This window comes from Acipenser ruthenus, chromosome 1 (genome assembly GCF_902713425.1).
Source record: "Acipenser ruthenus chromosome 1, fAciRut3.2 maternal haplotype, whole genome shotgun sequence".
NCBI classification, from domain to species: Eukaryota; Metazoa; Chordata; class Actinopteri; order Acipenseriformes; family Acipenseridae; genus Acipenser; species Acipenser ruthenus.
The window spans coordinates 86,657,888-86,729,976 of NC_081189.1; the positions used below are offsets into that span (position 1 = coordinate 86,657,888).

Here is a 72,089-nt window from a genome sequence, read left to right on the forward strand (position 1 = left end):
GAACAGAAAAAAAAACTGTCAAGCTAAACTGTCAACCATTTACTATAACATATATTAATCCAGCATATCATTTTATTTTAAATGTACAGTACTTGCTGTCTGGACACAAAGAAGCAGACTTCAAATTGAATTTGTTGTTGTACGATACCATTGAATACAACATTGTCTTTTGTATCATACAATAATGCAACAGTCTAGGATTATTTTTGTTGAATGTTTTAATAAACAATATTAATCGTAGATCTTCAGCATTCAGTCTGTGGTCTCCATGCAGCTTTGTTTTTCTGATTCCAGAAATACAAATGGGGTCATTAAACACGCCAGTGGGCTGCAAGGCTCAGATTGAGAGGAACGGTAGTTCCTCGTACAAGTTAGAAAAACTTGTTTGAAACTACCAAGAGTCTCCTTACATCTCCAAGAGTTTTGCTGTTTTCACCATGTTGCAGCGGCAAAACTAAATCACTTAGAATTACCATCTGTACCAGTACCAAAAGTCTGAAACTTTCTTACATCAAATGTGAAAAAAAACATAAATACCTCTTATACACAATGAGATATAAGTCGTCAAACTAAGGTAAAATAATTCTTCTTCCGTTAACTTTTTTAAGAGTGTGTAGCGACTTTTCAAACAGAAAAGCTAAATAACTGGACATCTACCAATCATGTGATTCCACATGTTGGTCAACGACAAAATAACCAGGGAATGCAAGCAGTTTGATGTCCACAACATTTTTATTAAACTATTTATTTATGTTTTAAAACAGCACATATCCCAGGAAAAAAAATACATATACTGTGGTTTGAACTTGCAACATCACGTCCTTGAAGAGCACACGACCTTAGCCCGCTGCGCCACTGCACAGTTGTTGAAATGCATTAATTTTTTAAGCTTACATCCATGCCTGACCAGCTTTTGCTGAAAACCTGAAAGTTTTCTGCTCGATTCTAGAAATGCTCTATTTCCTGTTTGAAAATATCTAGTTTCCTGTTTGGTAGAGACCATAGAATGGAATTGTACACAAGAGTGGCATGCAGCTTCCTTATCTAAATCTCTGATCTCTGATAAATTGTGGTTCCTCATTTAATTAAAAATAAATAAAGGAATAATTTATTAGGTATAAATAAATAAATTATTTAAAAAATGCATAGAGGAATACATATATTTAGAAATAAATATTTTTAAATAAATAAATGTAAAAATTAATGTTTATATTATAAATGTATAAATACATATCTATAACAAAAACATTGTCAATGTAAAAAAACAAGTTAGAAAAACGCAACAGCCAATTAAAGTGGTGAGCCCAAGTTAGGAGAAGCAACTGGGGCAACCTTGTCAAGCATCAATCAAATAGGCACAATTCGAAAGGTGCTGGGGCCAAACATTCACACAATTATTGCTTCTAACTTGGCTTCTTTTTTTGATCGCTCCACTTTATTATTATTATTATTATTATTTATTTCTTAGCAGACACCCTTATCTAGGGCATTGAAATGCTCATTCCCTTATCAGCTGGGTTGTAACCAGAATAAAGATGCTAAGACACATGTGCTAAGGAAAGTGCTCAGCACAGACTGAAGTGTTCTTGGTTATCCTTAAAAGCACACTACTACAGAGAGAAAGACAGACAGAGAATGGGAGAGGCGTCATCACAGGCGCAGACAAGTATGCTCTGGGAAGACACATGGCCAACATGCAGGTAAGGCATAGGTAGATGAGGGCACACATGGACAGACATTTAGCCCATACATACAAGAATACCTCAAAGAGCATGAAGCAGTATATTTCCAACAATGAAGATGATGAACAAGACCAATAATGGCAATGAGTGCAAAGGATAATGAAAATGCAAGTTAAGTGTATGGGAAGTGACAGTTGATGGGGCAAGCATTGCAGATCCAGGGCTGGGGTGTTGGAGCCTTTTTTAGCTGTGCATTGTCAATGTTTTTTGTTGCAGATGTGACTTTTGAGCTGATAAGGGAATGGTCACAATGCCCTTGAAAAAAAAGAAGCCAAGTTAGAAGCAAAAATTGTGTGACTGTTGGGCCCCAGCACCTTTCCAATTGTGCCAATTTGATTGATGCTTGACAAGGTTGCCCCAATTGCTTCTCCTAACTTGGGCTTTTGTGTTTGATATCACCACTTTAAACGGCTGTTGTGTTTTTCTAACTTGTTTTTTTACACTGACAATGTTTTTGTTATAGATAGTATATATAGGGTTAAACTGTGAAGTGAATTAGTTATACACTGTGGACATTAAAGTCATATTAATTTACACTTGCATTTAGACATCTAAGCTAATTATATCTTTTCAGTAGCTGAAACCTGAAATGTGCAAAATTGTTTCTTGACCTTGTTAAAACTCAGAAAATCAATGGCCTGTGATCCATGGCAAATGATTTATTAAATATCGATTCCCAGCACACTAACAAGCACTGCTCTGTACATAAAATAAGGGCATTGCAACCTTTAGCCTTTTATTTTAATAGATACTAAAAGCTTACATTCTAGTGTATTTGATTGATGAAACATCTGCACTATCCTAGCAACCAGAAATTGCCTTGTGAACTTTAACCTTTGTCATAGTTCTTGAAATTCCTTATTATCATTCATTAATGACTTAAATGCTTTTGAAGTATGTCCTGCTTCTTCCTCAGGGGAATTCGCAATCAAACCAATATGCCAGCAAAATGTAACCTAAAACATGCCCCATGATGGGCAATCCCTTCAAGGGAACGGTCAGTTCCCTTGCAATATGATTAAATATTACCCAGATCTGCTTTATGTGCAACATGCCGAATATGTATATCTGTATTTAGAGACTGGAAATAAATATTATTAAAAATATATATACAGTAGAGTCAATTATCCAATCTTTGATCAACCGTACTGTCTAATCAACCATGATGAATTACGTGTGGTGTATTAAAACGGCTACGAGATTTAGCTGCCAAAAAAAAAACACCAGCTGAGAGACGCAAATGAAAGTTAAATAATTATTCAGTACACCAAAATATTAGATATAGCATTGTGTGCTTTAAATTGTTGCAGTTAAGCAAATTAAAACAGTCACCACATTCCTGATTTTTCTTCTATTTTGTCAGTAAGAGCTGGAGATCCCGTCTATGTTATTGAGCAGCTAAGAAATTTTATTTTATTCATTTACAAGTTATTACAATGCTTTAACAGCAAGTATCAAAGTATTGAAACATTTTACTGATTTTTTGAAGTTTAATGATTCCTAAAGTTCTGTAATGTTTCAAAGTTGTACTGAATTGTATTCTTTGATGATTTTCAAAGTTTTTGTATATGGTACATTTAATTACAGTATTTCATGACCTTAACTGTAGGTGTTAAAGTTTACTGAATTGCATTAATTTAATGATTTGTAAAGCTTTGTAATTTTGTATGCTTAAAGTGATAGAATAGGTTACTAGCTATATATCATCAGTAGGTACTTGTGTACTAAGTACTTGTGTATGTTAATTTTATTCTATACATTATTAAAGGTACAGTAATTGTTGTTAATACCTGTTCAATTATCCATACACATTGATTCTGCAAACTAGTATCGATCCCAATTAGTTTGGATAATTGACTCTCTACTGTATATAGCTCACTAATGCAATGTTTATGATTTCAATTTGTACACATTTGCATCGTAAAAGCTTACGCTTTTTATAATTATTTTACAAATTATTGGACACACTTCACATTAGGTGTCTCTTGATTATACTAATAACACAGGAATTGTATAGATGATTGTGTAGTTACAATGCAACTATATGTTTTACAAAATGAAAGTTTTAGGCAGTTGGCAACATTGTAATTTACACGGTTGTAGAATTGCAATGTAATTACAATGTTATTAAACACTCAATGTAACATATTACCAAACCCTTAATGGAATATTTAAAGTTTCTTCATTGTATGGTTTAACATGAGTATGAAGAAAGAGACAGTCACATTGGTTCATTTTGCAGGTGAGTTTTATTTACATTATTTCTTCATGGTAACCCACATTACTACTAGCCAAAAAAGCAAAAATTAATTCTTAATTGTAGATAAAGTATTTGGTCACATTTTTTAAAACTAAAAATAAACAAAACACAATAATTATTATAAGTTTAATATTACAGTGGTGGCCACAAATATAACATCTTATTTGATTAAAAAATGCACTAATAATATTTCTCTGCTAGACCTAAAAGTTGTATTTATTCTTACTGTTTTTTATTTGTATTTAACAGAGATAGGACTCTAGAGATTCAAATCCCCATTGCAAAGTCATCCTGTTGAACAATCCAAATGGTATTTAGTAATCATTAATTTTATGAATACATTACATTTGTTATATGCTGTAACAAAACACTGTTTGCTTTTTCAATGGATAGCACAATTGACTTATGTGCTTGCTTCAGTGAGTTTTGGCAGGTGCTCACTTTGCCCTGCACTGGCTAGCACTGATATGACAGAGGAAATGCATGTTATTCATGTTGTCACAGGATTTAAGAACCAACACAATTCATCAGTACTGTCCTGGGGTAGTTTCCATGATGCTAGGGAAGTCCCTGGGAGGTTCAAGATTTTGTTTAGACTATAGATGCACTGAAGACCCAAAGGAATTGGAGCTGAATGGAGCTAAAGGAAGACATTATGGGTTCTATGCACAGAAGCAGGAGACCTCAGCAGTGCTAACAGCATGCAGACCAATTGTAGGTCAAATTCCCTTTTTAACAGCACACACAACAATAGCAGATCAACCCGTATCAGGCTAGTACTGCCAGGGGCTCACACAGTTGGATGTTGAGCTCATGTGGTACCATGGTTATCATCACCATTAGGCCTATACCTGCCCCTTTTTTACTGCACAAACGGCATGTTCATAATAATACTGAGGTAAAACAATAACTGTTATAACTATTAAGCCAAAACAAGAAAATATTCTACTTGACTCTTCATTTCCTACAGTTTTCAGAATGTATGATGAGTGTTTCATTACCGGTTTATCAGTTTTATCATGGGTCGGAAATGAACCTTATTGACCTACTTTAGGAAGAATTTCTGGAGAATGATTGATGCTGCAATATTCATGGCCATCGCTGTAAATCAACTTTGCAGTTTTACAGAAATACAGAAAAAGAATACATGTTGACAAGTTTCATGTCCTTAATGAATCATTGTAGGTACTAATACCATATTGATTTTTTTTCTTTTCCTTTTTTTAAATGCAGCTCATTCAACACAATTTTTACTTTAACCTCCATCTTACATATTTTAAAAATACAAATGGAATTTTTCAACAAATCTTCAATAAACATTTTGTCCTGGTTGATATATATATATATATATATATATATATATATATATATATATATATATATATATATATATATAAATTAAGTACTAAAAGGTAAAATAAACATTCTGTTACAGACAACAAGAAGGCTACATACAGTATAAATTAAAATTCATGCAAGTCACAACTATTTCAAGAAAACATCCGACAGGATACAGTACATTAAAAGCCATTTACCTGACACAATTAAAATGTAATAACAATAATAACTAAGTAGAACTGACACAGTTGTGGTGTTTAAAAAACAATATAAATACCAACACGTGACAACTGTTTACTGTTAACAACATTGTTTAGTTGTTTTCTCGATGCTATGAGTATTGCAGTTCATTTTTACTCATTAAAAAATACAGCAAACTTAGAAGTGGGTAATTGCTGTGTGAATATGGCTATATCTGTCTTGATTTAAGATGTCTTTAAAGATATCACAAACAATCCATTTACATCAAAATAAAGAAACACTGGGATCCATCCAATTTATCTAATAATATGTTAATATTTAAACACTGGCAATATTTTGACCACCACTGTTGAGATCAGTTATACTGTTGAGATCAGTTACATAGACCACATAGCTTGATAGCTTTAGCAGCATAAATACTGGTGATTGATTGTTTTTCCTTTTTTATGTAATACATTAAATATATAAATGCATTTATCAATTTAAAAAAAAAATGGTTTTAGTAGTTTCAAATTATGTCCAAATAAATAGGTATAGTTATAGGATTGCAGTTTAATATTTTGCATCATCGCTTATCACTGCTGAGTACTGTACTGATAATTTGTACACCACAAGTCTGTTTGCTTTTAAGCCTCTTTTAATGCAATAAAGATGGGTGATGTTGTTCATCAAAAGGATGATTGCTGACAATTAAAATGCTAAATATAAGTTAATACCATACTCTACCTTGTGTCACTACATAAGCCACATATTGCTCTACTTTGCCAGAATAATTGCACAGTATTATCATGCATATGTAATTACAGTAGTGCTTCATGATTCATTAGCTTTTCTTCAACATAAAACCAAAGAACTGCCTACATTCAAGTGCTTTATTCAGGGTAATTTTTCAACATGAATGGCAAAGAGTTGTGTTACAAAAAAGCTTGTACTTTTCAAAAGGCCTCATCAAAACACACAATTATAGCCATAACATTTACCATTGCTTAACATGCAGCCACCTGAAATCCTCTGTCAGGCAGTAAAAATATAATTGGCAGTAAAGTAACTTTATTAATGGGCCGCATATGAAGTTAGAACCTCAGATATTAATTCACTAACTATTGGAGTTCTCTGTAACAGAACATAGCAATTATTATCTGAGATAATAAACTGTAATTCTGAAGCTAGAAGTAGAGGAAAGAAAAATATGTACATGTCTTTATAGTATGTAGGCCCTATTTAGCAAATATGTGTGCAGCCGCTTTCGCTAGGGCAAAAATGACAACTTTAGCGAACCGCCACGATAGCACACGAAAACATGATTTAGAAGTTGGGTCTCATGCATGGGCTAATGCATATCAAATAGCGAATCATGCGCCCAGTCAATAAAATCACAGTTGTAAATTTACAACCAATAAGGATTCAACATTTCCTGTGTGTCTGCGATAGCGAACGGAGGGCATTTTCAAATTCCAAAAAAAAGAAGAGCCAAAAAATTAAATATGTCCAGCAGCCAAATTGATGAGGATGACCAAGCCTCTCAAGCAAGGCTACGAATGTTTTTTTTTTAGCAGTGGAAAGTGAATACTTACAAAATAAAAAAAAGTAATTTATAAGGCTTTGTCTGACCTGCCTGGCACTTTCAGCATCTGCAACCTCCACCACTGGGGCTTCAAGTTCAGCATCTGCTTCCCTCAAACCCTGTACTCTTTCCTCTTTAAGTTCAACATCACATCCATTACGGAGAGATATGTTATGTAAAACACAACCAGCCAGGAGGACATTGCTAACCTTCTGAGGAGTGTACTGTAGTGTTCCCCCAGAGACATCCAAACATCAGAATCGCATTTTGAGGATTCCAAATATTAGCTCAATCACAGTACAAGCACATTTAAAGGTATGGTTATACCTCTGTTTGGCAGGGGTAATGGGGTTGAGTAGCAGTGTCAGTTGCCACCACTTCAGTGGATACCCGTTGTCCCCTATCAACCAGCATCTCAGACTGAGTCTTCCTGCTGAAACACAGCTTCCACCTGCAAATTAGCGAGGATAAACGAGTCATGAACGGAGCCAGGATAGTTTGCATACACATTTGCAAGGTAGTTGTTGGCATCACACAGTTCTTGCCCGTTGACAAAATAGGTTCCCTTATGATCTATGTAGAGGTGCCTATTCTGTGTTGGTGTGCATAGCTGCACGTGTGCAATCGATGGCTCCCAGGACACCAGGAAACCCATACCTCTCAAGAAAACCCTGCTTTGTATTTTGTTGCAGCTCGTGTGAGACAGGGAAATGGATTAATTCTCCTGCCCGCTTTACTAAAGCTGCAGATACACCTCACACTGCACATGATAAAGCCAACTGGCTTATGTCTGCAGTATACTGTAAAGCCATAAATATTTGCATGCCTTTCATTATGCGTTTTTCGTGAATGAAAAATAAATAAATAAAATAATAACATGTTTGGCACGAAATCTAATTCCACTAACAATACATACTTTATGTATTGCAACAGGTTACCAACATTTCTGGAGCAAAATAGGTTTTATGTGTGTGATTCGCAAATATTTATTGTTTACAGTAACCCACAGTATGTTGGAATGAGCCAGTGGCATAAAATGTTAGTGCAGCGGGTACTCTAAGTGCTACAGAGTGTAAACAGTGTGCTCTCCGCATGTCTCCTTCCAGGTCAGCCTGAAGCAGTTGGCAGATGCCAGTGATTGTCTGTCTGTTGGGGCAAAATTGCTGCATTTTGTGCCAGACAGGCTTAGAAAAGACAGATGGGGCTCCCGAGTGGCGCATCAAGTAAAGGCGCTCCGCGCAGAGTGCAGGATGTGTCCTATAGCCTGGAGATCGCAAGTTCGAATGTCACAGCCGACCGTGACCGTGAGTTCCTAGGGGGCGGTGAACAATTGGCTGAGCGCTGCCCGGGTAGGGAGGTCGGCAGGGGAATCCACGGCTCACCGCGCATCAGCGACCCCTGTGGCCGATAGGGCGCCTGTGGTTCTGCAGTGGAGCCGCCGGATCTATGTGTTGTCCTTCGGCACTATAGGTCTGGTGGCATCGCTGTGGATCTGCAGTGCGAAAAATGACGGCTTGGCAAGAGCACGTTTCAGAGGACGAGTGTTCCAGCCGCCGTTTCCCGAGTCGGCAGGGGGTTTGTGAGCGGTGAGCCGAGGATACAGATAATAATTGGGCATACTAAATTGGGGAGAAAACCAGGGTAAAAAATTGGCGATGACTAAATAAAAAAAAAAAGAAAAAATAAAGAAAAGACAGATGTCTGCCAACATAGAAATTCAGTGCGGACTCTATTGCTATTTTATTCTCTCTCTTTTCTTTACCTGCTACCCTGGTAGTTTCAGCGGTATTTATAGTCGACCATGTAATTTGTGCACAGTTTAGACCTGGTTTTTACGTCAACTGAAACGCAAATGCTAACACTGTTTTTGGTTTGCTAAATCGCTACATTTGTATGTAAATGAGATACTCCCCTAAAGTTCAGCCCATGTCCAGCGCTAACGCTGACTTGCCGGGTGGGCACTGAAACACGGTTGCTAAGTCACACATGTGGGCAAAGTCTGTTTGCCCACACGCGCGCCTGATTTCGGTGCGCTAACTGTCCGCAAAGGTGTTTTGAGATTACCTTAGGGGTTTGCGAACATTGCTAAATAGGGCCCTGTGTGTGTTACCGGCATTGATAAGACCAGAGAAATAGTGAAGACATTCAAATAAAACCTGTATGACCCTTAAACAACACAAACATGTAAGTATTACATTCAGGAGTGTATATCTACAATGACTTTATGTGGTCTTCTTATCAACTTCAAACATTGGTGGGATGTCGTTTGGTTGAGTGACCATTCGCACTGGCTATATCTTCTGCTTCCAAGGTCTTTTTTTTTGTACTGAACTCCACTTGGCCCTCCAGGTGGATAGAATCAACCCTCTGCTCGCATTTAAACACAGTTATGAAAGCATTTCTGTAGTTATTATTCATCCACCCATAAAGGAATGGGTTGGCAAAGGTAGAGCACATAGCTATTACATGAAATATGGTATACATTAATTTAAAATTTTTCATATCTAAGACATTGTTATCAATATCAATTCCTAGCTGAAAAGCATGAAATGGCAACCAGCTCACGGCAAACACTACCACAACGGTAACCAACATTTTTGTGGTTTTCCTTCTTCTGTGGTGTCGAACATTCCCTTCGCCTGGACTTACATGGTTCTTCAGTTTACTCCAGATTCGGATGTATGCAAAGGAAATGATTGACAGTGGCAACACATATTGCAGCAGCAGCATTGAGATACTGTATACAGTGCCATCTCGGTTGTTATCAGACCATTTCTCAGTACAAAACTGAATAGATTTATCAGGGGATATGTGGAATGTACCATACTCTCTAAAGATGGCCAGTGGGCTTGCTAGTACTGCACTGATCATCCATGTAATACCAATGACAATAAAGCAAGTCTCCTTGGACATCTTGGTCTCAAAGTGATAGACTATGCATCTATGTCTGTCTAGAGCAATGACAGTTAGGGTTACCGTGGATACGTGCACTGCTAAACCTTGAGCATATGGGACCATAAAGCACAACACTTGTCCAAATTTCCACTCGCCTACAAGGGTGTAGATCAATGTAAATGGCAGGCACAAAGTATTTACCAATAAATCTGCCACAGCAAGGTTTGCAATGAAAAAATTTGTAACAGTGCGCAGTGTTTTAAACTTAAATACAACATAGATGACCAAGGAGTTGCCAATAACCCCTAGAAGAATAATGGTACAGTAAGCTGCTATAAGTACGATTTGCACGCCAATCAGCTTTGTGCTGTCTTCCAGATCTGGTGGGAGGTGGTCAAAGGATGGAGTTGTAGAGTTTGTGCAGCATACAGGTATACTAGAGTCTATTAATGATCTATAGTCATCCTCCACTGTCAGGTTCACTTGCCTATCCAAGTCCATTGGTCCCATTTCCACTGTAGACATATTAAGACTCTGCAACCACACGGGGGTCCAGTAATTTTGTAGTATCTTCTATCAAAAATGACTGTGCAGTTTAATAAGCTGATGAAAAAGAACAGAATATGAAAGCTGTTTATTTGACAGTAGAAACAAACAAACAAATAAATAAATAAATGCATATATTCTCTGAAATAATGTGTTTATTTTATTCTTCACTATACAGTAAAGCTTAAATGTATGATATTTAAGGTAAGGGTTTTGTGGAGGTTTAGGGTTAGGTTTAAGTAAATGCAATATGAATGTAGTAAATTCATACCACAGAATCACATGTCATACCCCAATACACTGCATTCTTGCTAATCAGAACCAGTCTGCATTGGACCCTGCTCAGATCAGTGATCCTGGCAGTAATCTTTACCATATATTGTCTAGACATTGTTTTATGCTTTTGATGTTCTCAATTTATATTTAATCACATATCAGTAATAAGGCAAAACACACACACAACAGTTGTACAGTAAATATCTCCTAACTGTAATATGGTCCTATGGTATAATACTTGCTTATATTACTTGTAAACTAAGCGGTCCTGCACTGCACGTGCAGCCCACTTTGAGCTGTGTGAAAATGCTATTTTTCTACAGCTGGTTTTAGCATACACCATGATTATCTGGTTCAAATTTTAGCTCAGTTCAGACCACTGCAGGTTCAAATTAGCTAGTCTACTTTTGTGTAATATTATCTTTCTACAGTTGTAAACCTCTCAACAAACACACTTTAAAGGTGATGTACCTAATGCTCTTGCCTTAAAATAAAACAGAAAAAAAGAAAACTAACACTGCTGGGATTAAACAAAATAAAAACATTAATCTCCCAACTGAATCTTTGTGAGACTTTTTATTGGTTTACATTGCTTATTAAATTGTTTTTTATGGGAATTTCAGTTATATGCGGTATATAAATTAGCCTTTTTTTTCTTTCATTCATATTTAAAAAAGAAAAAGGTAACCCCTTGAGATGTATCATTTAATTGTCAAAGTTTTTGTAGTGTACTGCCCTGTTCCTCTCTTCTTTTGTTTTTGGTCATTTTCTTGAATGTAAATTTAGAGATTAAAGTTCAGGATAAAATCCGACAGAAACACAGATGGAAATACAATAATAATAATAAAAAAAAATAGAAGTGTTAATGTATACACACACACACATACACACTGACAGTTCCTTGTTGAGGTGACTTTTTATAATTACTCTGCATACTTACTTAACTAGGAATATAGTACTTACCTCTATTTAGAGTGAAACTCGTTCATGCATTTCCGCGTTGTTTGTTTTCTGTTTGTATTCCAGCAGTTGTTAGTTTTATTTTTGGACAACAGTTTGCATTTTATGAAATGTCTTTAATGTCAGATGAGATTGAAACAAGTTGCAGTATTTAGTAGATTATACGTTTTAATGTGTCTTCTGTCAGTGTATTTTGAAGTATTGCAGTAGTAAATTGCTAGATTTATATGCGGCACTATAAACGATACTTTTCCACATTATAGGGATTTTAGCTGAAATGGTGCACATCAATCCCAGAAAAAAAGGTATTCTTTGTCTGCTCTATTACTGAAAAAAAATGAATGAAATACAGCAGTTCAAAATGTAACAGGTGCAATGTTTGAGAAAACATAGCGAAAGCATTATTAGGTATTTACAGAAAAGCGCATTGAAAGTGTGCAGTCCATTGTGATTTTCGATTAAGCACACATGACTTCCGAGGTTTAAATTGCCAAGGACTCCTCTGTGCGTAGTATAAAGATTTTTTTTTTCTTTTAGTTTTTCTTGCTGAAAGTCAAAGCACATCAATCGCTTTCCAAAATGCACCACAAATTACGAGTCAGAATGTATTGTATATCTGCACCAACACCCCGATTCGCTTCAAATCTAACTTGCGTCCAGAGTCATTTCAAGCAATTGCTGCTTCTTTACAGTTGCTGCACTCGCTGTCTCTCTTCATACACTGAAGGAAACTGGCGAACTTGCATTTTTTATAGACCTGATGCGGATCTCATGACATCCCACCCAATTTCTTTCACCTCAGAAGTAGGGGTCGTCTTTAAATTCATACTGGGGCAGCAGTGTGGAGTAGTGGTTAGGGCACTGGACTCTTGACCAGAGGGTTGTGGGTTCAATCCCCAGTGGGGGACACTGCTGTTGTACCCTTGAGCAAGGTACTTTACCTAGATTGCTCCAGTAAAAACCCAACTGTATAAATGGGCAATTGTATGTAAAAATAATGTGATAACTGTATAATGTGATATCTTGTAACAATTGTAAGTCGCCCTGGATAAGGGCGTCTGCTAAGAAATAAATAATAATAATAATAATAATAATACTGAACTTGAATACTTATATTAAACAAAGATCTTACATTATTGAGAATGACAGGCATTATACATTCTACATTGTTGGTGGGCAGATGTAAATTGCCCTAAGACTACTAGCACAATTAATTCTACTATTACTAATAATACTTCTTTATTATTATTATTATTATTATTATTATTATTATTATTATTATTATTATTATTATTATTATTAACAATAATAATAATAATACGAATACTACTACTACTACTACAACTAATAATAATAGTAATAATAATAATACTAATAATAATAATAATAATAATAATAATAATAATAATAATAATAATTATTATTATTATTATTATTATTATTATTAGTATTATTATTATTATTTTTTGCAGACACCCTTATCCGGGGCGACTTACAATTGTTGCAAGATATCACATTATTTTTACATACAATTACCCATTTATGCAGTTGGGTTTTTACTGGAGCAATCTAGGTAAAGTACCTTGCTCAAAAGTACAGCAGCAGTGTCTCCCACCTGGGATTGAAACCACGACCCTCCGGTCAAGAGTCCAGAGCCCTAACCACTACTCCACACTGCTGCCCTATTATTACAATAATGTACATCCAACTGTACATAATAAGGCTGTAATTCATCAAGGGTTTCAGGTGACATAAATCACTAGATAGTTATCTGGAACGACTTACCAATGTCACTATAAACCACAGATAGAATTACAGCCTTACAGTGGCTCTCAAAAGTATTCACCCACCTTGGACTTTTCCACATTTTATTGTGTTACAACATTGAATCAAAATGGATTTAATTAGGAGTTTTTGCCACTGATCAACACAAAAAAGTCCATAATGTCAAAATGAAAAATAAAATCTACAAATTGTTCTAAATTAATTACAAATACAAAACAGAAAATAATTGATTGCATAAGTATTCACCACCTTGAGTCAATATTTGGTAGAGGCACCTTTGGCAGCAATTACAGCCATGAGTCTATTTGGATAAGTCTCTACCAGCTTTGCACATCTGGACACTGCAATTTTTGCCCATTATTCTTTGCAAAATTGCTCAAGCTCCGTCAAGTTGGGTGGGGACCTTTGGTGAACAGCAATTTTCAACTCTTTCCACATATTCTCAATTGGATTGAGGTCTGGGCTTTGACTGGGCCACTCCAGGACATTGACCTTTTTGTTTTTAAGCCACTCCAGTGTGGCTTTGGCTGTATGTTTGGGGTCATTGTCCTGCTGGAAGATGAATCTTCTCCCAAGTCCCAGGTCTCTTGCAGACTTCAGCAGGTTTTTCTCCAGGATTTATCTGTACTTTGCTGCCTCCATTTTGCCCTCTATCTTCACGAGCTTTCCAGGCCCTGACGCAGAGAAGCATCCCCATAGCATAATGCTGCCATCACCATGCTTCACGGTAGGGATGGTGTTCTCAGGATGATGTGCGGTGTTAGGCTTGCGCCAAACATAGCGCTTAGCGTTGAGGCCAAAAAGCTCTATTTTGGTCTCATCAGACCATAGAATCTTCTTTTCTGTTTTATATTTGTAATTAATTTAAAACAATTTGTAGATTTTATTTTTCTCTTTGACATTATAGACTTTTTTGTGCTGATCAGTGGCAAAAACTCCTAATTAAATCCATTTTGATTCCATGTTATAACACAATAAAATGTGGAAAAGTCCAAGGGGGGTGAATACTTTTGAGAGCCACTGTAAGGCTGTAATTCTATCTGTGGTTTATGGTGACATTGATAAGTAGGTAACAAATTAATGCAATTACCCGCAACATGCGATTTCCAACTCCGTCACCAGTTTTCTGATACAAAGCCCATCGCTTCAATGTTACAATGTACTTGTTTATCGGTTACAACCCGCAGTTTTATTTATTTATTTACTTTTCTCGCATGCCAAATCAATAAGCGCTTCCTCCAATTTCACATGACGAGAATTCAGCAAAAACAAAGTGAACAAGACAAAATACGATAATGTAAAAATTAATCATTAAACAGTTTTATATACTATGATGCATTTTTTTTTAAATCTGTGATCTTTAGTTGCTTTTGTGCATTTTTCATTTGCAAGTGAACTGTAATATTAGGGACTTATCGAGCACTATGTTCTGCAATTTTGAATACTGACTTTGGATACTGTTTTAATTCTGGAAACTGATGTTGATGTTTTTTTTAATCTTTTGCTAAATTGCATTGCCTTTTACGTTTTTCGCAGTTCTGTGCATGGGTAACATTTTGATTTCATTTTGCTGTTGGGTCGTTAATGGAGAATTTTACATACTGCTACAATAGGTACATAAAAGCATGTACTGTATTACAGTCCACGTGTTGTTTCTTGGTAGGTGATATTTTTAGAATCATATCATTCTGAATTAAAATACTTCTTCTGTTGAAAATATAGTACTATACCAACAAAACCAACTACAGTACATCTAAATGGAAGCCTACTTATTTTAAAACACAGTCCTTTTATCTATGTATTTTTGACATTGTATTTTTGTGTTCCCTGAAAAAACAGACAAGGGTTGGAACGGGACAAAATGAAATAATCAGATATGTGTCACACTCGTTTAATTGTCACTGACGTCAAAATGACGTCGGGTATGTGAGTGCTGACTGTATATTATTTGTTACAATACATGGTGACATAACAGACTAGAAGTGTTTACTTTTAACAACTGAAGAAGTGTTGAGAAAAACATTGGAAAACAGAATGCAGAAAAACTGTAAAACAAGTTATTTGTTTTAACAATTCATTTTAAACTTTAGTTTTTTAAATTATTTTATTAACATTGTTTTGGCAGGGAAGGTGCTGGAAAACTATATGTATTATTACTAAGAGTAGGAGTAGAACATGTGGTTGGCTTTTTTGGAAGGAAGAGTTGGATAATCTTATTTGTTGGATAATCTTTCAAAGGACCATATGGACAGCTGGAAATACAAAATCAAAATGCATGGCTGAAATCGTGGTGCACACAAGAAGGCTTCATCTTTCTTGAACATTGGATCACATTCTACAACAAGTAATATCTATATAGGCGGGAGGGCTGCACTTAAACAAAAAGGGAACCAATCTACTCAAAGGATCCTTGAGGAGGTTCAGAAGCATTTAAACTAGAAAGGAAGGGGGGAGAAAACAAAAAAAAACAGAAGGGAGACCACATCAAAACAAAGGCAACAACTCAGGTAAGACAACTATTAAATATATTTATCTTAATGCTAGAAGTCTCAGAAACAAAATGTTAGAACTTGAAGCTACTGCACTAACAAGTAACTACAATGTGATAGGTGTTACAGAAACGTGGTTGTCTGAGAATGATGGAGACGAATATAATATTAGTGGGTACACACTGTATAGGAAAGACAGGCAGGACAGAAGAGGCGGAGGGGTAGCACTATACATAAGAAATAGTCTTGAAGCCCAGGTGTTAAATCTGGACAAAGAAAACAACACCGAATCAATATGGGTCAGAATAATGGACAAAAATTCAAAGGGCATAATAATAGGAGCATGCAATTACATTAGAAATGTGTGTAGAAAAGGAGAAGCCATACTAATGGGGGATTTCAACTTCCCCTGTATAAAATGGGAAAACCCGATGGGGGGCACGACGGACGAAATTGAAATGGTGGAAATGACAAATGACTGCTTTCTAACGCAATTTGTCAAGGCACCGACTAAAGGGGAGGCATGCCTTGACTTAGTCTTTTCAAATAATGAAGACAGAATAACTAAAACAGAGGTCAGAAAGCCATTGGCAAACTCAGACCACAACATGGTCTTATTTGAAATATTTTTTAAAACCCCAAAAGTAATGACTAAAGCTAAGGTTTACAATTTTAGAAAAGCAAACTACGAAGGTATGAAACAGAGACTAATAGAAGTAGATTCGAGTAAAATAGAGAAAACATCCACAGAAAAAGGATGGCTGTTTTTTTAAAAATGTAGTACTAGAGGCGTAAAACAATTACATCGGAAAGGTAGACAAATCTAAATAAGACAAAATGGCCAAAATGGTTTAATAGATCAATTAAAAAAAACATTCAGTGAAAAAAGGCACTTTACAGAGCGTTTAAAAGGGACCAAAGAAAAAGTACACCGAAAGAGTATGTGGAACTGTAAACGCGAATTAAAAAGGAAGTTAGAAAGGCCAAGAGAGAGATAGAAATTAACATTGCTAAGGGGGTAAAACCAATTCCAAAATGTTTTTCCAATATTATAACAGCAAGAGAACATTCAAAGAGGCGGTTATATGTCTAAGAGACACAAATGGCAAAATCATAGACGAAGAAAAAAAAATAGCAAATATATTAAATGATTACTTTTCACAGGTTTTTACAAAGGAGGACATGGACAACATGCCCCACATGTCGACCTGTTCATATCCAGTTTTAAATAACTTTAGCATAAAGTGGAAAATTACCTATGGTATAAATATCCTGGGAGTCAGCATGGTTTTAGGAAAGGGAGATCGTGTCTAACTAACCTGCTTGATTTTTTTGAGGATGCAACATCGACAATGGATAATTGCAAAGCATACAACATGGTTTATTTAGATTTCCAGAAAGCTTTTGACAAAGTCCCACATAAAAGATTAATTCTCAAACTGAACGTAGTAGGGATTCAAGGAAATGCATGCACATGGATTAGGGAGTGGTTAACATGTAGAAAACAGAAAGTACTGATTAGAGGAGAAACCTCAAAATGGAGCAAGGTAACCAGTGGAGTACCACAGGGATCAGTATTAGGTCCTCTTCTATTCCTAATCTACATTAATGATTTAGATTCTGGTATAGTAAGCAAACTTGCAGATGACACAAAAATAGGAGGAGTGGCAAACACTGTTGCAGCAGCAAAGGTCATTCAAAATGATCTTGACAGCATTCAGAACTGGGCAGACACATGGCAAATGATATTTAATAGAGAAAAGTGTAAAGTACTGCACGCAGGCAATGAAAATGTGCATTATAAATATCATATGGGAGATACTGAAATTGAAGAAGGAATCTATGAAAAAGACCTAGGAGTTTATGTTGACTCAGAAATGTCTTCATCTAGACAATGTGGGGAAGCTATAAAAAAGGCCAACAAGATGCTCAGATATATTGTGAAAAGTGTTGAATTTAAATCAAGGGAAGTAATGTTAAAACTTTACAATGTATTAGTAAGACCTCACCTAGAATATTGTGTTCAATTCTGGTCTCCTCGTTACAAAAAGGATATTGCTGCTCTAGAGTGCAAAGAAGAGCAACCAGAATTATCCCAGGTTTAAAAGGCATGTCATATGCAGACAGGCTAAAAGAATTGAATCTATTCAGTCTTGAACAAAGAAGACTACGCGGTGATCTGATTCAAGCATTCAAAATCCTAAAAGGTATAGACAATGTCAACCCAGGGGACTTCTTTGACCTGAAAAAAGAAACAAGGACCAGGGGTCACAAATGGAGATTAGATAAAGAGGCATTCAGAACAGAAAATAGAAGGCACTTTTTTACACAGAGAATTATGATGGTCTGGAACCAACTCCCCAGTAATGTTGTTGAAGCTGACACCCTGGGATCCTTCAAGAAGCTGTTTGATGAGATTCTTGGATCAATAAGCTACTAACAACCAAACGAGCAAGATGGGCTGAATGGCCTCCTCTCGTTTCTAAACTTTCTTATGTTCTTATGTTCTTATTTTCCAAGGGTGTTGCGCCACTACTGTGTATAATAACACTGTAAAACACAGTTTGTAGGAAACTTATCCTTCACCATATATTTTAATAGAATTAATAATCACTGGGATTTCACCGATACTGCAGAGGTCTATTTTAATGATCTAAACAGTAGCTGATCTTAATGCTGCTGGTCTAAAATGTATAAGCCATGTATATAAAAAACATTTATGTTTTATTGAGTTAACTGCCTCTGTTAAAACCTCCCCTGAGAAATGCTAATGCTTTTGATTCCCATACTTACTGTATGTGTGGTACAAGATGAATTAACTAGTATTATTTTCTATGAACATAGGAGTTTATCAATGAACCCTAGATAAATGCTTTTGGAACATGTGTATTGTTGTAGTATCCCTTGATTAATGTTGCAAAGTGTGCATGGGCAATAACTAAACAGAGCCAAGGGGTGGGCTGGTCACATTAGACTTGTTATTGGCCGACAGAAATTGACGGCCACTAGCATATTGTGGTACCAGATAGTGATGCCTGAAGGCTACAGAAATCATCCACTAAATGATTAAACCATGTTTGCTGCAGGGTCTGAACCATATGGTTGTTCTTTCATTTGTTCGTACTTTGTGCAGTAGTTCATGTGCATCAAACAGTTGAAAGCTTACGTCTGCTAACTTTTTGCATGCCAAACAAATCTCTAGTGCAAATCTCTACACATTATTTTATGTCTGAGCTATTTGTTTCCATCCAGCTTTTACTGCATCCTAGGTATCAATGCATAGAAAATACAAATTCCACAACACAGAATGTATGTATCTATGTATGTATATGTTAATATGTGTGTGTGTGTCTCAGTTCATAATCATTCGATCTAAAAAGCAGCCTATTCAAAACAGCCATCATTTAAAACATTAAACATGTTTGGTTTTTTTTTGTTTTTACATTAAAAATCTACTAACATGCACTATTGGGTGTTTGATTTTCATAACCGTGGTCCATTTATCTATACAGTGGTGGTATTTAGATTAAATGGAATATACAGTGCCTTGCGAAAGTATTCGGCCCCCTTGAACTTTGCGACCTTTTGCCACATTTCAGGCTTCAAACATAAAGATATGAAACTGTAATTTTTTGTGAAGAATCAACAACAAGTGAGACACAATCATGAAGTGGAACGAAATTTATTGGATATTTCAAACTTTTTTAACAAATAAAAAACTGAAAAATTGGGCGTGCAAAATTATTCAGCCCCTTTACTTTCAGTGCAGCAAACTCTCTCCAGAAGTTCAGTGAGGATCTCTGAATGATCCAATGTTGACCTAAATGACTAATGATGATAAATAGAATCCACCTGTGTGTAATCAAGTCTCCGTATAAATGCACCTGCACTGTGATAGTCTCAGAGGTCCGTTTAAAGCGCAGAGAGCATCATGAAGAACAAGGAACACACCAGGCAGGTCCGTGATACTGTTGTGGAGAAGTTTAAAGCCGGATTTGGATACAAAAAGATTTCCCAAGCTTTAAACATCCCAAGGAGCACTGTGCAAGCGATAATATTGAAATGGAAGGAGTACCAGACCACTGCAAATCTACCAAGACCTGGCCGTCCCTCTAAACTTTCAGCTCATACAAGGAGAAGACTGATCAGAGATGCAGCCAAGGGGCCCATGATCACTCTGGATGAACTGCAGAGATCTACAGCTGAGGTGGGAGACTCTGTCCATAGGACAACAATCAGTCGTATACTGCACAAATCTGGCCTTTATGGAAGAGTGGCAAGAAGAAAGCCATTTCTTAAAGATATCCATAAAAAGTGTCGTTTACAGTTTGCCACAAGCCACCTGGGAGACACACCAAACATGTGGAAGAAGGTGCTCTGGTCAGATGAAACCAAAATCGAACTTTTTGGCAACAATGCAAAACGTTATGTTTGGCGTAAAAGCAACACAGCTCATCACCCTGAACACACCATCCCCACTGTCAAACATGGTGGTGGCAGCATCATGGTTTGGGCCTGCTTTCCTTCAGCAGGGACAGAGAAGATGGTTAAAATTGATGGGAAGATGGATGGAGCCAAATACAGGACCATTCTGGAAGAAAACCTGATGGAGTCTGCAAAAGACCTGAGACTGGGACGGAGATTTGTCTTCCAACAAGACAATGATCCAAAACATAAAGCAAAATCTACAATGGAATGGTTCACAAATAAACATATCCAGGTGTTAGAATGGCCAAGTCAAAGTCCAGACCTGAATCCAATCGAGAATCTGTGGAAAGAACTGAAAACTGCTGTTCACAAATGCTCTCCATCCAACCTCACTGAGCTTGAGCTGTTTTGCAAGGAGGAATGGGCAAAAATTTCAGTCTCTCGATGTGCAAAACTGATAGAGACATACCCCAAGCGACTTACAGCTGTAATCGCAGCAAAAGGTGGCGCTACAAAGTATTAACTTAAGGGGGCTGAATAATTTTGCACGCCCAATTTTTCAGTTTTTTATTTGTTAAAAAAGTTTGAAATATCCAGTAAATTTCGTTCCACTTCATGATTGTGTCCCACTTGTTGTTGATTCTTCACAAAAAATTACAGTTTCATATCTTTATGTTTGAAGCCTGAAATGTGGCAAAAGGTCGCAAAGTTCAAGGGGGCCGAATACTTTCGCAAGGCACTGTACCTCAATCTTTCATATCTAATTAAAATATCCTTGAAACATCTATGACTCATCCAGTGTTATATAATTGAATAAATATAAATTACCTGACAAGATTAGATGAGGATTTACCGACTTCCAGTTGTCTTATTGTCCTTTATTAACTAATATGTAGATTTCCTCAGCTTGTCATGTTTTCTCTACAGTATCACTACAGACTCCAAAAATCAATTCCATGGTACTTTTGCAGTTTATTGTTTATTTATTTATTTATTTATTTGTATTCTTCACAATATGAATGTTTTGGACCCTGCTCAAAAGCTCATCTTATCCCTTTTTTAAATGTGAACTACTATGTCCCATTAAGGTTCAGACTGAAAATAATCAACTTATTTGTCTCTAGCCTTGGTAGGCACGCTTTAGTCACTACAGAAAAAGCATTGCTTGTCTAAAATGACCTCATACATTCTAGATGTGGAGACTGCTTCTAGATGGACAGTGGTGTTTATGCTGTGTCTTCACTGATAGACTAATGTCTTGGGAATTGCACATATTATTATAATTGAGTTGTTTTAAATGGAATGACCTTAGAAATATGTCCTACGAGGGTGTCAACAAACTCTGGTATATTTTACGTGTAATGTAAAAAGTGAAGTAAAGGATGATGTTTATATAATGTGAAAAAGACCAAAAAATGCATATAAATCATGGATGGAATATATTTCAGTAAATCTATTGATATAACAGTAATCTTTAACAGTGTGTTAAATACAACAAATAAATCCTGAATATTTTAAATAATTCAAAGTATATATAAGGATGTATTTAAAAGTATTGCCATCACTAATGATAATATATTCAGTCTCTAACACACTGCACACCTGGAGCAGCTCTTTAGTTCCAATTGCCTGCTATAGACATGTGTAATGTAGGTTAGATTAGCCAAATAGTTTTTAAGCGCCAGCACCATCTAATGCAACAGTAATCCAAAGTGGCAGATCACTAGATGCTGCTGGCTCTTACTTCTATAAATCTAGTCTATTGTACATACAAACGTGCTCAAATTTGTTGGTACCCCTCCACAAAAAACGAAGAATGCACAATTTTCTCTGAAATAACTTGAAACTGACAAAGTAATTGGCATCCACCATATTTAATAGAAATCAGACTTTGCTTTTGATTTTTTATTCAACATAATATTGTAAATAATAAAACAAATGAAAATGGCATGGACAAAAATGGTGGGACCCCTAACCTAATATTTTGTTGCACAACCTTTAGAGGCAATCACTGCAATCAAACGTTTTCTGTAGCTCTCAATGAGACTTCTGCACCTGTTAACAGGTAGTTTGGGCCAGTCTTCCTGAGCAAACTGCTCCAGCTGTCTCAGGTTTGATGGGTGCCTTCTCCAGACTGCAAGTTTCAGCTCTTTCCATAGATGTTCGATAGGATTCAGATCAGGACTCATAGAAGGCCACTTCAGAATAATCCAATGTTTTGTTCTTATCCATTCTTGGGTAGCTGTGTGTTTTGGGTCATTATCCTGTTGGAGGACCCATGACCTGAGACTGAGACAGAGCTTTCTGACACTGGGCAGTACGTTTCGCTCCAGAATGCCTTGATAGTCTTGAGATTTCATTGTGCCCTGCACAGATTCAAGGCACCCTGTGCCAGGCGCAGCAAAGCAGCCCCAAAACATAACCGAGCCTCCTCCATGTTTCACTGTAGGTATAGTGTTCTTTTCTTTGAAAGCTTCATTTTTTCGTCTGTGAACATAGAGCTGATGTGACTTGCCAAAAAGCTCTAGTTTTGACTCATGTGTCCAAAGGACATTCTCCCAGAAGGATTGTGGCTTGTCAATATGCATTTTAGCAAATTCCAGTCTGGCTTTTTTGTGTTTTTCTGTCAAAAGTGGAGGTCCTCCTGGGTCTTCTTCCATGGACCCCACTTTCGCTCAAAAAGCGACGGATGGTGCGATCAGAAACTGACGTACTTTCACCTTGGAGTTCAGCTTGTATCTCTTTGGCAGTTATCCTTGGTTCTTTCTCTACCATTCGCACTATCCTTCTGTTCAATCTGGGGTCGATTTTCCTCTTGCGGCCGCGCCCAGGGAAGTTGGCTACAGTTCCATGGACCTTAAACTTCTTAATAATATTTGCAACTGTTGTCACAGGAACATTAAGCTGCTTGGAGATGGTCTTGTAGCCTTTACCTTTACCATGTTTGTCTATTATTTTCTTTCTGATCTCCTCAGACAACTCTCTCCTTTGCTTTCTCTGGTCCATGTTCAGTGTGGTGCACACAATGATACCATACAGCACAGTGACTACTTTTCTCCATTTAAATAGGCTGAATGACTGATTACAAGATTGGAGACATGTGTGATACTAATTAAAGAAACTAATTAGTTTGAAATATCACTATAATCCAATTATTTATTATCTTTTCTAAGGGGTACCAACAAATGTGTCCAGGCCATTTTAGAATATCTTTGTAGAATAAGCAATAATTCATCTCTTTTCACAGCTTCTTTGCTTTATTCTATGACATACCAAAGGCATGCAAGTATACATGATAAAATAGCTTTTAATTTCATCACTTTTCAGGAGGAATGAAGCATTATTTCAATGAGCTGTAAGGGTACCAACAAATTTGAGCACGTCTGTAATAGATTTGTAATATTAGAAACATTTGCAGAAGTGATTCAAAATCTACATAACAAAAGAAGGAAAAAGAAAACAGGTTAGTCAATTTAAGTGTTTTATTTTTTCTCTAATTTGTTTGTTTCCTTATTTAGAAACTTTTACTGAATACATTTGGTCTGCATTTAGTTTCAGAATCACTGTCTTGTTATTGTTTTGTCACATTTTTAATATAGCGTTATTGTTTATAAGCTCCATTCCTGTGCTGAACTGAAACAGGCAGAACAACAAAATGGTTGTATATTACCAGAATATATTTATTTGTTGCACATGTACATGTTGCAAAGGTATATATTTTTCTATGCAACATTCTATTTCCATGGTTATATATAAGAATATAAGAAAACAATAAAAAGCAAGGGGTATCAAATATTTTATATACCACAAGCCTGAAGGTTACAAACTGTTTTTATTAATCACTTCATATCAGATAAAGTGCACTACTTATTAACTATGTACTGTGATGACGTGAAATCTTCATCGAGTACTGATACTGAACAATAATAAGACTGTTAACTCTGTTGTTTATATGGAAAATCACTGTGTATTTCGATATAATATAGATTGGTCATGTAATAAAAGCCGTTGGACAATACACGCTGATTGGACAGGCTTACCTCTTAGGCATTTTGTTAAGTCGGAGTGGGGAAAGGTCATTCTAAACCAAGTGTCACTCTGCCAAGAAGAACACTCTGCTAGAGCGGCAACTCAGGAATATTTGTGACATTCCCTGTTACCCAAAAGACAGGCGATTTGAGAATCAATTACAGACAATTAAATTGCTATTTATTTGTGTGTATATGGTGAACATAGACAGGATAAAAACTACGCAAACAGTTCTTACCTAAATTAACATAACTAACATAAATATAGTTACAAAATACAGTATAGGACTAGGGCAGGGCAGTAAAGGCTCATGTTTTGATACTGTATTTGGATACATGTTTGCTGCATATAAATTCACTTGCCAGTTTGACTTTTTGTGATCTATCTTATAGCTGCTTTAACTATAAAGTGCTGGAATCTTATTTAGCTAAATATTGTATAGCTGTATTTTGTTCTCTGTTTAAATGTTATCAATATAGGAATGCACATACACACATAGAGTACCCTTGGCAATTTTGAGGTGACATCTTAGATTAGCTTTTATAAAAAATGTGTCTGTGCAGTATATAATAAGAACCACACATACATATTATTCTTTTATTATTATTTATTTCTTAGCAGACACCGTTATCCAGGGCGACTTACAATTGTTACAAGATATCACATTCTACATTATTTCACATTATACAGATATCACATTATTTTACATACAATTACCCATTTATACAGTTGGGTTTTTACTGGAGCAATCTAGGTAAAGTACCTTGCTCAAGGGTACAACAGCAGTGTCCCCCACTGGGGATTGAACCCACAACCCTCCGGTCAAGAGTCCAGAGCCCTAACCACTACTCCACACTGCTGCCCACATATTTTAGCCCTATTCTGTAGATTATTGTTTAAGGCAAATTGGGAGCATTTTGGTGTACATTTTATGTTAACTTACATCTAATTTCAAACATAAAAGGACTATACGAATATACGATTTTTTACACATTACAAAACATACATTTTTAGGACGCCACTCATTGAAACAGTGGTCTATCTGGAACCAACTGCTGGATGGTTAGACAGGTAAAGGACATGTCCTCGTTCCTAGGTCACTTGGGCTACCTGCACCAACCCAGTCAATTGGCGAGACTGGAAATTTAGATGCACGCTAGGTTACCTAGGTTACCTGCAATCAGCCTGATGGATGATGAAGGTATACTGAGCAGGTTGTGTCACAGAGAGAGTCTGAAGGTGATGCAATTTTAACAGTGCGGAGGCCCGGCAACTCAGCACACCACAAGCGAGCGTCTAAACCACAGTGCAAAAGAGCCGGGCTTGTTTGCATCTGTGGTTTTTCTTTTAACCTCATCTCATCTCACCGACAGGAGACAGAACAGAATCCTTTCACAACAGTGTATCACACAACACTGCCTGTTACACAGTAGAGAAACAATATTAAATCGTCCAGATGCCTCACCAGAACGTAATTCAGGGGAAAAATGGGATACAGCTTTAACGAGGGGTTCTAATCAGAATGTACTTATATTTATCAAATTAGCAGAAATACATACATTCAAAACATTCATTAGGTAAAAAGAACAACATTTTGTTTAAACTGCTTTTTGGAGAACCATAAAAGGTAAATTCAAGGATAATATAGTTAATGGGGTCCAATTTAATAATGTAAACAGTGGTGTTCTTTATACTGTCCCCCTAAAAATTATAAACCTCATTTCACTGTATTTATTATTGTATGAAGTAATGTTAAGTGGGTCTATAAATCACCACAATCTGGATTAATTAGTAGTTGAAGAGTAATGGTATTTAGAACCATTAAAAAACAGGCCAATGTGTATAGATGTACTGGTTACACGAGTAGCAGAAATGTGCCAGTTGAGAACATTAAGAATAATGGATTGACACCAAATCCAGAGATACATGCAGGGGATAATTAAGACTGTCACCAGATATAAAGGCTGCTAGCAGACATGTCTCTTTTCTGAGCTATGCAAAGCGTGTAGGTTGAAGGAACTAATGTAAATGTAATGGAAATCATTAGGCATTTCCCCCTCCAGTGCTCTTTCTTGAATGTCATTATATCTTAACCTTTAGCCAATAACTGCAATTAACAAAGTGTACATCTTTTTTTTTTTTAATTACTGCTTAGAATAATATTGAACACAATAGGATGAGGTATTCTGAATATATACAGTATATATATATATATATATATATATATATATATATATATATATATATATATATATATATATATATATATCCAAGTCACATCATGTCTCTATTCATCTCTATTTGTGAAGAAAGGAGTATAATTTAAACTTTCTTACAGAAATAGTTACAGTATAGCAATCTAATTTACTGTATATTGTTTACAGTGATTTAAATTAAAGATGGCTAATGTGATCGAGGCAGCTTTTGTTATAATATCGGAGAAATACAAAAATGTAATATTTTAAGCCTCTTTTGAAGGTTGCGTAACAGGGGCTGTTGTGAGATGTACCGCCATTACTGATTATGTTTGTCAGATAGGAGGAGGCTAAAAGCTCTATAACCATGTATACCCTTTCTGCAAATATACACTACTAAATTATATATATATATATATATATATATATATATATATATATATATATATATAAATAGTGGAGCAAATATGGCAAAAAAATTGCACTGAGGAATTGCCAGTCCATTGCGCATGAACTCAATATCCACTTCAGGACTGGAGCCACCATAAGTGACCAAACTGTGACAAACAGATTGCATGAGTCTAGACTGAAGGCCAGCTACAGCTACACAACACTGAAGAGACCACTGATTACACCCTTAATCACCAAAACTGTCAACTCCATAATTGGGCATGTGTTTTGTTCACTGATGACTCCACATTTCATCTGTACACTAATGATCGATGTGTTTCAGTACAGGGAGCCCGTTGTCATACTGCTAAGATTGTCATGGATAATCTTGGGCAGGATATTATAAAGGTTATGGACAGGCCAGACGTTGATCCCATAGAACACCTTTGGGACCATCTAGGACATTGTGTTCGTCAGTGTTGTAACCCTGCATGTGACACCAGAGAGTTTGGTGTTGCACTGACTGAAGAATGAGACAGATTCACGCAAGAAGTCATCTACTGTCTGATTAGAAGAATGCCCTGTCGATGTAGAGATTGCATTCAATACATTCACATGGATCATTTTTAAACTGTCTGAAAAATGTGTCTCCAGAGACAAAGCCTTTAGGCATTTTGATTTACACAGGTTCATTCTTGTTGTCAACTGTGTTTGAAATGATGCCCCTTTAATTTTTTTTTTAGTTGTGTATTATGCATGTTCATTTGATCAATATATATATATATATATATATATATATATATATATATATATATATACATATAATGTGATTAATCAAAAAGTTGAAAATTAGGGAATAAATGGGCAGAATTATTAATCTGGCATGGGACAATAAAAGGAGGAGCTCATGGATTCCTGCCTAGCCAATCCCCGCAAAAAAGACATGAGACCAGTGCGAACAAGGAGGTTATCACAACCTACACGATATGATTGTACGTAAGTACAACGTAAGTACTGTACTAAAAAATAGAGCTTTAAGATTTGTAACAAATTCAGGTAACTGATATTCTACTCATTGTGCTGCTATGAATCTGGGAGATGCACCTCTTTATCTTTGCTTGGAAGGAACTATTCAGGCTAAATTATCACGCTAATGGCTTTCTAAAAATTCCCAGTTTATTTAGGTCTCAAGATTGGGATGAAAGCATACTTTGCTCCTTATGGACAATGTTTTAAAAGATTAAAACACTGACAGATTTTGAACTATAAACATACAGTACTATTTTACTTTGCTGATGTGTCATCTGTTTGATGATAATATTCTGTGATGGCTGTATTTCATGAACGTATCCCGAACTGCTCTCTCTTGATCATGTCTTTCTGGATGAATAAACCTTTAAACAAAAATGTTTTGCAGAAAACTATTATTATTATTATTATTATTATTATTATTATTATTATTATTATTATTATTATTATTATTTTATTATTATTATTATTATTATTATTATTATTATTATTAGGCACTGGAAAACACTTCTGAAATTATCTAGTTCCAGTAAAAGATGTAGAGGGTGGGCCAGGGAAATATTTGCAGCATATTAGGGTTAGATGTTGAGAGTAAAGTTTTTTATATTTCTATTTTAGCATTAATTTAGGTACTAATATGGTTTAAACAGCAACATTTTTATGTAGCTAGTTCTAAAACCAATTATGTTTGGACTCATTGGTGTGGAAGCTTAGAGATCAAACTTACTGAATCATTGGCTCTTAACTCACCTCCAGTGGATTTCCCAGTTAACTATTTGACCCAGTCTCAAGAGAATTTGAACTGATAGAACCAGTGTTAAAAAACTTGATAGTTCCATCTTGATGCACTAGATGTCTGCACTCATGACAATACATATCTGCAGTCACTACTGTGTCACAAACTCAAAAAATGAAATGAGCAAATGGGATTTCAGATGATCTGCTTTGAATTCTAGATGTGACAAGGGTGAGCTAGTCATCTTTCATAATAATTGGTTTCGCAGTCTGCCTCTCCAGCATAAGATGCTGACATCAAGGCCTGTCACTGAAAAAGGATTAGAAACAGAATGGACCACTGTGTAGGGGTGCTGTTGTGCTGCAATAGAGATGGTACCTGTGAACCGCAAGCAAAATTATAGGGATGGGCACAAAAGCATTTTACTATTTTAAAATGCTTTTGACGAACTCACGCTGTCCTCCGAAGCGTGTGCCATCAGCCGACCACTTTTTTTTCACTCTGCAGGCCCACTATGCAGCCAACCCAGAGTTACAGCGTCAGAGAGGACAACGCAGTTCTGGGCAGCTTACAGGCAAGCCCGTAGGCGCCCGGCCAGTCTACAGGGGTTGCTAGTGCACGGTGAGCCGAGGACACCCAGGCCGACCTAAGTCCCCCTCCCCCACCGGGTGGCGCTCGGCCAATTGTGCGCTGCCCCCTGGGTGCTCCCGTCCACGGTTGGCAGTGGAATAGCCTGGACTCAAACCTCGACCTCCAGGCTATAGGGCGCATCCTGCACCACGGCCTTTACCGGATGCACCACTCGGGATGCCCCAAGAGTATCAATTCTGGGTGTATATGGCAGTGTCTGGCTGTCCATATACCCACATGTATGTCACTGACAGAGCAGAGGCTGTGCACATGGGTGCACGTGTGTGTGTGTGAGAGAGTTTGGTGGCTGGTGACCATCTTGGTGATAGAAGCTGGAACCAAGATGGCCACTCATGCACAGCCACATGGCATTGTTTAATTGTATAATTGTTTTATTAGTGTGGAATGTGGCTAGGTGGCAACTGAATGATTGAAGTCAATTTTCCCTGGCCACACCCTATAAAAGATACAAAGAAATGTTTGGAGGAGAGCACATGGAGGATAGTTCGGTGAAAGCGGTTTGCTAAGCCTGAACAGAGAGTGAAAAAGTAAAAGAATATATGATAACTGAGGCAGTGCTTACATTTTCATTTACAGTTCATTATTCATTATTATAATAGATGGCATCAGCTATTAAAAAAAATACTATTTGGAAAATAGTATTTACTGTTTTCTATTTAAATTACATTACTTGCAGCCTATTTTCTATTTGTATTTTAAATACATTTATGTCCACTATTTTCTATTTAATAGTTTATTTGATTATTTTGTCGATTCCTGCAAAATCATCACAAACTGGATTGGTATCTGGAATGACTCACATATTTCCATTAGACATCTATAACAATGTTACGAAACTTTAATATAGATTGAAAATTGACTTGCCCTTTTTTAGTAGCCCTATGGGCTTAAGCCATAACTGTAATAACCCCTCAAGAATACAATTTCACTCATGTTTGACCCCTGCCCTTATTATTATTTGATAATGAAGACTTTAAATCCAGTGTATTATCTCAATTGATAAATAAAGTCTATTTTACATCAATTGGTGGAAATTAAGATTATTATGGTTGCTAATGCAAATAAAGGGATGAAAATGGATTTTAAACCTTTGGTTATCACATAGTTAATGCAACTGGACTGTGGACTGGAATGTCCCTCAAGAGCATTTCTCTTTTATTTCTCTTTTTTCTCTCTCTTTTCTTTGCCTGCTTCCCTGGTAGTTTCACCGGTATTTATATAAAACTATGTGATTTGCGCACAGTTTAGACCTAGTTTTCACATGTCTACTGAAACGCAAACGCGAACGCCGTTGATGGTTTGCTAAATCGCCACATTTGTATTAAATGAGGACACTCCCCAAGTTCAGCCCATGTCAAGCGCTGATGCTAACTTGCCTAGTGGGCACAAAAACACGTGTTGCTAAATCACATAGGTGGACAAAGTCAGTTTGCCCACACCTGTGCCTGATTCTGATGTGCTAACTGTCCACAAAAGTGTTTTGTGACTGCCTTAGGGGTTTGCGAACGTTGCTAAATAGGGTCCTGAGAGTATACAAAGGTATACATATTAAAGTGTCTAAGAAATAAATGTTGTTTTTGCTGTTACACTTGCCCCATTCAAACCCCCAGAAGACCATTGACTGTCTTGTAAATGTTGCTAGCTTTACAAAGAAAGATGGAAAATGAAACACTGCAGTATTGGGGGGTGTTAGATGTGTGTGTCTACATTATTTTTCCTATTTTATTTAGAGTTTCTGTTGAGTCTGTGTACAGACCATTGAACAGGCTCACAATTATCAGTTCCTTTGACTTCACCTAATTTATTTAAGCGCTGAAGGTTAGGAATAATATGGATTTTGTGGCAGCTGTGTGTTTCTTTTACCGTTTTTATAAAAATGAAGACAAGAGGGATTTCCCTTGACATAAAGCCATTATTATTGATGCATAAGCATGCCGTATTTGCATGTCACCGGTGACACAATTAAATCAGACTTTGGCAGACCTGCTATTGGTTTCTGATGAGTTGTAATGCTTGCATGCAGTTTTTATAAGGTATATTTGGATAAGCCCCCACCAAATAGTTTCTACTTTATGCAAAACAAAATGTACTCCCCACACACACACCCTGCCCATATTCTGGAATAAAAACATAATAATTATCTTTAAATTGTATACAATATATTTATGGGAGAGAAGCAGAAATGTACATTCCCTTTCATTTTAAACATGTTGCCTGTCATGTTTTTGATTGTAACTTCCAATTAATTGCCATGAGGATAATTTAAATGTCACTTTTTGATTTTTATTGCATTTGTCAGTAGCTGTCAGACATGAATTCAGTGAGAATCCATACATTATATTCTTACTGAAGGGCACTGAAGTGTGTTGTGCAAACTCTACTTTCTCGGAACAAAATGCTAATGCAAAACTATTAGGAAGAGGCTTCAATAAATCATACAAAGCTGATGGAATGAAAAGGTCAACCAATTCCACCTAACATGTTTTCTGGTTACTTAAAAAGGTGTATTCAGTATGAGATAATAAATACGAAAATGTCTCTAACATACAGGATTGATGTTTGTTTTAAAGAGTAAATAACTTCAAATGTAATTGATTACATCTTTTCTTTCTTTCTGGTATTTGCAATTCTGAGCAGTTCTGAGCTGACGCAAGGATTTTTGCCACCCTAGGCAAACGAAATTTTGCTGCCTTCCCTTTCACTCTTTTTAAAAAATTGTGTGTATATATATATATATATATATATATATATATATATATATATATGGCATAGGGTACTCAGGTATCCTGTTCTCGTGATATTACCCGAAGCCATTTTCACGATTCGATATCACTTAGAATCCCTTTTTGCTAAAATCGAACGTCTTCGCGTACCTTTACTGGTATGCGAGAGGCTTGCCACTGGTGCATGCCGACAATTTTTTATGATGATATGATTCCTCAAAGCATAATGCTTTCTCAATCGCACCATCATTTATCAATCTGTTTGTACCACTGAAGCACAGAGAAATGAGAAATTATAATGCAGACTGCGATTAAAATGGTTAGAAATACAAGAACAAAAAAAATAATAATAATTTTGACAACTGTAACGGGGGGGAGATCTGTGCTGACTCTTCTGGTGCGTTCATAGTGCTGCAGGAAGAGGGCAGCAGCCTTGCAATATCCGCCAGTCAGTCATGGCAGTGACACAGAGAGGTGGGAGAGAGTGTGTGTGGGCTTTCCCTCTCTCCGAGTGGCTGAGAGGCGGGCATTTGGTGGGCTTGCTGGCCCTATAAATAACGTTCTGTTGTTCCCTCAGCTCTGCCCCTATAAGACAACACAACGAGCCAGCAGGAGCTCTGCTCCAGAACTGAGCATGGCTGGTAAAAGAGAAAACGAAAAGAAACCCAAAGAGAAGAAACTAGAAAAAAAATATTTGTAGCGGGGAAACTTTGGGCAGACCCCATAAAGCTGTAGCAGAGTGGCACAGTGGAAGCGTGCTGGGCCCATAACCCAGAGGTCGATGGAAAAAAAAATAATGTGTAAAAAAGAATGTAATTGTATGTAAAAAAAAATAATAATGTGATATCTTGTAACAATTGTAAGTCACCCTGGATAAGGGCATATGCTAAGAAATAAATAATAATAATAATAATAATAATAATAATAATAATAATAATAATAATAATAATAATAATAATAATAATAATAAAGTACATAAAAAGCAGACTGAGGGAGCCAAGAAGTGTAGGACGGGGACCCGGGCTGTGAGGGTAACGACTGACGGGGTAACGCTGCAGAGTGCAGCACCTTTTCTTTGTAGCTTTGATTACTGTTTTATTTTCTCTTTTTGATTTTGCCTTTTGTTATTATTATTATTATTATTATTATTATTTGAGAACACCTGCGAGTGCGTGAGCGGGACTGTTTAACTGTGGGTATTTCCGTGGTCCTGTCTACCATCGCTGGTATTCAGGCAACGGACAACAGCGCCCTCTGCGGGCTAAAACACACACTTGAAAATAAAAAAAATAAATAAACCTGGGTACCTGTGCGGTGTTTCAAGTACACCCTTCTGTCTCCTGTGTCAGTGAATACCCACACCCTTCCACAACAACTTTTTCAGGGGTTAGGCACTAAAATTCTGCATCTCCTTTTAAAAGCGTCAATATTTACGAATGCGAGATGTCGTCGGTCTGATATATACTGTATATGTATATATATACACACACACACACACAATGAAAGTAGAGTCTCTAAGGCAATGCAAGCGTTCAAATTTCTTTCAGCCAAACTATATTTAGGGTAGGGTGGGGCAAGAAGCCCCCCTTAAGGAAGATTTGCCGTAGCAATGTAACCCGGTTCCTAGAAGGCCTAGAATTGACTCTGAATTCTTCTACCAGATGTCATGCTTAATCTCTCTCTCTCTCTCTCTCTCTCTCTCTCTCTCTCTCTCTCTCTCTCTCTCTATGGAAGTGAAACAAGACTCAGGGAGACCAGATGGGATTCCAGTTTTGCTGCTTTTCATTACTTCACTAAATAAAATAAAATAACAGCGAATCCCTGTTTGGGCCGGGGCTCACGGCCAAACAATAAATAAAAATAACTCCCTCGATCTCTCTGCTCTTCCTCTCACTTTCCTCTTCTCTTTCTTTCCTCCAACACTCTCACTCGCTCGCTCTCATTCTCTGTTCTTCCGACTCACTCTGGGCTCTTTCACCACTTCAAAGATAGGCACTTTCAGCCTTTAACTCTGTCCCTCCCAGCCTCACTCCAGTCGAATCTACCGTTCTCCCGCTCGCGGCTCGCCTCCCCCCCCCCCCAACCTACTTATAGCCTCAGGGGGGGAGTCGGGGAGTCGGAGTCCCAATTGCGGTTTGTACGCAAAGGATGCTACCTTTGCTCTTTTTTGTCTCAATAAAAAGCGTGCGCTGTGTAATGCCTCCCAAACGAAAATAATTTTATGTTGCAACAAAGCTGGAAACTATTTTGTTTGAAAAAAGGAGTTTGCTTAGCAACGGGCTCAACAGCCACAAGCCTTTTCACTGGGGGGACCAGATTTCACATGACACCGCACCGGCATGCTCACCCCGCCCCCCCCCCCCCGTACTTCCAGATTTAGGACGACACCACTGCTCATGATATGGTTTCGTAACATCAGCAATAAGTTTTGCAGAACAAGAAACAGTGATCTAAGATGTTGAACATTTTACGATTAAAGAAATGTGAAGTATAAAATGTAATTATGTACCGTTTTTGCCGCCCCCTTCAATTTGCCTTCCTAGGTGGCCGCTTGTTCTGCCTATATGGTTACGGCGGCCCTGGTTCTGGGTTCTGTTGCTGTAATATTGAGTTATCATCATTATTCTCTATATCTATCTTTACCTGGCTCTGAGCTGACTTTGAGTTTTTATGGACAATCCCTACTGCCTGGCTCAGACTTCCTCAGCCCATTCAAATCAATGGGACCTTTCAACTCCCAACAATTTAGGAGGTGGAGAAAGAGCTCCTACCAAACCCTGCCTTTTGTAAAAACAAGGAAAACAGGCTGCTCTTCTTAGGTTAGACAAAATTGCAGATATGAGTAAATGTACTATTTCTGTGCCAGCTGTCCTACTCAAGCATCCTTTAAGGCTAGAAACGTTTAGTTTTCACTAAACTAAACTAAACTGTATGCATGCAGTGCAGTAAATCTTTTCAGATCCCCCCTTTTTTCTTTTCCTGCTCGCATCCTGTTCCCTTAGTCCCGCCTCTTCTCATTCCCTATTGGCTTACGTCCTCCCCAGGTCTTCGTAAAGCCGAAAGCTTACGCTACTTGCACCAAATGACGTCACATTCAGGATACCGGTATCTCAATGTCTGGCGAATGAGAGGATTATTTGAAATCCTGTTGTACACATCTTTTCCTTTGCTGTATTGAACGGTTTTAAAATAGTTTTTTACTTGTTTGTTTAATTTCTGAGAAGGACAGGCAACATCCTGGAAGGCAGAAGGTCACCACACCGGCCCACCATGTCATGGTGTGCGTTATGCTGACTGTTGCGTTGTTCATGTCAACTGGTGGGGTGGTGGAAGTGTGATGATGTGGGGAGGAATCTTCTTTAACACAAGAACGCCTTTGGTGCAGATTGAGGGCAGCCTTACTGCCCAGCGATATATTGAAGAAGTCCTTTGCTGCAAGCCAATCCAGAAGTGTTGATTTTCCAGCGGGACAATGCAAGACCTCACAGTGCTAGGACTATAATTGCACGACTTCAAGAAATCAATGTTGCGGTCTTGCCGTGGCCAGCTTTTTCTCCTGACCTTAGCCCAATAGAATATCTGTGGGACCAAATCGCCAGTGCTATCCACAGGAGACAACCACGACCAGCTGGCTGCAGCTGCACAGGAAGAGTGACGGAACATCCCACAGCAGTCTATCCAGAGGCTGACCAGGCATATGCGTCAATGCTGCCAGGATTGTGTTAATGGTCAGAAAGGTCATACCCGATACTAACTTTGTAATGTTTTCATTTTGACAGTGTGTCATGTTTCATACTGAAAACTTATCATGAATATTTGATCTGTATTTTTGTTCACATTTTCTGTGATTTTGTTTGATATCTATGTTTAAAGTATTTCATATTAAGGTGCTGCTTATTAATATTTTATAAATATATAATAGATGCTTAATAAATATGTTATAGTGTGTTAATAAAGCATTATAGATGGCTTATAACCATGCAATAGCCATAGACTGAATTATGTTTAAACATCCCAAAGTACAATAGGCAGCTAAAAACTGTCCCCTTTATAAAAACGTATTCCCATCTGTGGCTATTGCATGGTTAAACAACCCAAAGTAGAATAGGTGATTAAAAACTGCCCCCTTTATAAAACTGCAATTCCGTCTATGGCTATTGCATGGTTATAAACCATCTATAATGCTTTGTTAACACTATATTACATAGTTATTAAGCATATACTATATATTTATAAAACATTTATAAAACATTAATAAGCAGCACTTATTAAAAAGCACTGAAGTGAAACTGTGTTAAAATGTATAGCAGAATAATAAATCGGTGTCAGCTATTCCACGTCTTTTTCATTAATATTATCTTCTACTATTATTATTCTTGTTTAAAAATAGTTTTTTTAATCATTTTATATCAAACGATAAAGTCTGAGAGTCAATTTAGAAACAAACTTACCAAGTGTACCACCATATAAAATGATTGAAATTTTGAGAGAACTTTCTCCCATTAAATTAGTTGTTCTTCCCTTTAAAAAAAAGTTAACGCTGAAAACATTGAAAGTGCCATGTTGTTTGGAACCAGGTAGCAACCATCTCTAAGGAAGCGAGTGTCAGTGACGAAAGCACTAAAGAGACATATTATACACATTTTTTACTTTCCAGCAGGGTTGCCAGATTGGGGGGAAAACCCCCATTTGCAGGGGGAAACCAAAGCCATTGGGGGGTGTGACAGGATGCCTCGGTGGACAGAGACTCGGAGATAGTAAAACTGCAGTTTAAGCGTTGCTGCACATTTTTAATAAACACAAAATAAAAAGGTTTAACAAAACAAGTCACAAACACAATAAACAGAAACAAAATAACCAGCTCAAGGGCCAAAACAAAAGGTTTAAACAAAATACAAAAAACCATAGGCAGGGCATTCGCCTTCACTATCTGAAGAAAACAAATAACAAAAGTCAACAAACAGACCTTCCATGTGGTTTCCCCTCTCCCAGGCAATTTTCTCTCATCGTGCTGTGTAACTCCCTTATATACCATGTGGCCAGTGTTGATTGACAAAGAATCATTCAATCAATGCCTGGCCACATTTTCACATGTATCTGGCAGGGATAGGAATTAACCCTATCCCTACCAACCACCACCACAAACAGACCCGAAACAACCAGGGCTGGAATCTTAACTTCCAGCCCTGCCATATCTAACAAACACTTTTTCATATAATATTTACACATATACATTTATTTACCCATGCAGGGATTCTGCCCTGCCGCAGGGGGAAATAGAGGAAAATGTTGCATGGGGGGAAACGTGGGGGGACATATTTTTCAACTAGGGAGCTTCGGCTAAAAATTGGGGATTGTATGTCCTAATTCAAATCCAACTGTCATTCGTCAACCTCAGCTATGCAGGCTTTTGCCAGGCTCTGTCTGGGAGCCAGGTGGTGGAGGAAATTTGGACTGGAGCTGATTCACTGCATGTTTTTTGAATGTGCGTGAAGCAAGTCTATTCCTGCAAACTGTGATGCAGCAGTGGCCATGGGTATCATTTATTGTATAACCTTACTGTAACCACCTTGATGTCACACATTGGTCTGTGATTCTTCCAATTGCTTTTGTCTGTATAATGCATCTTTCCACTTCAGTTCATCATGTTACCCGTGGTACTGAGTGGAGAGGTCTGTCAGATTCTTTCTAAGGACGCCTCCTCCCTCCCTGCTGATGTTAATCCAGATTGTGTATTTGTGCTGTTGTGTGCTCTTTGTCTTTTTGAAGGTTTATCTATACCATTCCACCCATCAGATTATATTTCTTGTTCAGTTATTTTGTTCCCTGTTTCTCTTGCCCACAATTCCTACCACATCTCACAGCTGTATAAACCTTGATAATATCATTTATCAGCACATTTGACTACATCTGGCTCACTGCCCTGGCCTGAAGACAATGTCAATGTGACCGGAATCTCAGCATGAATTCAAACAGTCCTGTTGTGTGCAGCTGGTTTGCTATTTTGTCCTAATAAAATAATATCTCTGCTTTATAGAACAACTCTATTGGTACTAAAACGCTGGGGACACAAATCTCAAAACAAATATATATAGTTATAGTTATAGTTAGGTTATAATTATTGAATGTGTAACCACAGGTTAGGTATAGAAAGGCTTGCTTAAAGATTTTTGTTGGACAAGAGGAATGAAGACTGTTGTCTCCGAAATTGGTAATTATGCGCATAAAGTCTTTTTCGTATTGCATACTGAATTTGTGTTTAATAAAATATTAGTATTAACTCAGTGATCACCAAAAAAAAAAATGGCACACGTGTATATTAACGGTATTGCAAAAACAAAGCAGCCCCATACATTCAGTAAGATAGACATATACAGAGAGACAAACACGCATAAAAAGACAAACATACATGAAATGACAGACAGAAAGACAATGGCAAAAGTTTATAATCATAATCTTATTATTTCTTATCATATTCTAGAATTGTTGATAGCATAGTTAATAACATGTTTATAGATTGTTTATAATATAATAACGGATGTCACAATAAATCTTTAGTAATAATTATAACATGAGGATACCCACAAGTAGTGTGTCATTATTATTGATACATATTGTACATTCATACATTTGAATGCTTTTAAAGTAACCATTGCCCTTTGAAGATACAATGCCCAGCAGGACTGGCAGTGGCAAAGCCACATTTCTCCTGTTTTTAACACAGAACTGCTTACAAAGAAATAGCTTTGTGCCTGCCCAGAAGGATCAGTTTTGTGACGTTATCTTGAGTAAACTAACTGCTTCAGTATTATGATCACTTTGCTTGAGCACTGAGAGTTTGTGCTCTTATTTACCTTTATAACATGCTTAATAATTCTTAATAATTAATCTGTAAACTGTCACTGCAATAGGGATATGAGAGTATGGTCTTGTGAAACTTGACTTTGGTGTATAACACCAACACCTATAAAGCAAAAAGCCATGAATGACCTGTTTAGGTTGCTGTTTTGTCTTTTGACAGGCGATTTTTGGTTTCAAAATGACCATACACTATCAGTAGCCTAAGCTAGTTCTTATAAGCAAACATGCAACTTGTCCACACTTTCTAGCCCCCCAAAAAACAGTAATTTATGAATGATCAAAACTGTCAAATGTGATGTAAAGAAATCAAAATATATGCAGCTACAGAGGTCTTCTACCTGTGGCCTGTTTTATTGCTTTTTTCCCCCTTTTTCTGCCAAGGCCACTCAGTGATCATCAGCATGGGTATCCCGAGGGGGCAAAACAATTAAACAGGGACAAATTACAAAAACGTTTAAGTTACAAAAAAGTTTAAGTAATTTAAGTAATTTAAACTGCATGTAAAAATAAATGCCTGCTTACATTTGTCTTGTCAGAATTACAGTCCGTATTGATAAATGTATCAACCAGGTTGCGCTCCATTGAAAACAAACACAAAAATGCTTTAGCTGCAGAAAGGTCCAGCCAATCTTTTACCAATTCTGCAAGGAGCTGCACATTTTTAATTAAGTACCATCAATCGCTACCAGGGACCAACCAGGCCTATTAATATAAATACATTGTTTTACTTGGGCTCCAGCGTAATTACTCTATTATTGTATAATCAGGCTTTTAAATGTTTATGCTCCAGTACTGTTTTGCAACCTATATGTCATTGCATAGTGAAATCGTTGTAGATTGAATTTTACTATTGACCTCTTTGTATTTATCTTAGGCACTTCAGATACTTTCCATAATATATTTTATGTTTACATCTGATATCATGATCCTGCAACAAACTTTAATAGGAAGCAGGGAGTTTTTCTATGCCTACTCAAAAATTAAGAGCACCAGCACATTCATTTGTTTTAAGGTATTTGGGTAATGATAGGAAACTATTCACACTGCCCTCAAAACATCGGATACAACTAGCAAATGCTGCTTTTCAACATGTAAGATATTGTTAGGTTGTTGTGCGACTGTGAGGTTGTGTCTGAATGTGTATCTCACAGGCACTGCACAACATCCATATGATAATGCTAAACACTTGAATTATTTTAAAATAAAACGGCAGCAAATACAATGATTATAGTTGCGACAACTGTATGCTAAAATGTTTTAAAACTGGCGCATAGATCAATATTCATTAGACCGAAGCAATGTCTGTGCGGAGTCAGATTGTTTTGTGCTTGTGTACTGGTTGTCTTACGTTTTTTGGTGGGGGTCCTCCTCTGGCTCTCTGAGAACCATCCTTTGCTGGCTCGCTGCCAGAGATTTGCATGCACCAGAGGGTGATGTAGTTACAGAGGTGCCAGAGGGGAGGAAGGAGGTGCAAAATGGGCACGGGTAGGGAGAAGTGGTTGAATTGGGGTTTAAATAGCAATGTGCTTCAATGTAGGAGGGGGGAGCCCTTGCTTCGGTCCCTTGAACCACCCCATTGTTAGTAAGTGCACTCTATTGCAGAATATTTCTGGCTACCACCATCTGCTTGAGATTTACTCATATTACTGCCTTTCCTAATTATGTAATACAATATAAAACAGTTGTTGGTTGGCACTACAGGTGTTAAACTGGAATATCACTCTTTGTCCATAAAACCATAATATGTGTGCACTACTGAAGTGGGCTGCTCTCTGTTGTACCTTCAGATAGTTTTATGCAAAGTGCTTAAAGTGCATTAGAAATTAAAAGAGAGGAGCAATACAGAAAAGTACTCTGGCTCATAAAGTGTAGGAACATGTATTTTAAAACCAAAGTGAATATATTTGAAATGGTTTTAGCATAAACCTTTTTGTTAATAGGATTTATATTGATTAAGTTAATTGTTCTAACTTGTGAAGTAATAAATTACCATCAGTAGAGATTCTCAAAACCTCAACAGGCCAGCATGAATTACAAGGTTTACAATACTAAGAAATCACTCAAGACCATTATCAAAGCCCCCTGTGCAGCAATGTATTTACTAATGACTCTTGCAAAATGGGATCTGACATTTATAGGGTAATAAATATATTAAATTACTTATTGATTAAAGGTTCCGTAAAAAAAAAAGTAATTGCATCAACATCCTGCATTCAAATGACTTTCTTTTTTTTCAGTTTTATATTAACCTAAAAGCACAAAAACATCTAATCATTTAAACATTTCAAATATTATATTTAATGTTCAGGTTAATAAACAGATAATAGTTACAACGTATTGGCATGATTGGAAGGAGACAGCAAATTAGCATTATAAATGTGTCTTGTTTGGAGTATAATTAGGTTAGTGAGCAAATTAGTGTCTAGTCCACTCCTCTAATTACCAACATGTATTTACTTGGATACATGTTTTTAAAAGAGAGAATGTTTCAAGGCTAATGAGATATACCAACAACACAATAAAGGAGTGAAAGGATAATATATATAAATTGACAGGCATATACCACATGAAAGCCTGTGGTAACCAACTTCATTATTTAACTGGAAACCCATTACATCTTTTTTTTATCACCCAGTGGGATGCATATCACGGATGACTGCAATATTGGAGGCTGGAGTAGCCCACACTTTAGAGGTTTGCTTATATCTTTCTCTGTTCAAAACTTGAAAACAGTTTTCTTTGAGTTATTAAGTGTATCTTGCAATGCATTGCAGTACATTTCACAGGATTGGATGATTTTTTTTTTACATTATCAACCATAAATTGTTATATGAAGCCATGTTTCACCTGGCATGTTTCAGAAAACATTTCTATGGTTTATGGAGTCCAACAAGTCATTGGTCATAAACATGACACAGGATTTATCTATATGTACCAGTGTCAGAAATGAAATGCATTTATAGTTCATTAAACAAATTCCTTTTGTTTATTATTATTAATAGTTTCTGACACTCACGAGCATTATTGAATACAATTATTTAACTGATGTTAATCAATTTCAACAAAGAAGTCAATCTTCTTGGGTGATGAACACTGCAGCTTCTCTCTATGGATCTGAAGCACCAATGAAAGAAGACGGTATTTTGCTTGAAGTACGCATTGTATTGCGTCGGCTCACAATAAACAAATAGTTCTCTTCAAATGGAGATCAGCTTATTGATTTCCAATCATCTTGCAACATTATCTTTGACTTGTCAGCAGTTTTTCAACTGGAAACAGTAGCATTGACCAGACCTAACTCAGTTCAGATAATGCGTTGCCATTGAAAAGTTATGTCGTTCGTAGAAGTGTTCTTGTTGCAAACTCTCGGGATCTTCCAGAAGCATAACTGCTAGCTTTGCTTCAGTTTGTTATGTTTAGCGACATAAAACAAAGACCCACTTTCCAATTAATGCAGTGTCCTTTTATCTGGCTCAGTCTCTCACAGGACAGATGGCAGGGCCCTTCCTCAGAAGATGATTTTAGCCATTCTTCAGAACATTAGTTCTTCTTCGCCTTCCGTGAATTCAAGCAATTATGCTCCCATGACTTCAAAAACTTTCTTTAGAGCAGTTTAGCTTTAATTTCATTATTAGACCTCACCACTTGCCCTCAGAAGCACTTCTCCTGATTGTCAAAGTTCAGAGACTTGTTTCTGTGTGTGGAGCCTTAGGTCTAATGTCAGGAGCATTCTTTCCTGTGTGGGACTTTCTTTCTCTTGCCTGGAGCTCTGTTTGAAAGTCACGCTGGTGCTTTTTGTGATCCAATCTTCACCCATGTGATTGGATAGTTTGTTTATTTTGGGCTGCGCCGAGTCCACGTGGGGTGTTTACCATTGGTTGTTCTCGTTCCGAGAGTCCCATTGTTTCTCAATTGGTCTGCTGTTTCACCCCGTTGGCTGTATTTATGAGGGGTCCTGTTCTCGCTCTCCTGTCACGGCATTCCGAAATCGTCTGGTTTCACCTTTTGAAAGACACCTGCCAGCGCCTCAGTACTTATTCAGTGCTGGTGAAGATAAACCACTTGTCCAGTATTTAGTTTATGACTCTTTTTAAAAGCATTCTTTGTCAGTGGGGGAGTTTGTGAAAATTAACCAAGTAGATACAGAGAATGGCTTAGGACCCCATTCTGTATATTCCATTTCTGTTAATTTCATACACAGAATGATATTATGACCCAATCTGACACTACATCTTGTACAGCTCCTAGATTATGGATTGCTCTGCATTAATTTGTCAGGGAAGCTGGGACTGTTACAGTTTTCAAGTCAAGACTAAAAACACACTTTTATAAAATGGCTTTCTTATCTTAGTGGGTTTTAATGTAACTTTAAAATTGCTGCTTTTGTATTATGTGTATACTGTTATTTAAATATGTAATGGTTAGTGGTCTGATTATAGTAGTTGCATGTGTGACATGCTATACAAATGTATTGTGGTTTGTTCTTTTTTTCTGCTATGTACTGTACAGTGCTTTACGATACTTTTGTATAAAAAGTGCTATATAAATGCAATACATAAATAAAATAAATAGTGTGATATAGGCCTGGCACCCAGCATTAAGACTGATGTGGTGATGCAGTTCAGCGATAGAGGATGTCATTTTAAAAGGTAAGAAATAAATGATCAACCTTGGGGAATGATCCTAATAGAAAAATTTAGATGACTGAGTAGCAAAAGGAGTTTGTGTTTGGAGTAGCAGGAATTTAGAATGTTTTTAGCTACATAGTTTATCTTGAGGGAGACATGCTTCCATTTTAATTGAATCCAGTTCAATCCCAAGAAATCCGAGACAAGTCCTCAACCTAAAGTTTTTTCCTCTCAAAGGGGAACCCCGAGTTCATGGAATACAGATTTTAAGATACTTATAGAATGAGTGGGGGCTGTTCACTAAAGTCCACTAATAAAAGTCATCTAGTAAGTGGAGCACAAATGGTAGTCTGTGTTCTTATAAAATAATCCAACACAAAGCTTCAGACAGGGAATTGAAAATATGAGGGTTCCTGCTACATCTGAACATAAGGCATACTGCTAAATAAAATCAACTTTTCCATTTAACCCCAAAATGGTGACACTGAGAAGGGTGAATGGGCATGACTTTAAAAGCATCTGTGATATCAGCCTTAGAAAGCCACAGCCATTCTTATGATATTTTAATGAAACAAATGGTGTCATCAATTCTAGCATAATAAAAGGAAAACTGGTCAAGGGAGATAAGATTGTTGATACTAGAAATGGTGCTAGAATGCGGGGAAGATAAATAAATAATAAGCCTTTTTCTTGACGGAATACTTATGGGTGGCAGCACCTAATGGACTAATGCGATAAAGCGGAAAGAGGGTGTCACCTAATGGACTAATGCGATAAAGCAGAAAGAGGGTGTCACCTAATGGACTAATGTGATAAAGCGGAAAGGGGGTTCAGGGAATGAGCCAATCATAAAACCCTTAGTTATTTCTTTCTTGAGCAGCAACAGTTTCGGTTTCATTTAAGGCTGATTTTAAATTATGGCAGAAATGAGGGACAGAAGGAGGTTTTATGACACCCATGGAAAATCTGTCATTAATAAAGTTCTATGGGGGCAGAGCTGCAGATCTGGCAGAAAAATCCAACAAAGTGCCAACAAAATAATTAATTGTTCAAAACACCCCAGTTAATACTAACATTAAAGTGCTCAAGAACTGCAGTGGCCTTAGCGGAAAATGACCTATGATAGTCATAGAAAGCTGTACCCTCTCATTGACAAATCAGTAACAAAATTGAGGTAGGTGTCTAATTCCTAACGGCGCATTGGAAATGTGTCACAGAGGATGTCTCTATAAAGACCAAAAGCTGTAACAAATTCTGTAAGATTTAACGGCAGGGGTCCTTAGATTTCAAAACAATAGAAACTTTGCCGTAGTCCAGAACTCGATTGTCATATACTTCCGGGGAAGAAAGTAACAAAAGTATTACATTTACGTACAGCGAAAGCATTGGGGCCATCCTCGATAGAGGAGCCCCGAAAGGGGAAAAGTCCCTTGGGATTAGGGGGTTAAACGAGCACCCCCTCACAGAAGCCCAGGGGTCACCAATGGGGTTAAACGGGCACTCGCTTACAAAAGCCCAGGGGTAACAAGAGGGATTAAACGGGCACCCCTGTCAGAAGCCCCAGGACCACCTCAGCCGAGGCGAGGGGACCAACCCTCCCGCCAACCAACCCACAAGAATCCAGAGGGAGAAAAACTGATTTTCACCTGTTGTGAAGTGTATTTTGATTACTGGTAGTGAAGATGATTACCTAGCCTATGTTTGCTTGTTTTTTGTAAACCTTTTGTTTTGGCCCTCATGCCCTGTTTATTTGTGTCTTTTTGTTGAATAAATGTGCACTTTAGCGCTTGAACTGCAGCTTCTTGACTGAGTCTCCTTCCTGCTAATACTATCTTGGGCCCACAGCGCTATCCTGTCACACTCCATTTCCAACTAAGAGCTGCAAACACACTTCTACAAAAATGACTTTCTCTGCACAGTGTGCAAGAGTGCTTTAATATTATATCCTTAACTGTTTCAACATACAGTAAAGCTTCATTCTTAATTGACAAAAGAAAAGACAAGGCTGAAATGGCTTTCTGTAAATAAAGGCCAAAGTGTAGGATGTTGTGTAAATTTGCTTATGATTCATATATAAAAAGCTAATTATTTGCAACAGAAAGAAACAACAGAGTTTAACTTAATAATAACTATTTTTTTGTTAAGAAAATGCAGTAAACTTTTTATTGTATAAACTGTCCTGTGTGGCTACTGGCTTGCTGGCATGAGGGTGACTTTTGTGCCCACAGTGAAGCTGTTTTTTGACAAACAGCTTCACTGTTTGGAGGAACACAGATGTCATTACCGAGACCACACAGAGAGCAATTCTTATTTTTACATAAGATCGACAAATAATGATAATAAACGTGTGATATAATGCAGGAAAGTATTTCCTACCATCTTGGTTTCATTGTGGTAAAAAAGGAAATTAAAATAAGGAGATAATGGTTATTGAACCATATTCAAGTGAGTTACAGAAAATCATTTTTTTTAAACCTGCAAGAAACTTACTTACAAGTGGTTATCTTAAATATTTATAAACGACTGGCCTAAGTATCAAGTTTTACAAAAAACTAAATTGCAAGGTATGCAAGGCCTTGTGCTTAAAAGGGTAGTGTTCTTTATTTGTTTGTTATTTAGTTTTGTTCCCACTGATGCGACTTAACCATGCCGGTCATGTAATCATGGTGTTGTTTGGATCCAAACACTTCCTAATTTGATATGTACAGGCGTCTCTAGTTGCTGTAGCAAAAAGAGCACTGCTGCCATAATTGCAGTGAATAGACACACATTTTGAAGGGCATTGCAATGACTGAGAAGGGCACCCATGGTAATTGCCGCATGGCTGCCGTTAATTTCAATTCCAGCAGTATGATCAATCAACAAATCAATTTTTATTATTTATATAGTGTCTTTCAGGATAAATCACTTTACATAGATAAAAACATTGATAAATATTAAAATGATGTACAGTAATTGCATTAACCATTTGAGAGGTACAAGAATGCTGCCCTGGCAGTATATTGTACTGTATATGCTTGTTAATATAAGAACACAAGGTCTAATCCAAATAGATTTTTACACTGGACAATTTATATGAATTTTAGCACACATAAGACAATTTAGAATAGCCAATTATTTTTAGGCTCTGCTCACCGCTACCACCCCCGCACTGACTCGGGAGCGGCGAAGATGAACACACGCTGTTCTCCGAAGTGTGTGCCATCAGCCAACTGCTTCTTTTCACACTGCAGACCTACCATGCAGCCACCTCAGAGCTACAGCGTCGGAGGACAACGCAGCTCTGGGCAGCTTACAGGCAAGCCCTCAGGAGCCCGGCCAGACTACAGAGGTCGCTGGTGCGCGGTGAGCCGAGGATGTGCCACTCGGGAGCCCTCACCTTGATCTTTTAATGGATTCATTACGCAACTAACTGAAAACTGTGTTTGTTAAAAACAGTCATACAGGTTGCTGTACAGGTTAAGGGTTCTGAATCCAGTTCCTTTGCAAGACAATTGATGTGACAGAAAGTGAAACCCAGATTCAGAGCATGAAGTCACTTCACTCCCATTAAAAAGGGGTAAGAAACAAACTGATCACAATCTTAAGGGTAATGTACATAAAAAGTTAAGTTGGTTTCAGGTAAGCATGTGACTAAGTATATAGCATTGGAACACAGACGCAGTGTCTAACATTTGGACAGGTGCTGTGAATAATGCATGCATGAGGATGTTAAGATAACATTTATTAAAAATGAATATTGCTGCTGGTGTTGGGTGTGGACAGCCACAAACCTCGGTGTCATTGCTGATAGTTTTGCCATATTTAGTACAATATGAGCATAAGTGGTCCGCAGTTCCTCACTCAGCCCAGAATTCTTTTTTGGTTGAAAACCCTTGAGTATACCTTACATTAACATTGGAGCAGTTTATTGGAAGTACAATAGGTATTGGTGATACCTTTTGTGTCTGGTTTGATAATGCACAATAATGCAATATTTTTAACAGATTTTAGTAAACTTAAAGGGCGCCCGAGTATGTGGTATGGGTTTTGTATACTGTAGGTTATAGATTCGTTCTCTGAAAACACTGAGTACATACAGCCTCAGACAAAAGGATTGGCACCCCACACTTATTATATGATAATTCAAGAAAATATGTTAAATACAAGCATTTAGTGAACATTAAACACTAATTAATATGACAAAGAACTAAATACATAATTTCTGGTAGTTTAACAAATAATTTTAAAAAAGCACTTAAGACATTTCAATTATTTGTTCATGACAAAAGTATTGGCACCTTTACATTAAAAGTCTGTAAAAATGGGATGGAGTTAATTATATATATATAATATATATATATATATATATATATATATATATATATATATATATATATATATATATATATATATACAGTGCCTTGCCTTTTTTGTGAAGAATCAACAACAAGTGGGACACAATCATGAAGTGGAACGAAATTTATTGGATATTTCAAACTTTTTTAACAAATAAAAAACTGAAAAATTGGGCGTGCAAAATTATTCAGCCCCTTTACTTTCAGTGCAGCAAACTCTCTCCAGAAGTTCAGTGAGGATCTCTGAATGATCCAATGTTGACCTAAATGACTAATGATGATAAATAGAATCCACCTGTGTGTAATCAAGTCTCCGTATAAATGCACCTGCACTGTGATAGTCTCAGAGGTCCGTTTAAAGTGCAGAGAGCATCATGAAGAACAAGGAACACACCAGGCAGGTCCGAGATACTGTTGTGGAGAAGTTTAAAGCCGGATTTGGATACAAAAAGATTTCCCAAGCTTTAAACATCCCAAGGAGCACTGTGCAAGCGATAATATTGAAATGGAAGGAGTATCAGACCACTGCAAATCTACCAAGACCTGGCCGTCCCTCTAAACTTTCAGCTCATACAAGGAGAAGACTGATCAGAGATGCAGCCAAGAGGCCCATGATCACTCTGGATGAACTGCAGAGATCTACAGCTGAGGTGGGAGACTCTGTCCATAGGACAACAATCAGTCGTATACTGCACAAATCTGGCCTTTATGGAAGAGTGGCAAGAAGAAAGCCATTTCTTAAAGATATCCATAAAAAGTGTCGTTTACAGTTTGCCACAAGCCACCTGGGAGACACACCAAACATGTGGAAGAAGGTGCTCTGGTCAGATGAAACCAAAAACGAACTTTTTAGCAACAATGCAAAACGTTATGTTTGGCGTAAAAGCAACACAGCTCATCACCCTGAACACACCATCCCCACTGTCAAACATGGTGGTGGCAGCATCATGGTTTGGGCCTGCTTTTCTTCAGCAGGGACAGGGAAGATGGTTAAAATTCATGGGAAGATGGATGGAGCCAAATACAGGACCATTCTGGAAGAAAACCTGATAGAGTCTGCAAAAGACCTGAGACTGGGACGGAGATTTGTCTAACAACAAGACAATGATCCAAAACATAAAGCAAAATCTACAATGGAATGGTTCACAAATAAACATATCCAGGTGTTAGAATGGCCAAGTCAAAGTCCAGACCTGAATCCAATCGAGAATCTGTGGAAATAACTGAAAACTGCTGTTCACAAATGCTCTCCATCCAACCTCACTGAGCTCGAGCTGTTTTGCAAGGAGGAATGGGCAAAAATTTCAGTCTCTCGATGTGCAAAACTGATAGAGACATACCCCAAGCGACTTACAGCTGTAATCGCAGCAAAAGGTGGCACTACAAAGTATTAACTTAAGGGGGCTGAATAATTTTGCACGCCCAATTTTTCAGTTTTTTATTTGTTAAAAAAGTTTGAAATATCCAATAAATTTCGTTCCACTTCATGATTGTGTCCCACTTGTTGTTGATTCTTCACAAAAAATTACAGTTTCATATCTTTATGTTTGAAGCCTGAAATGTGGCAAAAGGTCGCAAAGTTCAAGGGGGCCGAATACTTTTGCAAGGCACTGTAGATAGATAGATAGATATATACAGTATATTAATTGATTAAAAACCGTTACACAGTAACTAAGCTGCATTTTAAAGTCAATAGCCAGAAAATAGAGGTAAGTATTTCCAACATCTGTCGAAGAAGAATATTTTGGCAACAGAGCATATGATAGTACAGACAACGGAGCTGGATTCATGTCTGAGAAATGCACTTGTAGCAAACTACAACTAAAAATTGGAATACCAAAATCCATAATCATAGCAATAATCAAGAAGTAACACAGAACTAATTGAACTGAAATTCTTGAATGAAGTGGACATCCAAAGAAAATTATGGGTACAGCAGGTAGGAGAATCATCTGAGCTGCTAATCCAAGATTAAAAGACAAGATTTAAAGAAAGATTTAGAAGCATCAGGCATAATAATGCATGAAAGAACTGTACGAATGACACAGAAAACAGAAGGGTTGTATACACGTAGACATCAATGCAAACCACTTTCAAAGAAAATTCACCAAACAAACCATTTTAAATAAACCAAGAAATATGAACAGGAATCTGAAGCAATTCTTCAACAAGCATTCGTCAACAAAATCACTGGTCAGTACGTCTAAAATATAATGTTTCCCCAAAAATGGACATTGTATGTTTGGAGAAAAAAGGGCAAAGCCTTCAATGAAGAAAACCTTGTACTTGCAGACATTGGAGGAGTTTCCATGTGTAGTTATTTACACATGAGGTGGTGATGCACGAGAGGATCAGGTTTGAGGCCAAAAATAACTACCACAGAGAGGGATAGGGTAAATCTAATTTACCCGTGAGCATGACGTAAAACACAGGAAATTCACGCCCATTTTCACATGGAACCCCGCATTTCACGTGAAAACGTCCACTTCTCTCAATCCAGACAGCCTTGGCAGCATACGTTGAAGGTGTCTGGCACAAATTTCTTTAACCCTACGTCTCAGCCGGTTTTCAGTCATGGTGATCTGCAATAGCTGGGTTGAACAGTTTCATTATATACCTCCGGGATAATTATTTTCTTTTTTCTTTAATTAAAACTAATGATATTATTATTATTATTATTATTATTATTTATTTCTTAGCAGACGCCCTTATCCAGGGCGACTTACAATTGTTACAAGATATTACATTATTTTTTACATACAATTATATTATTTTTTTACACATTATTTTTACATACAATTCCCCATTTATACAGTTGGGTTTTTACTGGAGCAATCTAGGTAAAGTACCTTGCTCAAGAGTACAGCAGCAGTGTCCTCTATCTGGGATTGAACCCACGACCCTCCGGCCAAGAGTCCAGAGCCCTAACCACTGCTCCACACTGCTGCCACCCCACCAATGGACATCTGAAAAACAATTTGGGCAAGAGCAGTAAAACATATTATTAAACAAAACACATTTTACAAATTTACAAATCACAGCTTTTACAAATCACAGCTTTATTACATGAGCTTAACAATGAGCGTTAGAGTTTCACTCAAACAAGATGTCACCTGACAACCATGGATTTCTAGGTGAGATTCTCTTGTATACCTGTTCTCTGTGCATGTAAACCAAATTTTCCTGAACTGTCTGAGAAAACAGCACGAGAACACTACGCATGGCTAATGAAAAGAGGGTCTTCTCGAGTAAAATAAACAGAGCCAATGGAAACCCAAAATGCATAAGGTCATTTTTGATTTGGCTCGAGCACAATGTCTCGAGAAAAATTAGAACACACATGGAAACTCCCCAATTGATGTGATTGAATATTGAATTAAAGCAGCTTTGTATCGAAACATTCAACAGAGTACCATCTGCTGGTAGGCTGATTGGCAGACAGTTTATCTTCCAAGATGACAATAACCCAAAGTCAACTCTGGAATTCTTCAAGAATATCAAGAGAAAAGAACGGCCGTCACAATCACCAGATTTCAATCCAATAGAAATCCTTCAGAATGATCTGAAATAAGCTGTAGCTAAGGTATCCAATCAGTTTGAGCTGAAGGAAATATGTCAGATAGAATGGGTCCAGATTTCATCAACAAGATGCAACATACTGGTTAAGAATGATCATAAATATCTGAAAGCCATAATAAAAGTAAAAGGAGGACACACAAAATACTAAAGCAGGGGTGCCAATACTTTTGTTATGAACAAATATTTGTAATTGCTGAAGTACTTTTGTTTATTTATAAAGATTGTTTGTTAAACTACCTGAAATTGTGTATTTTGGTCTTCATCATATTATTTAGTGGCCAATGTTCACTAAATGCTTGTATTTAACATGTTTTCTTGAATGATCTTGGATTAAGTGTAGGGTGCCAGTACCTTGTCTTTGTATGTACATATAAACTGAAAATATATACAATGCTTTATGCATAAAGATAATTATTTCCATAAGATACTCCTAGAATATGTTAAATTTAAGCAAAATGATTGTAACAAATAGAATATATTATGTTTAAATATGTCTATTCTTATGAATTGTAATTATAAATACCCAAATTAAATAAAATATACATATTTAAATGTCTTTACCTGATTCCCTTATGTTAATTGATGAAACTCAAGTGGACCTAATAGAAAACTCTAATCTTTAAATCATTTTTGATTGTAAAACAATTAAAATATAATAATAATAATAATAATAATAATAATAATAATAATAATAATAATAATAATAAAATACTTCTTACTGCTTTAAAAAAAAGCCACATTTCCAGCCCAGACAGGAACCCTGTATTGCACACTGGAAGGCTTCACCCTGAGCCATTCACAGGCTTACAGCAATAACGAAACCACAACCTAAAGCTTCAGGGCCGCCGAGAGCTGTCATGGACCCCAGGGAAGGATTGTTATGTCCCGCTGCCGCCCCCGGTGTAGTAAAATATGAAATGCAAAAGTTCAAATCATTGTGTGAAAGGAAGTGTTTGACAGCGCCTGGATACACAATCATTACACAACAGAAGCACATCGGCTCGGTGTGCAGGACAGGAGTTTTTCTTTTTAATGTGGTGGTGGGAACGCAAAGGGTCTTGTGCAGGACTAGTTGTTTTAAAATATTTTATATATATTAACAAAAAAAGTTCCTCCTTCATCAGGGCCCCCCTTCATCAAGGCCCCCCTTCGGGGCATTGGGCCTCCTTTGAGGCGTTGGGCCCCGGGGAAATTTCCTCGTCCTCCCCGTCCTCTCGGTGGGCCTGTAAAGCTTAAAAGTATGAGCCTGACCCCTTAATGACACTAGAATTGTGTGTAGAGCTGTGTGTTGCTAAACCTTTTTCAATTGACAAAATGATAACCTGCGGTATACTCGACTGAGGAAGATTACAGTAAGCCCTGCATCCTATTTCATAAAAGCCCACACTGACTAATGATGATATCTCATCTGCAATCTTTCTCCAAAGCAGAACTGGATGATGTTGGCTTTTATAATAGGTAGGTAATACATCCAAGCCCTTGTACATTCCAGATTGGACTACTGTAACTCTTTCGTTGCTGGTCTCCCTACTTCGGCTACCCGCCCCCTTCAGATCATTCAAAATGGCTACCTATCTCTGCTCGCATTCAACTCAAGACTCTTATTCTTGCCTACCACTCTCTTCACCACTGCCCCCTCCTACCTCCAATCCTTTGTGTCTCCCTACACCCCCTTCCGCCACCTCCTCAGGACCCACCTGTTTAGACTGCACTTGTAGATCTCCTGATCTGCCCTTCCTGCACTGGACTTGTCTGACCTACACATCACGTAACTGGATCCTCTGGATAATATGTCAATGTAGATATAACTTGTTGCATCCTAGTTCTTATTTTAGTTTAGTAGTATTATTTGCACTTACTGCATTGTAACCCTGTACTGCCCTATAACACCTGTAAGGCACCTTGGATAAAGGCTGCCAAATAAATAAATAATACTAATAAAATGAACATTTGTTCACATTTGATGTACCAGGTAAAAAACTTCCTGTAGTAAAATGATATGTTAAAAGAAAGAGTTAGAATTCAAAACTATGGGGTAGGCTATAGCCAACAAAGTAGTTGCATTGTGGCTTTAATGCATGGGCAGAATGCCACCTGTTAAAAGCAATAGATTTCAACAAAGACTTCAGTAATGAGTATGATTTCAGTCCCGGAGACAAAACTGATTTACAAAAAAACGGTATGTGCTAAGTATACAGAACATACACACATTAAACTGAATCTTTATAATAGGCTACATGTTTTTGCTGTGCTATTTTGCTATGGTAAATGTTTAATAATACATTTTTATATTTATTGTACAGTATCTTACATCTCAAATGCATTTCTATTACCGTATTAACTTTCAATGAACTTTAACATTGTAGCTCCACCTCAATTTAAATGCAAAGACAGCCACCTGCACATACTGTAGGCAAGTCTGTAGTCTGAGAAAGAGCAGGGTACATGTTATCATATGAGCTACATAAGAACATAAGAAAGTTTACAAATGAGAGGAGGCCATTCAGCCCATCTTGCTCGTTTGGTTGTTAGTAGCTTATTGATCCCAGAATCTCATCAAGCAGCTTCTTGAAGGATCCCAGGGTGTCAGCTTCAACAACATTACTGGGGAGCTGGTTCCAGACCCTCACAAAAGTGCCTCCTATTTTCTGTTCTGAATGCCCCTTTATCTAATCTCCATTTGTGACCCCTTGTTTCCTTTTCAGGTCAAAAAAGTCCCCTGGGTCAACATTGTCTATACCTTTTAGGATTTTGAATGCTTGAATCAGATCGCCGCATAGTCTTCTTTGTTCAAGACTGAATAGATTCAATTATTTTAGCCTGTCTGCATACGGCATGCCATTTAAACCCGGGATAATTCTGGTTGCTCTTCATTGCACTCTTTCTAGAGCAGCAATATCCTTTTTGTAACGCGGTGACCAGAACTGAACACAATATTCTAGGTGCAGTCTTACTAATGCATTGTAAAGTTTTAACATTACTTCCCTTGATTTAAATTCAACACTTCTCACAATATATCCGAGCATCTTGTTGGCCTTTTTTATAGCTTCCCCACATTGTCTAGATGAAGACATTTCTGAGTCAACATAAACTCCATAAACTTTTTCATAGATTCCTTCTTCAATTTCAGTCTCTCCCATATGATATTTATAATGCACATTTTATTGCCTGCGTGTAGTACTTTACACTTTTCTCTATTAAATGTCATTTGCCATGTGTCTGCCCAGTTCTGAATGCTGTCTAGATCATTTTGAATGACCTTTACTGCTGCAACAGTGTTTGCCACTCCTCCTATTTTTGTGTCATCTGCAAATTTAACTATATATTTAAATTGCTTACTAAACCAAAATCTAAATCATTAATGTAGATTAGGAATAGCAGAGGACCTAATATTGATCCCTGTGGTACAGCACTGGTTACCTCGCTCCATTTTGATCTTTCTCCTCTAATCAGTACTTTCTGTTTTCTACATGTTAACCACTCACTAATCCATGTGCATGCATTTCCTTGAATCCCTACTGCATTCAGTTTGAGAATTCATCTTTTATGCGGGACTTTGTCAAAAGCTTTCTGGAAATCTAAATAAACCATGTTGTATGCTTTGCAATTATCCTTTGTCGATGTTACAGCCTCAAAAAAATTAAGCAGGTTAGTTAGACATGATCTCCCTTTCCTAAAACCATGCTGACTGTCTCCCAGAATATTGTTACCATATAGGTAATTTTACATTTTGGATCTTATTATAGTTTCCGTAAGTTTACATATAATACGGGGGCTCCCGAGTGGCGCATCCAGTAAATACGCTCCACGTGGAGTGCAGGATGCGCTCTATAGTCTGGACATCGCAAGTTCGAGTCCAGGCTATTCCACAGCCGACGGTGGACGGGAGCTCCCAGGGGACGGCGCACAATTGGCCGAGCGTCGCCTGAGGGGAGGGAGGGTTAGGTCGGCCAGGCTGTCCTCAGCTCACTGCGCACCAGCGACCCCAGTAGTCTGGCCGGGCGCCTGCGAGCTTGCCTGTAAGCTGCCCGAGAGCTGCATTGTCCTCCGACGCTGTAGCTCCTGGGTGGCTGCACGGTGAGTACGCAGTGTGAAAAAAAAGTGGTCAGCTGATGGCACACGCTTCAGAGGTCAGCATGTGTTTCTCTTCGCCCTCCCGAGTCAGCGCAGGGGTGGTAGCGGTGAGCTGAACTTAAAAAATAATTGGCCATTCTAAAGTGGGAGAAAATAATAAAAATAATTGGCAACAACTAAATTTATTAAAAAAAAAAAAAAGTTTACATATAATAGAAGTTAGGCTTATTGGTCTGTAGTAATCTGGTTCGGTTTTGTCTCCCTTTTCGTGGATCAGTATTACGTTTGCAATTTTCCAGTCTGTCGGTACAACCCCTATGTCAAGAGACTGTTGCATGATCTTGGTTAGCGGTTTGTAAATAACTTCTTTCATTTCTTTGAGTACTATTGGGAGGATCTCATCCGGCCCAGGGGATTTGTTTATTTTATGAGCTCCTAGTCCCTTTAACACTTCTGCCTCTGTTATGCTAAAGTTATTTAAAACTGGATAGGAACAGGTCGACATGTGGGGCATGTTGTCCGTGTCCTCCTTTATAAAAACCTGTGAAAATTAATCATTTAATATATTTGCTATTTTTTTTCTTCGTCTATGATTTTGCCATTTGTGTCTCTTAGACATTTAACCTCCTTTTTGAATGTTCTCTTGCTGTTATAATATTGGAAAAACATTTTGGAATTGGTTTTAGCCCCCTTAGCAATGTTGATTTCTATCTCTCTCTTGGCCTTTCTAACTTAATTATTGACTTGTGTACGACAACATCATACCAGTATTTTTTTTATTTTTATTGTTATGTCTAAATGTTAGATGTTTTCGCTGGGTTTTGGGTTATAAAGGGGCAGCTTGCACGCTGCTGTGGGCTATGTTGTGCTGTGCTGACCTTCTCAATAAAACCTGAATAAGGTCTTGCTGCAGTCGTCTGCCTCCCTTTTGTCTACCCTCGAACGCTACGATATTTACTTTCCATTTGCATTGCAGATTTTGCAAATCCATCAATTTAAATAAGACATTATTCTGATGTGACTCTACTTTGTTTCATTTTATCTTGCAAAAGAGCCTGGCCTCATTTATAGTTATCTGTCTGCTTCAGTAGAGTTCCAGTAAAAATCTTCCAATCTATCATAGTTATGGAAAATGGTGTTCTCTACAAACGATGATAATCGTTTGTTCTGAAATTCTTTGTTTTATCCACAAAGCAACAGGGCATGTTGGGTTCAGTGTGAGTTCCTGCTATTACATTAAAGGCCATAGTATAGCATTTTCAAATACATAGTCCATTGCTTAAATCTTGCATAGAAATGGATGAGAATACTCTACCATAAGAAAAAAAGGCCAAAGAGAAACTGTACAAGATTTTAAATGTATTGATTATATGCATAATTTAGTACCATGTTTCTTATTTGGAAAGCTAAAAGTGTATAATACCATAAAGAGCATGCAGGCTGTCAATAAAATGCAATCTTTGATCTGCTTTTACCTTTTAGCACACAAAGTATTTGTTGGCAATTATTTGTTTTTATGGAATACATTTAACCAATTAAAAGCTGACTAGTTTGTTTGTTTTCATTTTGGAAAAACATTTCCACCAGAACTGGAAGAATAACTAATTAATTAATCCAGTGGATGTGTTTACACAAAGTTTTCCACAGATTTGAGAAATCTGAGTCTATGAAAAAAAAAGAAAAGCAGAAAAGAGTAAAAATTGTGTTGTATTTTGTTTTATTATGATTCTTAATGAGGTTTGAAAGAAATGTGAATGAAAACAGGCAAATTAAGTAGCTTGTAGGATTTAGTATGGAAAGCTTTGGGAAAGAATAGAACATTGTGAAAATATATTTCACAGGGTTTGAAGTGAGAAAACTAGTAAAAATGTTGCCTTTGTATTTTCAACGGTCATTCTCCATGAGAAGACTTGCCGCTTGTGAAAAGGAGTGTTCCTTTAGTAACGTCTTTTTCTCTGGAGCAAAGGGTTCATGGTTCAAACCAACACATCCACTGAGATACAGTAATTGGATCCACTGTGACCAAAATGAAGCAGAGATGAAGCGATATCAGTTCTCATATAGGCAGGCTAATTTAGTATATACTTCCAGACTTTTTTACAATGATAGTTCTAAAGAACATGTGTGTAACAAAATGTAACATCCTACTATGACTACAACTAATAATAATAATAATAATAATAATAATAATAATAATAATAATAATAATAATAATAATAATAATAAATACCTGAATCCTAATTCCGCAGGGACAGTGCAAGGCTCTCGCCAGTAGAATGTGGTTTTATATATATATATATATATATATATATATATATATATATATATATATATGAGACATATGTTGTTGTTATTGGGGATCCAGTAGATCCAGTAGAATTGCAGCAAGCTGATGTTAAACCCGTATTTGTCTTTTTGAACAAATTCGTGGAACCAATTTTTTTTTTTTCTTTTTCATGTTTTCGTACTTTTAAAACAAATCTTGCTCAATGAATTTGATCAAGTGTGGTGTTGCTGGTAGACGACAGTGTCACAAGGATAACTGTAGTGGCAATGTCAGACCTGTAACAGAAACACACAGACTAGTGAGTGAAATGTGAATTGCGCTGTTGAGATGATTTATTGCAACAAAAATAAAAAGGTTTGACAAAAACAATTATTATTATTTATTTCTTAGTAGACACCCTTATCCAGGGCGACTTACAATTGTTACAAGATATCACATTATTTTTACATACAATTACCCATTTATACAGTCGGGTTTTTACTGGAGCAATCTAGGTAAAGTCCTTGCTCAAGGGTACAGCAGCAGTGTTCCCTACCAGGGATCAACCCACGACCCTCCGGTCAAGAGTCCAAAGCCCTAACCACTACTCCACACTGCTGCCCAAAAACAATGCTCACAGAGCAAAATAACAGGTTGAACCTAAAACAAATCACGAACACAAAAATGACACCAACTAAACAAGTAGGTGCCGTAGCATTTGTTTATATTTTTAGTTTTTAATTATTTTCAACTTCTCTCTCCCGTTCTCCACTCCCAAACACACAACCCCGAGTGGTGCTTCATGCACCTATATATACAGTTTTGGGATTCAATTACTAATGAATCATTCACTTGAATCCCAGCACGTGAACTAATTTGTGCACTCCCCGTGCTCACATATTAATACACATTTTATCTGCACGTGAAGTGATTGTGGAATCCTCGTGGCTAAATACAACTATAATTTAAATCAGTCATGCTACACACACCCATTTATATCCCGTGCACCAATACCTATACACCAACATTAACACACCACACGCAACACATAACACAAAATACGCACAGGGGCAGGGGCACCCCGCCACAGCAACAATTATACAGCTATGCTAATTTAATACATATTGTGGTACAAACGTTTCCTTGCAGGTACCCATGTGTGACGGGCTGTGTTTATTTATATTACTATAATTTAAATGTACTGTTATGTGTTTATTTTAAACACTGTTTTATTGTTGTTATTGTTAAATGCCTCATCCAGATAAAATCGTGAGAATGCGTAGTCAACAGCAAGTGATTATTGACAAACTGGCTGTTGACCACGCGTATGAGAAAACCTGTGGTAAATGTGGTCGAGGGATAAACTAGATAATTGACAGCCAGTTAATCCCTCGGCCACAATATAAAAACAAGCAGCTTTTGCTCACTCGAGGTTGGGTGTTCAGAGGTGGAACGTGAGTGTAAGAGAAACTAAAAAGAATAGAGCAATATTGCTACCAGTGCTAGAATTTTGCTAGAATTTTAAACCAACACGATACTTGTTTGTTTTGGTTCACTGTTTTGTTTTGTCTGTTTGTTTTGGCCATCGTGCCATTTTGTTTTTGTATCTGTTTTGTATCTGTTTCAACCTTTCGATTTAATAAAGAAACAAGTGCATTTTAGTCTCGCTCCACAGTACTTGCCTGATGTGTTGATCCATTCATTTCCTGGTCTGCCGTCACCCACAAGCCATCCTTACCACATATGGTGTCCAGAAGTGGGAAACAATGCCATCACTGACTCAGGACAGGGAAAGTACTGCGGGTATGCAGGATGTTTTTTTTTTTTTTTTTTTTTAACTGGAGAAAGTGGAGGAGTATATGGATAGGTGGCATGCTCATCAACGGGAGTTAAAGGAAGGAGGGGCTCCATGGTGCCTCGCCTGTCTGGAGGGACATTTGCCCCTACGAAGCCCCCCTGTTTGTGAAGGCCTTCAATCAAGGTGAGATGGAGACCGCGGAGGAGTGGATCCAGCTGAAGGCTTCTGCTCCACAGGCAGTAGGCACATCCATGCCAAGGCCCAAAGGGGAGCCACACCAGTTCCCAGCGACCGAAGGAGAGCCGCATCAGTACCCAGTGACTGAGGGAGGGCCGCACTAGGGAGACTACCCGCTGCTCCCACCTTCACCAACAGGGGGAGACTACCTGCTGCTCCCGCCTTCACTGCAAGGTGGAGACTACCCGCTGCTCCCACCTCCACCACCCGAGGGAGACCACTTGTTGCTCCCGCCACCACCACCAGAGGAGATGAAGCTACCTCCCGAGGGTCAGCTCCTGTTGTTGTCTCCCAAGGGTCAACTCCTGCCCTGCCCTGTCCTACAAAGCCTGCACCATCACGGCAAAACCTAGGTCTGCTGAGCCTCCATCGCCCAGGGAGGCCAGTTTATCATCACTTGGGGATGCATGTACGTCACTGCCCGGTGATGACTGCATGACACTGCAAGGCTTTGTTGTGTCCAGCAGCAGCAGTAGCACTGCCGGAAATTCTAGGGCTGGAGCCCAAGAAAAGGGAACCGTCGGCTACAGAGAAGGCAGGAGAAATGAGAAGACCACCTCCAACCGCAGTAGTTGCACTGCCGGAGTACGCAGCACCGCTGCTACGGCCGGAGTGTCCCACACATTCCTGCTGCCAGAACTGCCTGTGCTGGAGGAGCCAGCATTACTGCTGTCAGCATTTCCACTGGCAGCATTGCCGTTGTCAGCACTGCTGCTGCCAGCGTTGCCAATGGCAGCATTGCCACTGCCAGGATTGCCTCGGCTGGGGGAGCCAGCCTTGGCGCTGTCAGCATTTTTGCTGACAGCATTGCTGCTGCCAGCGTTGCCAATGGCAGCATTTCCACTGCGAGGCATGCCCTGGCTGGAGGAGCCCGCCAGTGTGATGTCAGAATTTCCAATTTCCCGTGCACTAGTACTGTATCACCGGGCACCGTGTGTACCATGTGCACCACGTGCACTGTGTACACTGAGTACCGTGAGCACTATGTGCACCGTGTACTGTGCAGCACTGTGCGTCCCTGCACTAGCGCTGTAGCACTGTGCACTGTGTGTACCAAGTACCATGCGCACCGAGTACCGCGGGCACAATGTGCACCATGTACCGTGCGGTGCCGTGTCCATGCACTGGCGCTGTAGCACTGGGCACCGTGTGCCGTGTGCAATGAGCACCATGCGCACCTAATTACCAAATTACCAAGGGCTAAGGGACGCTATGCAACGGTGTCTAGCCTATGCATGGTCACACACCTGGTCAGCGTGTAGCATAGACCAGGGAGACACAAAGGCCAAAGCCGCGGTGGGCGAGTTGAAAGCAGATAGCAAAAAACCACGGTAGAAATAGATAGATAGGGGAGAGCACACTGTGTGCTTTGAATAATTTACACCGTTTATGCATATAAAAAATAATACAGAGTAGGGGCCTAGAAAAATGACACTTGAGCTGAGAAATTGGTAATCAACTAATCACACGCTGCATGATTGTGAAGTGTGACTGATAAGCATTTTTGGCTGCAAAATCCATAAACATATAAATTACATTTTTGAACATTAGAGCACCTGACATTATCAAATATAATTTATTAATAATTTTAAGGTGGAGACTACTCTATTATTTTGCCTAACTGTCATACTTACTGTCGTTCTATACTTAGATTACAGTTTTAAAACCTTAATATCGCTTTTAATTTAATTTTTTTTTTCACTTCAGATGGCCAAACAGCTCGATTCCTGGTTTTAGGAGCGTGTCTGTGCTGAACGGCATGTTTATACACATCTCAATGTTTGAGCTATGGGTGGCTGAAAAAAAAAACAGTCTGAAACAGGAATTTAATTAATTTGTAGGCATCCCATTTAACACAACAGAGAGTTATGCACTTTTTCAGTTTCAGAGACAAACTGGATGAATTGGCGTTTATAATGGGAGCGTCGACAAAACTTAATTGTATTATTGTTATTTGTTTATTTAGCAGACACCTTTATCCAAGCTGACTTACAAAGACTAGGGTGTGTGAACTGCAGAGTGTCTCACCCAAATGACAGAGCACAAGGAGGTTAAGTGACTTGCACAAGGTCACACAGTGACTCAGTGAGTGAGCCAGGATTTGAACCGGGGACCCCCTGGTTATAAACCCTTTTTTCTTTAACCACTGGACCACACAGCCTCCTTAGAGGGACTACTGCACCTCTATAATTCAATTGTTAGAAAAAAAAGGCTAAAATGAATAAAGCATTGTGAATTTGTTTTTTTACGTCATCGTAAACACAATAGTGGATACACGTACTATATGTGGACAGAGTTTCTATGATCATTTTTGTTCTCATAAAAGGTGTTAGACTGTTGCCATAAGAAACTTTATCCGGAGAGCAGAGATAGTGCTAAACTTAATATTTACAAAATAAGTTTCAAAAACAGAAACAAGACAAGAATTGGAAACCAAATAACAATAATGACACAAGGGTAAAAGACTAATCAATATGTTTTAGCCCTTTCCAGTCTACCTTTAAGGACAGGTTTTACTTGTTGAAGGAGGCAGGAGCTCTGTCATTGTGAGTTACTGGTTGGGAATTACTGTAGCAGTCCAAGAAGATTTCAATTGTCAGCTTCCTTACCTTGTCCCAACCATCAGAATATATTACAGTGAGCAATCCCTCTTTGTTTACTCCTAATCTCATGATAGTTTCCCTAATGCTGTAGAATTCTGAATCCATCAATTTTTGGGGGCAGATGCAGTTGAATTAGTGGAGGTTGTGATGTATAAGTAATGCCAAACTGATTTATAGACATTTATGAGCCTGATATTTTGCCAGTCCCAACTGTAGTAATAATTTATTGTGGTAGGAAAGGGTTTAACAACCAGTGCAACGAAGGGTGTTTTATGCATATTTACTGCATATCCCTTATAAAGGTTTTCCCATAGTAAAAGCATACCAGTGTGTTTTAAAGCATGGTTAAACACTCAATCATGCCATGTTCAGTAATTCCTAAAGACAAAGGTTCATCAACTTGCCATCTTCTTCAGTGTTTTCAGTGATTCTGATTAAGACAGTCTATGCTTATTTCAGTATTATTAAACAGTACAGTCTTGCAGTGAATACATAAAAACAAAAAGATCCTTGTGATGTTCTTACATCAAAGCCTTTGAAATGGTTGTATATTTTGTCCAAATACCTGAATTAGACAGATGGAAAGAACAGACATTTCTAATTAAATGCAATTAATAAAATGTTGCATACATAACTAAACTTTTAACATTGTGTGCTCTGGTGTGATGGAAGCTGTCTGAATCAATTTAAATATTAACTAAAGTATTTAATAAGTGAGGCTAGATGGTGCAATTATGCAATGATAAACAGGCAATATAGTTATAGCAGTGATCATGCAGGAGACCAGTGATCAGGCTACTCAGTATGAATATAGACACAAACAGGTGTATTTGACTGCCTGCTAGTTGTACGTAGGTCTAATTACTGGTTGGATCTTGTAGGTTAATAGAATGAGACGTGGGTTATTTGTGTCTGGCGTGGCACTTGTTGTTTTGTTTGCTAAATAGAGACTAGACCCATTTTTTTTTAACCATTTACATTATGCTCCTGTTGAAGCACAGTAATTTTAATTAGGCTTCTCACAATTTCTTTTTTAACTAGTTTAGTTGCAGTTTCTTTCCACCTCTCTACATTCCATTGTCTCTGTAACAATGCTATATAATGCACCTTTGCCAGGCTCAGTAACAGTACAGTACTGTGAGTAAATAGGACTTTTGAAATGCTTATGCTTCACATCAAAATAACTGAACTGGACAGATGGAAATGACTGTAGTTTAAAATTAAGTGAAACTTCTTTTATTGCACAAAGGAGCTTTCATTTTGACATTGTGTGCTCCTGTGTGATGGAAGATGCTGACTGAATAACTTTGCATTAAAACTAAATATAAAGGGAAAGGTTATTGTGAAATTCCAAAATAACAATATATTTGAATTAGTTAAGGAGAAGGCTGGAGAGAGGAAATGTTCTCTTTTGTGTTAGGAAACTAACATGCACCTTTGTATTACTGGTGTCTGTGTTATAATTGTGGTCTCTAAATATGGTCAGAAATGTTCTTCACCATCTTCCAAGTGGAAAAGCACCTGCTTATCATATAGCCTATGTGATAAACCCCCCAATTCTAGTTTAAGTTCCCATAAGTATATAGACACACCAGTGCACAACATGTATGTACACTAACTGGCCAAAACATTAGAAAATGTAAATAAAACTGTACAATTCTGTAGTCTGCAAAGTATGTAAATGTACAGCATTTGGTCATGTGATTCACTTGGCCAATATAAGCTGTGTGAGAGTTATGCGCAACTATTCAGAAGCAGTGAAAGAAGAATCTCATTCATTTCTAATAGTGGGTGCCCAGCTACCATTATTATTTATTATTATTTATTTCTTAGCAGGCGCCCTTATCCAGGGCGACTTACAATTGTTACAAGATATCACATTATACATTATACCATTATCTACCACGACGATTAGGTTTTCCTGGAATTGTAACATTTGCAGAAAACCACTGCCAAACCCCCATCCACCAAATAAAAAGACCCCCACGGGTCTTCTTTAAAGTGTAGTCAGTATCACAACATTAGGCAACAACTAAAAACTGAAAAGAGACTTCAAAGAGCATTTCAGTTTCAAATTAAGCTTCTCGCTCTTTTGCCACTACTTTACAATGTGTAACTAATTGGTACCTAGAATCTTTATTATAAGAACAAGTACTGTTTTCCACAAGGAGCACCATACTGCTTTGATAATTAAAATATACAAAAACATTATTTATGCTGTGGCTAATTCTCTTTTTGGCTCTACTATTCTGTTAAACAAATCTATTGAAATGAGGTAAACAATAATTAAACTATTCATGTTAACCTAGAAGTATGGTTCAGGGGGCAGGAGCTGGGCTCCTCCCTATCCTTTGATCTCCTATCATCACTACAGGGCAGCAGTGTGGAGTAGTGGTTAGGGCTTTGGACTCTTGACCGGAGGGTCGTGGGTTCAATCCCTGGTAGGGAACACTGCTGCTGTATCCTTGAGCAAGGTACTTTACCTAGATTGCTCCAGTAAAAACCCGACTGTATAAATGGGTAATTGTATGTAAAAATAATGTGATATCTTGTAACAATTGTAAGTCGCCCTGGATAAGGGCGTCTGCTAAGAAATAAATAATAATAATAATAATAAAAATCAAATCTACTTCCTATTTAAACCATTAGTCACACCCTGTACTTCCATCTTGTGTTTTTTCGTTTCCAGTTGTGAACCTAAGCGATAGCAAGACCCCCAGCAATCTCTTTCAGTAAAGTAAAGAATTAAAGAAAAAATTAAATAAGGAGTAATTACCACACTCCTCTTCCTCAGATTCAGAGGTTTTTGAAGATCACTTCATGTCTGTATCAGAGCACTCTCCAACAGTTTCAACCCAGGGGCTGATCAGCCCACCACTCTTTCCTCTATCAGGTGTCCCAGCAACATCTGAACAAGTGCCTCCTGAGCAGGATGCCACACCACTACCCCCCGTTCAAGGAATTAATCCTCGCCGATCCAAGCGGCTCCAAACTCAGGATATCTCTCCAGTGCGTACTTTAAGGACTGGACTTTCAACAAACTCATAAAGACCCTCCTCAAAAGCGGCAGTGCAATCCCAGCAGGAAGCAATCGAGAATCCCTTTTCAATTTTTTATGTGAATCCATCGAAGCAGAACCTATTATTCCACCCAAGAAAACTCCCCAGCTCCCCAGGATCTCCCCTGTATATTCATGTTTTATGTGCAGGGGATCTCCCGTGTGTCCAGTACCCCAAACGGCGAGGATCCCCCCAGTCTATGTTTTATGTGCAGGGGATCTCCCCTGTATATTCATGTTTTATGTGCAGGGGATCTCCCCTGTATATTCATGTTTTATGTGCAGGGGATCTCCCCTGTATATTCATGTTTTATGTGCTGATGGTCTCCCCTGTATATTCATGTTTTATGTGCAGGGGATCTACCCTGTATAAACATGTTTTATGTGCAGGGGATCTCCCCTGTATATTCATGTTTTATGTGCTGATGGTCTCCCCTGTATATTCATGTTTTATGTGCAGGGGATCTACCCTGTATATTCATGTTTTATGTGCAGGGTGACAAAGAAGTGTGTAGGCAACCAGATACAATCCTCACTCCATGTGCTACTGCCACCTAGTCAGGGGGTGTGAATCGCCTTCGAGTCATGTCATTAATTATCTTATGAATGATTTCGAATCCAATTTAAAATGATTTCACTCTTTTTTCACACAGTTATTATACTTTTCAAATATTCAGATATTTATTCTAAAGGTTTGAAATGAACCTAAAACCGCTCTGTTATTTTCAGCAGGTGTAATTGGTTATTGATGAAAGGCTATCAGGGACAGAGAATAACCTACTTTGAATCAAGGAGAATAAATCAGCTATAATAACAGGTAGTTTAAGTGAGATGTGTGACCATATGTGCAAGTATTTGAACTATTTTTTGTCCCAGATCAAAATACAGTACTGTCTAACAACCCCTTTGTGAGAGGGCGGGCGGAATCCTGCCTGTTATAACACTCATTAATTTGTCTCACATAACAAAACATACGTTTATATTATCTCTTTATAGCAGAGACTGTTCCTACTATACTTTTTCTGATCATGCTGTGAATTATGAAGCTGGTGGAACACAAAAGGAACTTCGATTGCATTCACTTCTTCTGCGATTAGAATTTCTCTCAACACCACCTCCATTTTGATTCTGCTCGGAACTGTTGTTCATCTACCAAAGCTGTCCACGCTCCGTCTGCACAGACCGTGACGTTACGCGCAGACTCCCGTCTGCAATCTAGCCGGCAAAAAAGTGTTGTGAACGCACCCATAGTTTTTACACATGTTGTTGGTTTAGAGGAGTTGTTACTGCATGAGTTTTTTTTCCCCTGCCATTACCACAGAATTGTGTAACTACTGCATTCTTATGTGTCTGTGTTAGTAGAGCCAAACATTCTGTTTCGCCATTGCAAAAACAAAGCAAATTGTAGCAAACAAAACTGAAGCACAAGAAGAAAAAAAACTGAACTGAAAAATCACTATGCTCTCTTTCAAGTGAATTAAAAATTAAAACAACTTACACATAATAAATAATACAGTAATTTTACATTCAGTGTATTTATAATTGGCTAACACTCAAAGTAAGTGGGATAAGTGGGAGAAGTGGCAGGTCCTCAAGGGCCTTGTGTTACAAGTGAGCTCAGCAATACAGCGATGCAAAGATTTGCATCAGTCAGAAAAGAACACTGATATTAATATTAATAATGTACAAAGTACCCCTGCACAAGGCACTTGTATTAATGATACTATAGATTTCCTGCCTGAAAACCTTGCAAGATTAATGTTCAGCTTCAGCATATATCATGCAATAAAGATTAGGCGGCTGTGTGGTCCAGTGGTTAAAGAAAAGGGCTTGTTACTAGGAGGTCCCCGGTTCAAATCCCACCTCAGCCACTGACTCATTGTGTGACCCTGAGCAAGTCACTTAACCTCCTTGTGCTCCGTCTTTCGGGAGAGATGTAATTGTAAGTGACTCTGCAGCTGATGCATAGTTCACACACCCTAGTCTCTGTAAGTCACCTTGGATAAAGGCTAAATAAACAAATAATAATAATAAAAGTTAATTACCTGGGGATGTGCATGAACTGCAGCATCTGTTTAACATCCTCACTGTGATACTAGCTAATTAGATGCTATATTGTTTTTTAATAGATTATAGTTTCCATGTGCAGCAAAGTAAGAAAAATAATTAGTTAAAAACAGGTGTCTAATAAATACCTTTATATGTTTTAAATAGGATAAATTGCATTACATATATAACAGGAAAGAATAGGCATGCAACTTAATTTGCTTTAATTGAAACAAACAGCATTAAAATTGAATAGAATTTATTAACCTGGTTTTAGGAAGCGTATCCTCTAATGCAGGCATAGAATTATCATGGTATTTTTGCACAGTATTTGTGCAGTTTTCCCCTGCTTTTTCTATGGTTATACTTTGCATGATTTGACATATTTTTCTAACATGCTTTGCTGTACCTCTCTGTGCTTTACAATGCTTACCTATGCTTTACCATGCTGTAAGATACACTATTTATAAACATTTACAACACAGCATAACGAGATATGGTTCTTCAACTACCACAGTCCCGTGCTTGGCCAGTCATAGTCAGTCGTAATGCAGTATAGACAGTCTGGGCATTTGGTCCCTAAAAAGCCAGTTTATGCAACTTATACATTTCCTGTTTGTCGCTATTTTCCACGTTTTCAGCTGTCTACCAGGCACATTCAGTTTGCAGTTGTAGGAATATGGTGTCATTACTAGCAACTAGGTTGGGCAACCTTTCATGCAAAATAGTTGCTCAGCAAAGTGTAGTCACAGCTTAAGAAACCCACCAATCAAAATAAAAGTATGGTAACACTTTGCACCATGTGTATCAAACTACAGTGTAATTACTATACAGTGTAATTACATAGGTGGTAACTTACTAGTTACATGTGCATTTACATTGTAATTACTATGTGCTACCATTTGGCCAGATAATTTGTCGTCATGGCGTCAGTTTTCATTCTTATGCCGACAATACTCACATTTATCTGCAGACTAAACCTGACACTGATTTCACTGTCTCTGTACTTACAAATTGCTTGACAGAAATTAAACTAGGGATGCAACTGAACTTTTTGCAGTTGAATGGTGATAAAACTGCTGTAATGATACTTGGCTCTCAGTATCAATTGCGTAAACTCGACAACTTTAGTATGGTTATTGATGGGTTTAAGATTAGGTCTAGCTCTGAAATGAGAAATCGAGGTATTATTTTTGACTCTAGTCTAGCCTTTGAGTCTCATGTGTGGAATGTCACCAGGGTATCACTTTTTCATCTACTGTACGTAATATTGCCTAATTACGTTGTATTCTGTCTTTCTGATGCTGAGAAGCAAGTACATGCCTTTGTCTGTTCTAGGCTTGATTACTGCAATGCTCTGCTTGCTGGTGTCTCTAAGAGGGTTCTCAACAGGCTGCAGTATGTTTAGAATTTGGCTGCTCAGACTGTAACAAAATCTAAATCCTGCGAACATATAACTCCTGTTCTGGCTGCCTTGCATTGGCTGCCTGTCAAGTTTAGGATTAATTTTAAAATTCTACTGATTACCTATAAGGCCCTAAACAGATTGGTTCCATGCTATATAAAAGATTTGGTACACAACTACATTCCTTCAAGGAATTTGTGGTCAATGGACTCTGGTCTTTTAATTTTCCCAAAAATAAGGCTACATTCAATGGGTGACAGAGCATTCTGCAGTTATGAACCAAGAGTGTGGAATGCTCTTCCTGGGGTCATCAAAGACTCTGAGACTTTGGGTATTTTTAAATCACGTCTTAAGATGTACTTTTATACACTTGCATTTCCTAATGTATATATTTTTGTTTTAATTTGTTTTAAAATGTCTGCTATGTCTCTTTTGTTGAACTGTACAGTTCTTTGCGATGTTTGTACATGAAATGAGCTATATAAAATAAAGGTTATTATTATTATTATTATTATTATTATTATTATTATTATTATTATTATTATTATAAATACAGGGTAATAATCATTTTGTATTTAAACATGTTCAACTATATTACTATACAATAATGTGTGTAATTACATTGTAGTTTGAGACACAATGTAAAATAATAAATACAACTAAAAAACCTCAGAAACATGTGCAGTGGAATAATATTAGTTCATGCCATGTTTAATCTGCTAATGTTCACTATACTACTTAAACAAGATTCACTAAAGAACATGCATGATGAAAGAATGAAATGCAAGTGTTAAATGTAGATATTTTCTTGTAAAAATGTTTGAACACAAAAGCCTCTGGCAGAAAAAAAGAATATAATTTATTGTTCGACAGACAGAAAATCTTTGAAGGATACTTTATGCCTAATAATGAAGGCTTAATGCAGATGGCTCAAAAATGAGGGAAGTACAATATTTGTCAGTCCTAAAAAGTAATTCATCTGTCTGCAAACTGAACTGAATGATAATATATTTATTTTTATAGTGATTCTACTGTTCCAACATTGGACCCTATTAACAACACTTAGGTTATTTAAAATTGCATCTGTACCAGTAGGGGAAACATCAGCATTAAAAAAGCAATTTAAATTCATTTTTAAATGAACATGTTGCTTTTTAAGGAAAAAGCTTCTCTGCTAAACACTGCGGTATTCCATGTGAAGAGTTTGATTAATGTTAATATTTTAGCTTTGTAAGATGGTGCACTGAATTAAATCTTTAGTAATTGATATTCTCACTGGTCTTTGCTTCTTTTTTCATCTTCACAAATCACTGCTATACCACAACAGACCCCCCCCCCCCCAGTATGCTGAATATAGTAGTTATCTTCTGCATTTGGTTGCTTGTTTAAATCCCTGTATTTGTGTCTTGTTTATGTAGGTCACATTCATTTTGCATCATTGTCGTCTAAATTTAATTAAACTTTTGCATTGAATCAATATAATGGTTGACTCATGCTTTTGGAAAAAGAAATTGAGGGTGCCATTGCCAAATAAATAAGAGTTTGTGACCGGAGGAAAAAATAAATCTAGTTAGACACAGTTTTTGCGAATCATAAAACTACTGTCAATCTAATATATCCATTAATACTGACATAAGTATACTATGGCTTAATACAATTGACTGAATAACCCTGCCTGTAGTACAGGCAAATGCTGCATCTTCACATAGTACTTACCATCGGTTTGTGATAAGTTTGCACTATTTCTGTGTAAAACTGTGTGATGGGGTGCCAGCTCGCCCCTATAATTTGTGTTTATTATTATTATTTTTACTGTGGTTTTCATTATAATTCTTGTTTGTTTTGGATTGGCAGGGAGGTATTTAAATTCCTCCCTGCAAAATACATGTCAGAATGTGGCTGGAGCCTTAAGAGCTCCAGCCAGTGGTGATAAGCAATCTCCTGCCGAAGGTAGCGCTTGTATAGAGACCTCACATCTTCCTGGCTTTCGGTGTCTCTCTAAAAGACAGCATTCATTATTCAGTTTAATGTGGTGGTCAGTTGGTCACAACAGTCCTGCCTCTCCTTACTACAATGGCACTGGTATGTCTTGAATGAGAGGTCACCTCTCTATTCAGTTTTCGCAAGTAGCTTTTACCTCCTCAGGAATAGAGCACACTGATATGGTCTCCACATCATCTTCTGGATCAGCAGTCTGCTACAGAATATTAGGAATAATAGGAACTCAGGAACAATTTAATCAGTTTTAGATAACATACGCAATGTAGCCTACGTATAGAGAACCATTACATGACAGACCAGGCACTATTAACTTACATCAGGAGGTTCCTCTGCTGGGTCCAAAATTATTGGTGGCGGCTGCAGCAGGGTCACTGAATATCCAGTCACTGCAAAATGTGTGTATGGTTACCTCAATTACAAATTCTGAGAAAGCTCAGAGATTGAGGTGCACTTACCTTTGACATAAGACCTCCTCACACTGCTGCCAGCCTCTTTAGAGGAACTGCCCCCATCATTGGCCTACCCCGATTGTGCTGGAGGGCCTGCTACTCTGCAGGTGTGAAGTCAGGAGCTGCAAGTCCCCCTCCAGTCTTCTGCCGTTCCACCCTCTTCTTGTTCGCTGATATTATAAAACACATCTCATTGACAAGTCATTCTATACAATGACATGCCATAATTAGTATAAATACTTACCACTTTGAATAATGTTTTTATACTTTACTTTAACCTGCTGCCAAGTCCGTTTAATGCCCATGGGATTGTTACTACATGTATAGGAAAGAGAAATACCTAATCATTTCCTGTTAATTTGGCTACAAAGTTAAAGAAACACCAATGATATCAGACAGATTAATTAGTACAACATAATACTACAGTATTATATATTAAAAAAAGAACAAGGGCAAATTATGACAAAACAATAGAGAGCTAACCATTCTCATGCAGCAAACTCTCAGTCC

At 37.6% G+C, this 72,089-nt stretch overlaps 1 protein-coding gene across 1 annotated transcript; it reads right to left on the reverse strand.

The window, feature by feature from the left end:
- Nucleotides 1-5,393: 5,393 nt before the first annotated feature.
- LOC117421504 (neuropeptide Y receptor type 2-like) lies at nucleotides 5,394-12,486 on the reverse strand. The gene is made up of 2 exons (XM_034035998.3): nucleotides 11,786-12,486; nucleotides 5,394-10,603 (listed from the first exon to the last, which is right to left on the reverse strand). Exon 2 carries the CDS (start codon nucleotides 10,523-10,525, stop codon nucleotides 9,350-9,352), a length of 1,176 nt encoding a protein of 391 aa, XP_033891889.2. The 5' UTR covers nucleotides 10,526-10,603; nucleotides 11,786-12,486; the 3' UTR covers nucleotides 5,394-9,349.
- Between the last annotated feature and the right edge of the window lie 59,603 nt (nucleotides 12,487-72,089).

Excerpts from the sequence above, each read along its gene's own strand:
- LOC117421504 (XM_034035998.3), bottom strand. The coding sequence starts at position 10,525 with ATGTCTACAGTGGAAATGGGACCAATGGACTTGGATAGGCAAGTGAAC.